The 71123-nt window shown below is 51.8% G+C and overlaps 1 pseudogene; it reads left to right on the top strand.

Moving 5' to 3' along the window:
• Positions 1–17731: 17731 nt before the first annotated feature.
• LOC148218062 (uncharacterized) lies at positions 17732–45340 on the top strand (annotated as a pseudogene).
• Positions 45341–71123: the final 25783 nt, after the last annotated feature.

Genomic DNA, 71123 nt, shown 5'->3' with positions numbered 1-71123 from the left:
GCCAGGGCTGGGCTTGTGGCCAGGGCTGGGGGCTGTGCCAAGCCGGGCTTTGGCCTGGGGGCTGTCAGGGAGGGCGCAGGGAGGAGTCCCGGCAGGGATAAAGGTGCTCCTGCCCTGCTGCAGCCTCAGCCAGCGCTGCCCAGGGCGAGAGGAAGATGAAGGTGGCTGTGCTCAGCGTGGCCCTGCTCTTCTCCATCCTGCTCTGCCCCCCGGCACAGGCCAAGGTGAGGCACCAGCCAAACGCTGTCCCCACACCCTGCCCTTTGTCCCCTCCCATCCCACCCTTTCGGTTTCTTCAGGAATTCCGTCCCTGCTTCCTCCTCTGTGTCCTCTCCAGGGTCCCCAAACGCCTCCCACTGACCATTCCCGAGGCCTTTCCTTCCATGTCTCCTCCCGTGAATCCTTTGCCTTTCTTCCTGGTCACTGCAGCGGGGTCCCCTTCAACAGTTCCCCGAGTCACCCCCACTTCCCAAATCCTCTCTCGGTCCTGTCGCTTTTGTCCTGACCCATCCTCGTTCTTCTGTCCCCACCCAGCCCCTCCCTTGCATTCCCATGTCCCTACCCTGCAATTCCTTTCTCCTCCCTTGTACCTCACACCGAGCCCCTTCCCCAGACCCAGCCCAGTCCCTTGGGCCCTCCATTGACCCCAGTTCAGTGTCTTTGGCTCTCCCCCCACCTCAAACAGATCTCCTTGGAGGCCCTGAATTCCCACCCTATCACCTCCATCCTGCTCCCTGTCCCCCCACAGCCCCCCCCCCACTGGATCTAATCCAGGTTAAAGTTTTGTTCTTGTTTCCCAGGCGCTCCTGGAAGGAACCCAAGATGATCTGCCGGAGGTGAGTGGGGTGCTGGGATTGGAGGGCATTCCCTCTGGGAATTTGGGGGCAGTTATGTCCTCCCATCCTTTGCTGGCACCGGGGCCATCCCAGTTCCCAGCGAGGTCTCCTGGTCTCTCTGCAGATTGATGTAGACGATGTCGTGATCCTGGAGACGCCTCTGGTGGGTACCACGAGTTCTGGCAGTGTCAGACCCTCCCCTTGCATGGCCACCACACCCCAGACCATCCCAGTTTGTCCCAGCACAGCCCAGTGCACCCCTACTGACACCCCAGACAACTCCCCTACCCCACAGATCCTCCCCAGAGCACCCCTTTCCCAGGCCCCCATTGCATTCCCATCCCTGTTCCCCCAGCACCCCCCTGGGTGACCCAGGACGCAGCCCCTTCCCCAGCTGTGCCTCTTGGCAGGACCCCAGGGCTTCTGGGCAGGAGCACAGCAACTCCTGCCCCCCATTTCCCCCCACAGGCCCCTTCCCCAATGACCCCTGTGCTTTTCCCCACCTCCCAGTGCAGCCCAGTGTCCCCAGTGTGTCTCTAATGCTGTGTTTGTCCCCAGCCCCCTCTTGTTGAGAAGCTGGAGGCTGTTCTGCGGCAGAAGCGCCTGGCTGCCTCTCTGGGTGTCTAGGTGAGCCGTGCCTGCAGGGAGAGGGGTGGGGACAGGGCCCCTCTCATTTCCCAGTGTGCACCAGAGGTCACCTTCTGGGTTTTGATTTTTAGGATTGCAAGCTGTGGGGACACCGGTGTCCTGATCCCCTCTGGTGGCATGAGGAGATGATCATCCCTGGAGGAACCCCCTGAACCCTTTGAGCCCAGGGCCATTCCCCCTGAATAATCAATAAACCCTTTGAGCAAAGCTTTGCTCTGTGTCCGTGTGTATTTTACAAACAAAAACCGCCCAAATCTCCAAGAGTTTTCCCCCAGAGGTGTTGTCTTGTCCCTGTGTCCATCTGCACATCCTGTCACTCTGTCACTGTCACCTCCCCACATCTCTGACCCTGCTGGCACCTCCCAGATTGGCACTGAACTCCTTCCTCCCACTCCCCACCATCAGGAATGACCATGGGAGGGAGCTCAGTCCAGGAGCACCCAGGCCAGGCATGGATAAGGAGCACCTGGCAGAGGCAGGGAGAATCCCCCATTCCAGGGGGTTGTGGGGTGCAAGGGGGGCACCTGTGTCCCCTCCCAGCCCCAGGGCTACAAACCAGGGAGGAGATGCCTCTGCTGCCTCAGCTCAATCCCTTCCCTCTGGCCAAGTCTCCAGCTGCAGCACAACCTCTAGAGGAGACTTTCCACAAGGAAGACAGAAGGAAGGAATTGTTTCTTCCCTCTCCCTCATCCCTCCCCCTCCTGCTGATTTTCTTGTCATCTCTTATCAAAACCAACAGAAAAGCGTCTGCAATGAGGTGTTTCTGAGGGTGAGTTCCTAAACAAGGCCAAAGGAAGGATTTCAGCCAGGGCAAAAACGAGAAATGTGGGATTTGGTCAGGTAGTTTAAAACATGACAATTTCTAAACACTGGAAATCCAGAGGCTACTAAAGCAGAGTTTGCAGTAGGAATGGTCCATTATCCATTATCCTCCCTCTTTCCATTGCTCATTTGTCACATCCCAACTCCAGAGGAGCAGATTATGGAAAGCAGACCTGCAGGGAGTGGTGGAGGCTTAAACCCAGAGAGAGAGTAAAACCAGGAAAGAAAATAATTCCTGTTGTTTCCTTGATCATAATGTTGGAACCCTGGACACTGAGAGTTTTAGACTTTCTGTGCTGACAGATACTGACCCACAAGAAAATACAGTTTTGACCTGAGGCTGTGGAGAAGGCTTCCAAAATTGAATGATAGAACTGGGATCACTGGTGTGAAGTTTGAATAGAAGTGTGTAATATCACATGGTGGAAATTTTGGAATTTTGGGTTTTGGAATATAGTAATATGTAGAAGGCAAGATGGAGGTTTTAGGGAGGAGGTTTCTTTCTTCTTCACCTTCTTTTTCATGGGTCTAGGTGGGATCTTGTTTAATTGGATAGGAAATTCCGCATTGCAGGTCACAGGTGATTGGTTATTGGGTTAAAAGTAAAAATAATTTAGATGTTTGTTCTAATTGGACAGTTAGGCCTTAAAAGGCCTTGTAAAGACAGAGATACATCACCATTTTTAGCTTGTTAGCTAGACGTGCTGTAGAACTCACTGTAATATACCTAAGAATAAACATCTGAGTCAAAACACGAAATACTGTCTCTCAAGCTTTTAATCCTGACTCTGGCAGAGGAGAAAAAAGAAGAGAAAACACGATAATAACAAGCAGAAATAGCTCTGTACTCCATGTGCAATATCCAGATGATGAGGCATGTTGCTCATTTTTAATGCCAAATGCCAGTTCTTTGCAAATTGTTCCTGGATTAGAACAAACCACAGACCAATAACTGACCCAGTTTGGCTCCTATATCAGAAATTATTAAACCAAGATGTGTTTCCCTGCAGTAGAGAAGGCAGTTTGATGCCTTTTGTTCTCTGTTTGTCCTGAGTTCATGACTTCAGATGGACTGGAAGGGTCCTGGCACCACAAAATGTGGCTGCAGTGACAAGACTCAAAGCCCCAAGTCACCATTAAATGCACTCGATCCGCACCTCCCATGGCCCAGCAGCAATTCCTGCCTCTGCCCCCTGCTCTGGGTCAGCCTGACGGGCTCGGCTCTGGTGTGCAGGGCTGGCTCCTGCAGGACACAGCGCTCGGAGCCGCTCTGTGTCCCGCAGCTTCGGCATCTCCGGCGCCGCTCCATTCCCGCTCCGCCGCCGTTCCCTTCGGCATCTCCAGCACTGCTCCCAGAACAGCTGCCAGGCCTGTTCCACTCTTTATCCACCCATTTTCCATTGATGCTCCACTGAATCACGGAATCACAGAATTGAGGTTGGAAAAGACCTTTGAGATCATCCAGTCCAACCAATGACCCAACACCACCTTGTCACCAGCCCATGGCACTGAGTGCCACATCCAGTCTTTCCTTAGACACTTCCAGGGATGGTGACTGTTGGATCCCAGAAACCTGGGAGTTTTGAACTTTTTGTACTTTCTGATACTGACCCTCAGGAAAACACTGCTTTTGACTTGAGGCCTTGGAGAAGGCTTCCAAATTTGAATAATAGAGTTGGAGTCACGGGTTTCTTATTGGAATTAAAGTGTGTGATTTCACTTGGTGAAGGGTTTGGAATTTGGGATTTTTAGAATATAGTAAAAAGTATGGAACAAGATCGAAGTTTTTAAGTGTTGTCTCTTTCTGTCTTCTGCTTCCTTCTTCTTCATGGTTTCAGGTAGTAGTTTCTGGTTTGACAGTTAATGCTGCACAGTGGGTCACAGGAGTTTGGTTATTGAGTGAAAACCCATAAATAATATAGGTGTTAGTTCTTTATTGAACTTTTTAACTTAAAAAAACCTTGTAACTAGCTCGATATGCCTCCATTTCGCTGGCTTTTAGCTGGTGGCTAGACTTGTTGCAGAACTCTCTGTACTTTAAATAAATTTATTAAACAACCAAGCCCAAACTCGAGAAAATTCACCTCCTTTGTGTTTTTAATCCTGACTCTGAGTAAAAACAAAAGAAAATGAAGACAAGGCACTAATTAGGTGGTGCAGTTACCCCATTTACAAGTGACTCCATCACTTCCCTGGGCAGCCCATTCCAATGCCCAATCTACCTTTTCTGTGAATAAATTCTTTCTAATGTTCAGGATAAACCTTCCTTTGGTGCAGTTAAGGCTGTGTCCTCTTCTCCTGTCCCTGTTCCCTAAGAGAAGAGCTCGACCCCCACCAGGCTGCACCCTCCTGTCAGGGAGTTGTAGAGAGTGATGAGGTCTCCCCTGAGCCTCCTCTTCCCCAGGATAAACATTCCCAGCTCCCTCAGCTGCTCCTCACAGGACTTGTGTTCCACAGCTTCTCCCCTGTTGTTCCACAGCCACTGCTCCTGTTCCAGTGCAGCTGCAACCCCTCCAGTGGTGCTGCTCCCATTCCAGTGCTGCTCGTCTGTGACAATGAGGGGACACATGGAACTCTGGGTCCCTTGTGACACTGAGGGCACACATGACACTTTGGGGCCATTGTGACATTGAGGGGACATGGAACACTGGGGCGACTGTGTCACTGCAGAGCCTCCTGGAAGCATGGGGCATTGTGTCACTGAGGGGAAACATGGAACCGTTGGGCCATTGTGACATGCCAGGGTGTCTTGGAGCTATGGGACCATGGTGACACTGAGGGGACACATGGAACTGTGGGGTCATTGTGACACTGAGGGGACACATGAAACAATGGGCCATTCTGACACTGAGAGGATACATGGAACCGTGGGGCCATTGTGACACTCAGGAGACACATGGAACTGTGGGGCTATTGTGACATTGAGGGCACACATGGAACCCTGGGCCCAAAGCGACACTCAGGGGACACACGAAACTGTGCGGATATTGTGACAATGAGGGGACACATGAAAGCCTGGGGACATTGTGTCACTGAGGGGAAACGTGGAACCTTGAGGCCATTGTGACATGAGGGGATGCCCGGAACTGTCGGGCAATTGTGATACAGCAGGAGCTCGTGGAACCATGGGTCCATGGTGACACTGAGGGGACACATGGAACCATTGGGCCATTGTGACATGGCAGGGTCTCTTGGAACCGTGGGACCATGGAGATAGTGAAGGGACACATGGGACCCTGGGCCATTGTGACACTAATGGGACACGTGGAACTTTGGGGATATTGTAACTTTGAGGGGACACATGGAACCATGGGGCCATTGTGACATTCAGGGTACACATGGAAGGGTGAGACATTGTGACACTTCAGGGCCTCTTGAAACTGTGGGACCATTGTGACACTGAGAGGTCACATGGCACGCTGGCACTATTGTGCCACTGAGGGGACACATGGAACTGTGGTGCCATTGTGACACTGCAGGGCCTCCTGGAACAGAATGGACATTGTGACATTGAGGGGACATGTGGGACTGTGGGGCCATTGTGACACTCAGGGGTCACATGGAACCGTGGGGCCATGGGGTCACTCCAGCGTCTTGTGGAATCCAGAGGCCCCTGTGATTCTGCAGGGCCTCATGGAACCAAGGATCCATTGTGATCCCACAAGGCCTTGTCATTCTCCACGACTTCATGGAACTGAGGGGACACTGTGACACTGTGGGGTCTCTTGAATCCAAGAATCCATTGTGACACATTCAGGATTTGAGGAAAGAAAGTGACTCTGTGACACTTTGGGGTCTTGTAGAATCCAGAGGCCCTTATAGTTCTGTGGGGCCTCATGGGACCAAGAATCCTTTGGGATATTTTGGGGCTTCAGGGAATGAAAGGGATTCTGTGACACTGTGGGGTCTGATGGAATCCAGAGGCCCCTATGATTCTGTGGGGATTTTTGGAACCAAGGGGCCATTGTGATGCCTCAGGGCCTTATGGTGTCCAGACATCATTATGAGACTGTGGAGTCTCCTGGAGCAAAGGATCTATTTTGACTTTACAGGGCCTCATGGAGCCAAGAGTGACAACACGAGACCTCACAACAGAATGGGGGGACCCTCTGTGCTGGTTTTGCACATTTGACATTTTGTGAGGAGGGAAGAAGCCACCCCTGTAAATTACTTTTTTTGACAAGAGCTGCTGAGAGCTTCCTCTATGTCTGACAAAATCTAATCAGTGATTGGTTTTGAGAACTGACAACCTGTTAAACCACTGAAAAAGCTGTGCAGCCAGAGCAGCCACACTGTTCTGGCTGGGGCCCTTGAAAATCCTGGCACAGCCCCCCAGAATTCTCCACTGTAAACAGCTCTGTCCACCACCCAGCAGGGATCATATGATTATCTGCAGGCCTTGGAACAAGATATTATCTCTTTCACTGTACAGATGAGACTTGCAGACCTTCAATTCTCTCTCGAGTGAGACAACAGGACAGAGTGAAGACATGTAGAGGAACAACATGTGGACCCCAAGGTTAGAGAAGTAGAATTCAGGTCCCAGATGGGAGGGATTGAGGAGATGCCTCACTCTTGGGCTGAAATCCTCTTGTAAGTCTATGGGAAAGATAAAGTTGATATGTCAGACTCTATTTCCCTGTAACTTGTACAAAAGCACGTGGAGGATGAAGTGTTCAAATTGTAGACATGAGCAAAAGCATCCATGCTGAACAAGCAGATATTGAAGTAGCTTGAACAGAGAGAGATGAGAGTGATAAAGACCCTTTACCCCAGGGAAGAAGAAGAGAACCTCTGTTCCCAGAGATGAAGATGATCTCAGAGACAGATGAAGAGAACCTTTGCTTCTGAACAGCTCATCCTTAAAAGTGTACCCCATTAGCCAAAGACTGAGCTCTCAAAAACAGTTGTGGGGAAAGCTGTAGGTCGAGGGGAGGGACTTTTACAAAGTGATGAGATTTCCATTCTCCTGGGCAGCTGATGCACTGTGACTTTGAAGCCACGAGAGAATTGTCTCTTGTGGAGAAGTCTCCATGGCACGACAAAAGAGACTCCTCTCCCTAAGTGAACTGGAAAAAGAGTATTTTAGAGATGGTAAACTGGCTGAATTGTTCCTGCATGTTGTCAGTGTAAAGAAAAGTGTGTGGAGGGAGGAGAAGTGTTCTGAAGGTTTTATTCTGATTCTTATAATTATTTTAGTTCTGTTAATAAAGTTATTTCTTTATAGCCTTTAAGGTTTGAGCCGGCTTTGCCTTCATCCTAATCCTATCTCACAGCAGGAAATGAGTAAATAATTCTAGTGGAAGATTTGGCCAGCACTAAACCTGTAGTAGCTAACAGCTGGCCTGGAGGCCTTACAGTTATAACTAATCCCGACTGTAATTTTATAATGTAAATAATTCTATAACTACTGTAATGATATAACTTGAGCAGTCTGGGCTGTTGGGGAGCAGGTCTAGGCCATCTGGGACATGGGCAGCCATTGGCCAGTTAGCCAGGTGGCAACTAATTTAGCCAAACAGAGCTAACCATGCAGACTTCAAAGGCTGCATAGGGAGAACAGCCCTCAATAAAAGTTGGTTTTTGTTGCACGAACATGGAGTTTTTTGTCATTGCTTCTGTCTCAACTGCAATGAGTGGTGACCCCGATGTGATAGGCAATAGCCTGGCTGTGGGGATAGTGGTGGAGATGGAACCCCAGTGGGGGAAGGTGACTGGGAAGAGCTGCCAGCAGTCGAGAGCTGTGGAGGTCCAGACCTTGTAAATAGAAGAACCTGCTGGGGACCCTTGTAAATAGAAGATTCTTACAAAAAGAAGAAGCAGATGGAGATACAGGAATGTGATTTTCCAGAGAAGAAATAGAAGGGGATCAGAGCCATGGACTGGACACAGCTGCCAGAGCTGCAGCAGAGACACCATGGGCAATGCCCACCAGGGAAGTGGCTGGTCAAAATTGGATGTTTCTGCCACTCCTTCCCAGTCAGGCTCACCTCAGCCTCCAGCAGAGTCAATTCCTGCAATTCTCCTGTCACCCCAGCAATGGACACAGGATCTGTCCCCACATGTCCCAATGGCATTAGGGTACATTGCAAACCAAGATCAACTAACACTCTATATTTCTGTGGCTCTGGTATTCCAGTTTATCGGATCCCCACCATCCAAAAGATCTGGCTTTCCTGTACCTCTCTCTGGCTAGAGGCAGGGCCCCTCTAGCCCTGGTTATTATTTCTTTCCTGGGCATACATGCTGGAGGTTCCTTCAAGGGGATCTGACAGATCATCCTCCCTTCTGTAATACCCAACACCTCAGTCATGGGAGGCTGAGGCTACCTTCACTTTATCAGAGCTCCCTCGGTTTGTGTTTCCCCCCCTGAGCTGACGCACCTGTGCTGCCAGGACAGAAGTGGGTTTCCCATCCCACCTTCTCATGTCTTCCCCATGGCCACCCAGAAAGAACCACAGGTCAGCTCATGGGCTGTACCCTCTGTCTCTAGCTGGGGGATACTGGGCTCTGACTTTGGGGCCTCTGACTCGCACTGGTGCTGCACTGATCTTCCTCATCTCCTCCCTCATCTCCCTCATCTGCACTTGGAGGCCCTTGACCATGGCAGAGACAGGAGCCTGCATTGGGTCATTGATCATACTCTCAAAATTTCTAAATTTGCTGGTGACAGAACCCAGTGTCTCTCAGTTGTTATCAGCATTAATTGTTGCAATAAAGGTGGTGTATTGAGATGGCCCCATGTCTGCCAGATTCCACAACATCTGCCCTGTGCACCTGACCTTGTCAGGGTCATTGTCATGCTGTCCATCCCTCCCAAAGAGCACCTCCAGCACTGCCACTTCTCTCAGCTCTTGGATCCCTTCCTCAAGGGTTTTCCAAGGCATTCTATGGTGGTGCTCCTCCATTATCTCTCTGGACAAACCTCTCTCTTACACTCATTAAACGTCGCTCCCAGAGGGAAAGGAGGCCTGGCTCCCTTACAAATACCTGGTCCACACCTGAGTCCTGGGTCAAAGGTCCCAAATTCCTTGCCTCAGTACCATCCAGTTGCACACCTGTACCCATAAGGTCCCAGACCCAAAGTAACCAAGTTTTAGAAGCCTCACGGCCCCATCATACAATGTCTTTTCACTGATTACAGAGACTTTCATATGACAGGGACTCGGTGATGATCTCAACCTCTGGCTCCCCTGCTGGTTGTGAGGGCCCTCCTTTCTTATCCTTATTAACTAGGTGCCTTGTTTTCATCTTAGACTTCTTTGTTTCCACAGGGGCGACTATTGCTGGCTCAAGTGCCCTTGCAGTTCAGCCGGAACCTGGACACAGTCTGTGGGTCCCACTGCTGCACCATCAGACTCTCCCTCTTTAAGGCAGGGGGAGGGTTTCTCACCAGTTGGGGAAAGGTACTCCTTCAGCATCTGGCTCATCTCACACATCTCATTCACTGTAACCCCTACCCACTCTGGGTGGTTCCTTTTGGAAATGGGCTGTGGGGCAGGATCAAGCTCTGGGGCAGCAGCTCGATTTCCTGGGGTAGGTATCAGGGTTGTTATCCAAGTCAATCTCCCCTCTCTCTGACTGCTAAATAGAACAGGCATATCAGCAACACCAAACACTGTATGATATCATTAGCATTTAGAGTGGATCTGAACTCCTTCAAATCTGGTGGAGTGGACTTAAAAAACTGGGTGATAGGTTGGGAGGAAATTTCCCCTGCTATCACTTCCTCACAGTAAGTACCATTATTGAAGTAAACCCCAAAACTACACACTCAAAGTGCAAAAGCTCTGAATCCATGTGGCTGTCTTCCAGAGAAAGTTAAAAATCCATGAATTCCTCAACTGATCAACCCACAGAATGAACTGGATAATAGCCACAATAACCTCAGTGATGAGAGCCATTTTCAAAAAAGGGCTTGCAAATGGGAGAGATATAGCAGTGACCACATGGAGCCCAAACCAGGGTAAGCTGGACAGCATGGTGTCACCTAACACAAAACTTAGTATCTCAAGAGAACTGTTAATCCTTTTTCACCCTCCTCTCAATGCTCTCAGGCCCAAATCTGTCTTGGTTTGGAAGACAGGTATTTGCCAAAAGAGACAGCAGCCTCTCTTTGAAATGGAGAGCATAAACCCCCCTCCCTTCACTTTACTATAATTTTGAAATCAAGGGGCTCTCAGGTATGGGGGGTAGGAATAGCAGTTCTTTACTAATATATCTAACAAGACAAACAAAAACAACAGCTATGAAATTAACAGCCAACAGAACAATAACTCAGTTCTAGTCCTTTTTTGGCCGCAGACACCCTCTCCTTGCCCTGCAGTTACCGGGGCTGTGGGCAGGTCCCGTCCCCGCAGCTGCGGGAGGACCGGGGCAATGGCTGCGGCCTCGTCCCGGGTGGGAGAGGGATGGGCAGAGACTTCTCTGCTCACGGTGTCGGTCACGGTGCCCAGCAGGGTGTCCGGAGCTGGGAGACCGAAAGCGGGAAAGGGAGCAGTGCGGTGTCCCACAGCAGAGAACGCGGCTCCCGGCGCTGGGATGGCGAGGGGGTGGCGGCAGCAGCACCGGCGTCTTTCCTCCGACTCCACGAGCGAGAGACTCCCAAACCTCTCCTTTACCTGCTGCCTGCACATCGCGGTGTTTCCCCCTCTTCCCTCCCCCTCCCCTCGAGGGAAAACCAGCCGTCTGAGCCAGGGGGGAGCCACAGCTTCTTAGCATAACAATGGGGAAAATTCCACAGAGAGAAAAAGGGGAACACCCAACCTCCAACAAACAGTCATATTCACTTCATAATATTTGTATGTGTTATAGGGAAACAAAAGTATTTTGTCCATAGTTTAAAAAACGAGAAATTTTCGTTCATGACTTTTCTCCTTTATTTAGGATTTGACTTTTCTTTTTGTTTGATTTTGGTGTTTTTATATTGTTTCTGTGTGTATTACTGTTTTGTCTTTTTTGTTGTTGTTGATTTCTTCAATTTAGGAGCGAGAATAAAGTATCTGTAAAGTTTTATTCTGGGCATTGAAAGAGTTAATACCTTGCCCAGAGGGCAGCAGAGGGATTTGTGATTCTTTCCAGGTGGGGCAGTCAGAGTTATTTACAATAAAGAGTCTTTCAAGGCCACGCTGGGGGCTGGGTGAGGACTGTAGGGTTTAGTCAGAGGAGCCGTGATGAGTTTCTGGTTTCATGGCTGTTCTCCGGCGCCCGCTGCACTCAATTCCAGCCACAGGCCGGGGGTTCTTCCTCCACCCTGCCCAGCAGGGCACCACCAGAAGATAGGATTGAACACAGAAGATTTTCTGGGGTTGAAAGTGAACAATTTCACTCTCCCCAAGGAATTCTCAATGTCGGTTTGCATCCCAATGGTTGTACCCGCCCCTGCGTTCATCCAGGAGCACACAGGGAGACAGGATGGTGCAGAGCCCCCCCCCCCCGTCACAACACGGATCACCAGGGCTATGCCCAAAGGGCGTGCAAAGGGCGTCATTGGGGATCATCCAACACCGATCCTCCCATGGGGGATGGAGCTGGAGCAGAGCACGAAGCTCTTCCCGAAATTGGGGCATGCACAGGGCTTCCCTTAGTGGAGCCTCCGTTGGTGTTGAGTCAAGTTAAAGCTCTTTGAGAAGCTCTTCCCACACTCAGGACACTCGTAGGGCCTCTCCCCATTGTGGATGCGCCGGTGGACAGTGAGGGTGGAGTTTTGTTTGAATCCCTTCCCGCAGTCGGGGCAGCGGAAGGGCCTCTCCTCTGTGTGAATCCGCTCATGTCGGAGGAGATTGGACCTGGTCTGAAACCTCTTCCCACACTTGGGACACTCGTAGGGCCTCTCCCCAGCGTGGATGCGTCGGTGTTCCTTCAGGTAGGACATCCACCCAAAGCTCTTCCCACATTCCAAGCAGGTGTAGGGCCGTTCCCCTGTGTGGATCACCTGGTGCTGCAACAGTTTGGAGCTGTCTCTGAATCCCTTCCCACATTCCCCACACTCGTATGGCCATTCCCCAGTGTGGATCCTCTGGTGCCGGATCAGCTGGGAGCTCCACCTGAAACCCTTCCCACATTCCAAGCATTTGTGGGTCTTCTCCCCTCCAGGAGGCTTCTCCACCAGCTCTGAGCTCTGCCTGCATCTCCGGCCGCCTTCCCGGCTCAGGGAGGGTCTTTCCTCCTCGCAGCTCCCTGGGCTGGGTTTGCAGCCACTCCTAGTGAGGGATCTCCCAGGCTTTTCCTCCTTCTCCATCTGCCCACACATGGGGAATGAAAAATCCTGTTATTGGGAAAAAACAAGAAGAGAGAGCTTTGGGATGGGGGGTTCTTCCTTGCCAAAGTGCAACTCAGGAAGTCATTGGGCATCTTGTGTCTGTAAGAACCTCCAAGCACCAAGTTTCAGCCCAAAGATCCTCCAAATATCATGACGCAGATCAAAAACCCCCCAAATATCAAGCTTCAGCCAAAAGCCCCTCCAAAATATAAAGATTCAGGCCCCTCAAAGAAACCAAAGCACCAATATTTAACCCAATAAAGCTCAGAAACACCAAGACTCAACGCTGTGAAAATCATGGATCCCCTCCCCGGTCGCCTGCTGCATGTGGAGAGGGCAAGGCTCCTGGAGCTGGGGGAGAGGCGGCAGATACAGGGAGGGGTGGAACCTTGTGCTCCTTCCCGTTTCTGCTCCTCCTCCTCCTCCTATGTCTCTACTCTTGCTCACACTCCTCTTGCTCCTACTAACCCTCGTTCCTATGCACTATCCCAGCTGTTCCTCTCACGTGCATCCTTTGACCATTTTGTTCTTCAACCCTGCTTCTCCTTCCCTTCTCCTCCGGCCCCCAGGCTCAGCACCCACTGCCGGCTCCCTCTTCCCCCCAAACCCACAGCATCCCAGCGCAGGGGCAGCGATGGAGCTGGGGCAGCTCGGGCTGGGGCAGCGCTGGGCTCTCGGCCGCTCCCGCCCGCACTCGCTCCCCACTGCAGCCGCTGCCGCCACCACAGCGCGGGGGGGCCCGGCCTTGGCGCTCCCCCCCTCCCACCTCCCCAAATTCCCCTGCCGGGGGGCGCTGGGGCCAGGAGACAGACGAGTGACAGATCAGGGGGGCTGGGAAGAGTCGGCAGCCAGAGAGCACCGAAAATCTCAGCAGTGACTACAGTGGGATCTTCGGGGACTAAACATGGCAGGGCACCCATGGAAGATAGGAAGGGAAAGCCAGGAAGGGCTCCTGGCAAAAGGGATGATGATCCCAAAATATCTCTGAAGGGTCCCTTGGGAGCATGTTGAGGAAGTCTGCACATTCTCCCAGAGGTAATCAAGGACATGGACACCCACAGGGGCATTAAGGGAAGTCCAGAAGAGATTTAGACAACAGGGGATGGATGCTGTTGGTGTGCTGGGAAGGGATTGGGTGAAGGGGAGTGTGCAGGAATATGGTTCAGTCAAGATGCAGCAGGAGCAATCTATGTGGGAAAAAAATGAAGGATGGAAAAGAGGAGGAAGAGAAAAATACTGAGAATGGGGATGTTTTTCAGCAGGCTCTTATCCTCAGAAGTTGCCAGCTGCTGCAGATCCTTTGTATCCCCGGTTGCCAGGACAGGCACACAAGGAGGTCAGGATTGCAGGGGGTTTCTCTGTGCTGGGCAGCGGCAGGAGCGGGCGCAGAGGGGCGGCACCGGGAGCACGGGCTGGGGGCCTGTGGGGAGCTGCGGGGCCGGGCCGGGGCTGTGGGGCAGCCGGGGCTCAGCGCCGGGCGCTGCCTGAGCCCAGCACCCCCCGGCAATTGCAGGCCCGGCAGTGGCCCCCGGCCCCCAGGAGGCTGCGGGACGCCCCGGCCGCTGCCCGGCCCCGTGGAGCTGCCGGCCCTGCCCGCCGGGGGGGCCGCGTTTGGACACTGCGGCAGGACAGGCACCGGCTCTGGGATACGGGCTGGCCACGGCAGCCACAGCACAAGGAGCAGCAGGAAGGAACAGCTGGGAAATGGGGATTGGACGTGCAAGCATCCAGATTAGCTTTTAAGCATTTTCCTTGGGTCAGTGCAGAAAGGAATGATTTAGCAGAAAGCTCAGCAGCTGTCAGAGGATGAGCACCCCCAGGCACTGAGGGGGCTGCAGGAGGGGCAGAAGAAGCCCCTGGAGCACTTGGTCACAAAGGCACAGCAGGGGAATGCAAGAAGGGATGAGGAAAAGGCCAAGGGGAAGGCAAAGGCCATGGCAGAGTTTCTACAGCCCCTGAGGGATGAACCCCAGGGCCCAAGGGGGCCCCAGCACCCAGGGGACGGGGTCGGCCACAAGGACCTGGCAGAGGCATTGCCCTCCTCGGCAGGGGCGAGCCAACCCAAACAGTCCCTGGGAAGGAATCAGGGTTCCATGTGCAGGGCAGAAGGACACTGGAAGCAGATACAGGAGCACCCTCAGGAGGAGCAAGTCCAGCCCTTGATGGACATACATTGTCAGGGGTGTCACAGCTCCCATTACACCAGGGACACAGAGCACTGGGGCCCTTGAGAACATTCAGGGTGGATCTGGATCGAGAGGAGGCCTTTCCTGATGGACACAGAGACCTCTCCATCCACTCCCAATCTTAGATTTAAGGCGACAAATCGCCAAAAATTATTCAGGGGAGAAAGGGGAAAGGTGAGCTGGTGTGTTTTATTCAACCGCTGTTAGCAGCTGTGGGGGATGGGTTTGTAATTTAGGAATTTTTATTTCCTCCTAATTGTGATTGTAATTTACTGGGAAGGGATTGATGGCTAAATTGGGAATGCAAATTGATATTGGAAAAGGTGATACAGAGTCAAGTTCTGTTGTGCCTTTGTGTCAAATGTCTGGCAAGGCCTATGCTGAAGTGAAACCAGAAGTGTGGGCAGCTCCAGGAAAATAGGGAAATTAGATATGGAGCCTCTCCAAAGCTCTTTGAAGTAACCAGGACAAGTGGAGTCTGAAAGCAATACCCTATTCCAAGGGAGGGAAGGAAGGGCTTACAGCCTCTTATTGAGTCCCTGCTAAAGGCAGGGCTTTTGGAGCCAGGGATTTCTTCCTAAGACATTCCTATCTTGCCAGTCAAGAAACTTGAGGGATGGACACCAGGAGGAAAGCAGAATTTTCAAGTGTTAAAAAGCAGATTAACTGAGCCTCCTGCCCTGGCCCTACCACAAAGGGAAAAAGAATTTGAATTGTATGAGAATGCTAAACAGGGCCATGCCAAAGGAATTCTCATGCTAAAATGTTTAACCCAGTGGCCAGAGTGGCCTCATTGTCTGCAGAATTGTGCAGCCACAGCTTTAATGGGACCTGAGGCCCAAAAACTGCTGGAAGGAGGATCTCCTGTTGGTCAAGTCTTGCATCAAATTAAAGCTTTGATAACCAAAAGAGTGCCTGCACTCCCACAGCTGCTGGGGAAGACAATGGCAGAATTCCACTCTGCCTCTCAGTTACACTCACACACTGGCCTGCCCGGGATTCCACTGTTGGAAAATATACCTTGTTTAAATTTTTAAAAGTTATTTCTCAACTCAGGCTTGTTTTGTCTTTGCACTGGGGAAAGAAATTTTAAAGATCTTTTTAAGGGGTGTTACACCAGTCAATAGGGATGAGTTTAACATGTCAACAGACTGGGAAGAGCCCAAAAGACACCCACAAAGAGAATGCCCATCAACAAAACCTCAACGAAACATCAGCAAATATCAAAGAACACCCACCCCAGACACTGCCCCCGGCATAGAGCACAGATGGAGACACCTGGTCTGGAAAAGGCTGAGAAGGAAATCCAGGAGTTCGGACCTAATTAACATCACAAGAGGAGAAATCCGAGTCTGCTAAGAAACAGAATACTAAGAACCACACAACTTTGAAGCAATGAGGAATAGACGAGTGGATATCTATGGGTTCAGGCTGTAAAAACTTTATGAAAATCTAGTAAAACTCACGTGTCATGGAATGATTTTCTTTGCACATCCGGGCTATGTGTGGATGAAATGATTTCTGTTGCACACCCCGACCAGAATCAAGTAAAACCTTGACTCTCTAACACTAAAGATATTATTGGAGAGTTTTGTTTTTCCTGCAGTTTAAGTGACAAGATTACACCCTTAGAAAAAATTTTCATATTAATCCTACATTTATATTATCAGTTAGGATTGGGCCAGGATTGTGATAATTTTTACTCCTAAGAAAAGCAGAAAAAACTTGATTGCACTGGAATATTTTTGTACATATTTGCAGGAGGCTCTTAATGATGGCAGAATATCAGAATGGATTTTTGGATGCGCATCTTTAGGTTGCATTTGGCAAAACTAGAAGAGTATTAATGGTGAGACTTTAATGCATAACCAGTTAATACAAAATCGTTAAAAAAAAAAAAGCAAAACAAGCAGGTTGTGGGGGTGCACATGTGAATCACCTAATGGCAGCTCTGGAGGGGAGCTTTAGAAATGCAAATTACCTGAAGCAAAGTGTGGACAATGCCCCAGGATCTTCTTACCTGGGGGAGGAATTTGGCTGATTCTCTCTGTCCCTCACCCCAAGCTCTGCCTGCTTGCACAGATGGAATTTGCACAACTAAAGGCAGAGCCCATAGTGAGGATATCTGACTGCAACAGAAATTGGTTAAACTGCAAAGGGAAACAGCAAACGCAGAATGTTGTGGAAGGTTAATGAAAAACAGTGTAGGGGGGGGAATCATCCCTCTCCCCAGAGCAATGAGGTGTTTTTGCTAGTCCAGAGAAATGAGTTGGGAATCATTTTATCATTTCATAAGATAAAAGTGGTCAATTGATGCAGCCGTGGCAGGAGGGAGCACCCAAAAAAGGGAAAATGATGAACGGCCACCAGAACAAATGCTACAACACCATGGACCAGCCCCTGGGATCCCTAACGAATTCATATCAGGACACAGAAAATCCATCCATAATTTCAGTGTCATTATTACGTTAAAAAGTGTCCTTGAAATAATAACCAAGCAGACATCTCCAGCTCCTGACCTTCCTGCCAAACAATCCACTGAAATGAGGAAGAGACATTTCACCATGGGATGGGATCAGATTATCTATTCACAGAAAGAGGCGGAATTTCTGGAAAATTAAATAATTCAAATTGCTGTTTGCAAACAGATGATAACCGAAAAGTGGTGAAACAGATAACAAAGGAAATAAGAAAGTAGCTCATGTACCAGTCCAAACAGGGAAAGGATGGGAATGGGACACGTTTCCGTGGTTCCCTGGCAGACCATGGCTTAAACGAATGCTGCTCTTCCTCTGACGTGCTGCAGCAACTCTCAGCTTTTTACCACGCAAGACATCTTGCGCCAAAGAGGATGCAGGAAAAGAGATTGAGTCAATAGAAATTAAAAGTTCGTAAAGGCAATTCTTGAGAAAATAAGAAAATGAGGAATTGAAAGCAGTAAGATTAATATCGTAGTAGGGGTGCATATTAACGAGGACATGCAGTAGGTGGATCACGAAGTCTGAACCTGCCAAGTTCTTCAGCCAGTGGGGAATGGGAGAGGGAGATGCAGACGGGAAAACGAGGATAAAAAGGAGGCGGCGTTTTAGAGACCGCATGGCAAATGCCGCATGGCCTCTCTCTTTGTTCATCAATAAAGTCACTTTTACAGGACTCCTCTGTCTCCTTTGGGCACACAAACCTCTGGCCACGGGAATTTTCCCGCACAGCCCCGGGCACAGGGCAGACACCTCTGTGCCACCCACAGCAACCGGGACGAGCCAGCGCTGCTCCGGCACCGGCTCCTGCCGAGGCCCCAGCGGGAAGGAGACCGCGGGCAGCCGCTCCCGCAGCGCCCTCAGCCCAGCGCCAACACGGGCCGGCACCGGCACAACCAACCCGCCAGAGCCCCCTGCCGCCCCCTCGGCCCGCAGCGAGCCCCGAGCCCCCGCACAACCGAGCGCGGCTCCCACCTGCGCTGGGGCCGCCTCCGAGCTCCGCCGCCGCCTCCCCGGGCTCCGGCCGCTGCCGCCGCTGCCGGGCCCGCACAGACGCTGCCACAATGGCGCCTTTGCTGCTCTGCCCAATCAGCGCGCGACAACCAGGAGTGACATTGGCACAATCAGCCAATGGCAGCGAGGGCCGGGCTCTGCACACGGCCCAGCCTCGGCCCGCGCTCTCAGGGCCCCCCGGGCTGTGGGAGGGCAAAGGCGGAGATGAGGAGCAGCCCTGGAACGGGCCCGGGCCCGAGCCGCCATTGGCCTGGAAACACAAACAAAGTTCTCCGCAGCTCCCGGCACGCCTTTCCCAGCCCTGCGTGTTCGCTGGCTCCGGCTCAGCGGGAAGCCCTGGAGCCTCACTGCCGATACCTCCTAATTGGGAGTGTCTATGCATGGATTTGATTTCCCCCAAAACGGGAAAACTGCCCCAAACGCCAGGGGATAAGTGTGGGAGGAGTGGAGAGGTTTCTGGCAGAAAACTCTAAAAACTCAGAGCAAGGTAATGAGAAGTAAATGAAGACCCTTCAAACCAGCTTTCGCCCAAGCCTCCCTCCTTCCATCTGCACCTCTTACCCTGGCAGTGCAGGGTGTGAGAAACAACGCTCATATTTTAAAATTTTAATGGTTTATGAAACCTTAACAAAATATAATAAAGGGCTTGTGACAAAGGTCGCTCTTGTTTTTTTCTTTTTTTAACTCTCAAAGTTTTATTTAACTTTAGCACAAAAATACACCAAAAGACTGAATTAGGAGAAAAATCACCGTTGGGAGCACAGGACTAAACCCCCACGTGCTCCCCTACAGAATGGATGTTCTGCCTTTTATGCCCCTGGGCCCTCCCAAAGTCTTGTCGCTGAACTCCTTCCCTGCCGTCCATTGCTGGAGACTCCTTTCTTACATCTGCACTGCTTACCTTATCAAGTGTAACAGTTGTTCTCCACCCAAATTTAACACGAGCAGGTGCTACTTCCCTTTCAGGTTATGATCAGAGCTTGAATGCAGTGATTTCAAGTGAATAAATTACCTTTCCCTCTTTCAGTCGGAAATGAGCTACTGCCACCTGCACTTGCCCTTCCCTTCCTCTCCTGAACCACCGAACAGCCCCACTGGGATGGCAGGAGCTGGGCCTGGGAACTGCTGCCTTTGGAGTTGCATCTCCTCCTCCCGTGGCCGCTGCTCAGAGCCCAGAAGTGCTCTGAGAACTTGAAGTTCTGGCAGCTGGGTTAGAGCCTACATGGGAGGAGGAGAAGGTTCACCAGAGCCCTTCTCCTGCCGTGCCAGCTCCAGGGCAAGGAGTGCAATGGAAGCCAGCCAATGTCCAAAGCCCATCTGCTCTGCCAGTTCCTGTGGGAATGAGCTGCTGCAGAGGGGAAGATTTGGGTGGGAATGTGGTTCTCTAAGAAGGCCATAACTAAATGCTTGCATGGGGGTTTTGGCTTCTGGAGCAGTGGGGTAGGGCTGTTGTTGGTTCCTACCCCTCCATGCCATGATGATGTAAGGGGTGAGGGATGCCATGTGTGCTGTGCACTGGCAGTGATCCTCAAGATATCCTTCGAATCCTCTCCTTCAAACTAGTCAAGCTCCTGGGAAAGACAGGACCGAAAGGAAAAAAAGCATTCTCAGTTTTGTGCCCTCCTGCCCTTGTGGGGTGAGGGGCAGGAGGCAGAGGTCCAGCTTGGTCTCTCTCTGACCTTTCCTTTGAGACAACACTGTCTGCTCCCACCACAAAGGCACAGAGGGTGCTCTTTGCCCCCACCAGTGGGAAGTGGCTCTGCTGACCCCACTAAGAGTGCTGGAAGATGAGTCTGTGAACTAAACAGTTGAATATTGCCTAGAGGGGGTAGCAGGCAGTAGATGTGCCACCATTCTCTTTCCAGGACCCCACTGGGAGTACTTGAACTATTGACGATGAGAGAGAGACGGGAACACTGAATGGTGATCAAAATCCAATTTTTACTGAGCACTACATGTGCTTATATACCATTTACAGGAAGGCTGGCAATATTTTCCTGCAATCACATAGACAAACCTTATATAGACAAACTCTCACATAGACAAACTTTACATTTGGACTTAGTAAAATCTTATTTCCCATAACCCAGACTTGATCCAGTCCTCTTGCAGTCAGGTCTCTGTTTGCTCTTGCCAGGCATCCTCGTTGTCAGGCTGCATTTGCTGATTAAATCTGCAGTACTATCAGTCTCATTTGCATTAACCATATCCACACCTCCCCCGTTTCTTTTAACTAAAAATACACTCTTCAGCGATTTGTCTATTAAATTCTTAACACCCTGTAAAATACAAGGAATAACTACTACAATGCATAATATGATGCCTAATACATACAAACCTATTTGAACTAAATTCCTAACCCAGCCAGTGAGTCCCCAGTGCCCTAAGAGCCAGTTCAGCCAGTCGTACCCATGATCTACCCGAAGTTTATTCACACCTTCTTTCAGGGCTTGAATGCTGGCATAGATGGGCTGGGAGTGGTCAGAAAGGTTAAGGCAACACATCCCATCGAATTCCTCAGCCACAGGCGGCGGCGGAGCTCGGAGGCGGCCCCAGCGCAGGTGGGAGCCGCGCTCGGTTGTGCGGGGGCTCGGGGCTCGCTGCGGGCCGAGGGGGCGGCAGGGGGCTCTGGCGGGTTGGTTGTGCCGGTGCCGGCCCGTGTTGGCGCTGGGCTGAGGGCGCTGCGGGAGCGGCTGCCCGCGGTCTCCTTCCCGCTGGGGCCTCGGCAGGAGCCGGTGCCGGAGCAGCGCTGGCTCGTCCCGGTTGCTGTGGGTGGCACAGAGGTGTCTGCCCTGTGCCCGGGGCTGTGCGGGAAAATTCCCGTGGCCAGAGGTTTGTGTGCCCAAAGGAGACAGAGGAGTCCTGTAAAAGTGACTTTATTGATGAACAAAGAGAGAGGCCATGCGGCATTTGCCATGCGGTCTCTAAAACGCAGCCTCCTTTTTTATCCTCATTTTCCCGGCTGCATCTCCCTCTCCCTTTCCCCACTGGCTGAGATACTTGGAAGGTTCAGACTTCCCGATCCGCCTACTGCATGTCCCTCTTAATATTCACCCCTACTACGATATTAATCTTACTGCTTTCAATCCTTCCTTTTCTCATATTCTCAAGAATTGCCTTTACTAACTTTTAATTTCCATTGACTCAATTTCTTTTCCTGCATCCTCTTTGGTGCAAGGTGTCGTGCATGGTAAAAAGCTGAGAGTTGCTGCAGCACGTCAGAGGAGCAGCAGCATTCATTTATGCCACGGTCTGCCAGGGAACCACGGAAACGTGTCCCATTCCCATTATTTCTCCGGAATACGAGATATTTTCATATTTCCTTTGCTATCTGTTGAACCGCTTTTCGGTTATCATTTGTTTGCAAACAGCCGTTTGTATCATTTAATTTTCCACAAACTCCTCCTTCATCTGTAAGTAGATAATCTGATCCCATCCCATGGTGAAATGTCTCGTTCCTCATTTCAGTGGCTTGGTCAGCAGGAAGGTCAGGAGCTGGAGCTGTCTGCTTGGTTATTATTTCAACGATACTTTTTAACCTAATTATGCCACTCAAATTATGAATGGATTTTCTGTGTCCTGATATGAATTCGTTAGGGATCCCAGGGGCTGGTCCATGGTGTTGTAGCATTTGTTCTGGTGTCTGTTCATCTTTTTCCCTTTTTTGGGTGCTCCCTCCTGCCACGGCTGCATCAATTGACCACTTTTATCTTATGAAATGATAAAATGTTTGGATTCCCAACTCATTTCTCTGGACTAGCAAAAACACCTCAGTGCTTTGGGGAGAGGCATGATCCCCCCACACACACTTTTTTTCATGAAATTTGCTCAATATTCTCCGTTTGCTGTTTCCCTTTGCAGCTTAACCAATTTCTGTTTTAGTCAGATATCCTCACTATGGGCTCTGCCTTTAGTTGTGCAAATTCCATCTGTGCAAGCAGGCAGAGCTGGGAGTGAGGGGCAGATGGACTCAGAGAAATTCCTCCCCCTGGCAAGAAGGCCCTTGGGCATTGTCCACACTTTTCCAGAGCAATGTTAATTTGCATTTCTAAAACTCCTCTCCTGGCTGCCTGGAACTAGGATTTTCTTCCAGAGCAGCCTTTAGGTGATTCACACGTCCACCCTCATAATCTGCTTTATTTTTCTTTTTTTATTTTTTTTAGCCATTTTTTATTAACAGTTTATGCGTTAAAGCCTCACCATTAATACTCTTCTAGGTTTGCAAAATGCAACTTAAAGGTGAGCTTCTAAAGATCCATTCTGAAATTCTGCCGTCATTAAGAGCCACCACAAATATATAGAAAAATATTCCAATGCAATCAAGTCTTTTCTGCCTCTTCGCCTAAGAGTAAAAATTGCTTGTCACACCCCTGGCCCAAACCTAACTGACAATCTAAAAGTAGGATTAATGTGAAAAATTTTTCTCATGGTGTAATCTTGTCACTGAAACTGCAGGGACAATAAAAAACTCTCCAGCAATATCTTTAGTGTTAGAGAGTCAAGGCATTACTTGATTCTGGTCAGGATGTGCAACAGAAACAATTTCTTCCACACATAGCCCGGATGTGCAGAGAAAATCATTCCATGTGGTGTGAATTTTACTAGATTTTTCCTGAAATTTTACAGTCTGAACCCATTGAAATCCATTGGTTTAGTGTACATTGCTTCAAAGTTGTGTAGTTTTTAGTGTTTGGTTTCCTATTGCACTCAGATTTCTCCTCTTCTGATGTTAATTAGATCCACATTCCTGGATTTCCTTCTCAGTCTTTTCCAGACCAGGTGTCTCCATCTGGGCCTGGGGCAGTGTCTGGGGTGGGTGTTCCTTGATGTTTGCTGATGTTTCCTTGATGTTTTGTTGAATGTCGTTCTCTTTGTGGGAATATTTTGGGCTATTCCCAGATGTTAAACTCATCTCTGTTGAGTGATGCAACATCCCTTAAAAAAAACCTTTTAAAATTTCTTTCCTGAGAGAAAGGCAAACCGAGCCTGACTAGTAAAATGAAAGGTAAAAAAAATTTAAAGTTGGTATACTTTCCAACAGTGGAATCGCAGGCAGCCCAGTGTGTGAGTGTAATTGAGAGGCAGAGTCCTGGGTGGATGCTGTGAACAGCAAAGTGCCAAGGCAGGCTCTGTGCCAGCCCAGCTTCCTGTGGCAGAGATTTCACAAGAGACAGGATTCTGGCCACAGACTGCTTGAAATATCCATCCCTTATCTCCAGCCCGCACTAGGTGGAGAATTCCCAGGGTAAGGAATTGCAAACATCAATTCCAAGGGAGATAATTGAATATCTGCCCTGGCTCTGGCCCAAGGTTATAATGGCCGGATGCTTGGCCTTCAGCCAAGGGCACACACTGACTCAGAAAACACTTCCTAAATGCAGCAACATGTTGCATATTCATAGACCTTCATGCATTATTCAGAATCACTCTCCTCTGACCTGTAAATAATTTTTTCCTTCCCTGGGGTTTTGGTGTCCTATAATCCAGGAATGTGAAGAATTTCCTGATTATCTTTTTTACCATTCTCCAAGTTTGTTACATGAACAAAAGATTTTTACATTATACTCCAAGAAAAATATATTTATCACACAGCTATTTATAAGTTTTGTTAATTGCAGAACTAAAAGAAACTATATTCACACGGCAATGTTTTCCAGCATATAGCATTCATTTTAATATTTGCAAAAACTCAATAATATAATGTACACTTATAACACACTTAGAATTCAAATTTCTTTTTCTCAGTGTGGAGGAGACATAGCTGGTGGTCCAATCATTTTGTTATTTTTCATTTTCTCAGGTTTTTTTCCTTTTCTCCTGTCCATACATCCCTTATCTCCACCCTCCACTAGGTGGAGAATTACGAGGGTAAGGAATTCCAAAGATCAATTCCAAGGGATATAATTCAATATCTGCCCTGGGTCTGGCTTTTATTCTTGCCAAAGTCAATGGCAAAAGCCGCTACCATGGCATCTTGGTTTCTATCACCAGCTTCCAAAGGAGTTTCTTTATTTCCCCATTCATTCTTTCTACCTGACCTGAGCTCTGGGGGTTCCAGGGCTTGTGGAGGTCCCATTGTATTCCTAAAGCAGCCATAACCCCCTGAAGGGTCTTTGCTGTAAAATGAGTTCCCCATCTGAGAGTCTGTTGTTTCCACAATCCCTTATCTTGGAGTTATTTGTTTTAGAAATACCTTAATAAGCGATCCGGTTATTGCTGAAGAAGTCAGAACTGCTTTTTTCACCCTGTTAGCTGCCATGCTGTCACCAGCAGATATTTGAGCCTTCCTGCTCAGGGCATTTCAGTGCCAGGCTCTTCCAAGCACACCCAGCTCTGCCGGTTGAGCTGACCATGCAGGGGTAACCTGAGCTTGGTCTAATTCCCTTTCCTTCATCAGAGCGTGTCTTGGAGCTCTTTTCCCTTCTCCTGCCCTTGCAGACCCATCCATAAACACATTTTGTCCCTCAGGCCAGGGAATGTCTCCTAAATCTCTCCCAGCCTGGCTCTGGAGCTCTGTCACTTGAATGCAGTCATGGGTTTGTTCCCAGCCCCCTGTGCCGGCTGTTCAAACAGGAGCCTGGGTTAAACCCTTCCCCTGTCCTCAATTCTAAATCCTCCTGTGCCACTGAACAAGTTTCATTCTGTAATCACCGAGCACTGCTCATCCATGTAGAGGCTCCTTTGGTTATCAAAGCTTTGACTTGGTGCCAGACTTGAACAACAGGAGATCCTCCTACCATCAGTTTTTGGGTCTCAGGTCCCATTAAAGCTGTGGCTGCACAATTCTGCAGACAATGAGGCCACTCTGGCCACTGGGCTAAACATTTTAGCACAAGAATTCCTTTGGAATGGCCCTGTTTAACACCCACATCCAATTCAAATTTCTTTTCTAATTCTAAAGGAGCCGTGTCTGGGGCAACAATCATTTTGGTTTTATTTAATTTTTTGAAGTTTTGCAGTTTCTCATGTCCATACCACAACATTGAGGCTATCTAGGCCTAAAAAGTCAGACAATCTTCAATCCAGGATTGAGGATCCAATTGCAGGTCCTGCAATTATCTATTCAGTCTCAAAATTCTCCCAGCCCCATTTTAGTGCTGGGTAATGTTACTTCTGAGATTCCCTAGTCTTTCTCTGGGTCAATACACCACAAACCTTCAGTCAAAATATTTAACCTTTTTCTCCACCATTTGTGTTTTTTTTTTCAAATACTCAAAGATGCATTTTAGCCTGAACATTCAGCCATTTCAGTGGCTTCTTCTGCCACTTCTTGTCCTCCTGATTGCAGCAAGTCATCCACATCCTGCATTAACCCAATCCCTGGGGATGGGGTAAATTCCTGTGATATTTTCTGCAAAGCTTGCCCCAATAAGGCTGGTGCTTCCGTGCATCCCTGCAGAAGGACCGTCCATGTCTTTCTCATTTTCCCTTCTACCTCTTGTTCCCACTCAAAGGCAAAATCCAGTTTACCATCCTGTGTAAGTGGGCATCCCCAGAAAGCATCTTTGCCATCAAGGACTGAATGGTGTCAGTGTGAGGAGGGCACCTGGTTGAAGATGGTGTAAGGATGTGAGAGCCCCTGGGTGCTGGGGCCCCCTTGGGCCCTGGGGTTCATCCCTGAGGGGCTGTAGAAACTCTGCCATGGCCTTTGCCTTCCCCTTGGCCTTTTCCTCCTCCCTTCTTGCATTCCCCTGCTGTGCCTTTGTGACCAAGTGCTCCAGGGGCTTCTTCTGCCCCTCCTGCAGCCCCCTCAGTGCCTGGGGGTGCTCATCCTCTGACAGCTGCTGAGCTTTCTGCTAAATCATTCCTTTCTGCGGTGACCCAAGGAAAATGCTTAAAAGCTAATCTGGATGCTTGCACGTCCAATGCCCATTTCCCAGCTGTTCCTTCGTGCTGCTCCTTGTGCTGTGGCTGCCGTGGCCAGCCCGTATCCCAGAGCCGGTGCCTGTCCTGCCGCAGTGTCCAAACGCGGCCCCCCCGGCGGGCAGGGCCGGCAGCTCCACGGGGCCGGGCAGCGGCCGGGGCGTCCCGCAGCCTCCTGGGGGCCGGGGGCCACTGCCGGGCCTGCAATTGCCGGGGGGTGCTGGGCTCAGGCAGCGCCCGGCGCTGAGCCCCGGCTGCCCCACAGCCCCGGCCCGGCCCCGCAGCTCCCCACAGGCCCCCAGCCCGTGCTCCCGGTGCCGCCCCTCTGCGCCCGCTCCTGCCGCTGCCCAGCACAGAGAAACCCCCTGCAATCCTGACCTCCTTGTGTGCCTGTCCTGGCAACCGGGGATACAAAGGATCTGCAGCAGCTGGCAACTTCTGAGGATAAGAGCCTGCTGAAAAACATCCCCATCCTCAGTATTTTTCTCTTCGTCGTCTTTGTCATCATCCATTTTCTTCCCACATAGACTCCTGCTGCTTCTTCTTTCCTGAACCATATTCCTGCCCACTGCCCTTCACCCAATCTCTTCCCAGCACACCAACACCATCCATCCCCTGTTGTCTAAATCCCTTCTGGACTTCCCTTATTGCCCCCCTGGGTGTCCATGTCCTTGATTACCTCTGGGGGAATGTGCAAACTCCCTCAACATGCTCCCAAGGGCCCCTTCAGAGATATTGTGGGATCGTCATGTCTTTTGCCAGGATCCCTTCCTGGCTTTCCATTTGTCCCCGAAGATCTCACTGTAGTCCCTGCTGAGATTTTCAGTGCTCTCTGGCTGCCGACTCTTCCCAGCCCCCCTGATCTGTCACTCGTCTGTCTCCTGGTCACTCTCGGGTACCCAATCCATGCCCTGTGCTGCTGCCACCCAAGGGAGCCGATCACCCAAACTGGGTGAGGCACCTTCAGCTCCACTCACTGTCCCCGCCCTGGATGGGGGAAGGAATTCGGACCGAGCCCCAAGGTGTGTGGGAAAATTCACATCACCAGAGGATTCTGTGCACAAAGAAGACAGAGGACTCCTGTAAAAGTAATTTCATTCACAAATAAAGGAAGAGGCCGTGGGCCATTTCCCATGGGGTCTCTGCAATTGTTAGTAGACACAGCATCCTTTTCATCCTAATTTTCCCAGCTGCATCTCCCTCTCCCTTTTCCCATTGGCTGAAGTACTTGAGAGGTACCGACATGCCAATGCACCTGCTGAATTTCCCCCCCCCCCCGTTAATATTCATCCACTTTTGTATAGCTAACGATATTCATTGCTCTGTTAAGTCCTTCTTCTTTTTCTGGGAGTTCATGAATTGAGCAGGACCTTGGCTGAGCAGCAGTCTGTGTGATCAATTAATAACATTTTCTGACCCTGATGGCTTCTGCTGTCACTTCCTTATGTCCACGTCCCCGGCCCTGTGTCCAAGCGGATTCGCAGCCTGTGTTTGTAGAGACCCTTTGCTGTTGTTCCTTGCATGGGGGTCCCCCGTTTTGGGGCCATCCCCCCTGGAGCAGGGTGTCCCGGCTTGGTGCAGCCCCGCCCCTCGGGCAGCGCTGAGCCAATGAGAGCGCGCGGCGGTGATGACGCAGCAGTGTCCAGGCAGAGCCGCAGCTCCCAGCGTTGCCCACCTGGAGCCACCTGCGCCCGGCCCGGGCCCCAGCGCCCCCCTGGATGGGAATTTGGGGAGGTGGGAGGGGGGGAGCGCCAAGGCCGGGCCCCCCCGCGCTGTGGTGGCGTTTTGGAGGTTTTTCCAGGCACGAGATGCCCAGTGACTTCCTGAGATGAACCTGGGCAAGGAGAAACCCCCAGCCTAAGGCCCTCTTCTCTTTTGTTTTCCTCCAAACTAGGATTTTTCATTCCAAAGACCTGGGCAGATGGAGCAGGAGGAAAAACCCCAGAGATCCCTCTCGAGGAGCGGCTGCAAACCCAGCCCAGGGAGCTGCGAGGAGGAAAGACCCTCCCTGAGCCGGGAAGGCGGCCGGAGATCCAGGCAGAGCTCAGAGCTGGTGGAGAAGCCTCCTGGAGGGGAGAAGCCCCACAAGTGCTTGGAATGTGGGAAGGGTTTCAGGTGGAGCTCCAGGCTGATTCGGCATCAGGTGATTCACACTGGGGAGAAGCTCTAGGAGTGTGAGGAATGTGGCAAGGGATTCAGAGACAGGTCAGGCCTGATGCATCACCAGGTGATCCACACAGGGGAAAGGCCCTACACCTGCTTGGAATGTGGGAAGAGCTTTGGATGGAGCTCTGCCCTGAGAGACCACCAGCGAATCCACACCGGGGAGAGGCCTTACAAGTGTCCTGAGTGTGGGAAGCGGTTTCAGAGAAGCTCCACTCTCCTCAGACATGAGCGGATTCACACAGAGGAGAGGCCCTTCCGCTGCCCCGACTGCGGGAAGGGATTCAACCGCAACTCCCATCTCATCAGGCACCGGCGCATCCACACTGGGGAGAGGCCCTACGAGTGTCCTGAGTGTGGGAAGAGCTTCTCACAGAGCTTTCACTTGACCCAACACCAACGGAAGCACCACTAAGGGAAGCCCTGTGAGTGCCCCGAGTGTGGGAAGAGCTTCGTGCTCTGCTCCAGCTCCATCCCCCATGGGAGGATCGGTGTTGGATGATCCCCAGTGACCCCCATTGGGCAGAGCCCTGGTGATCCGTGGTCCCGGTGATCCCTGTTGGGTGGAGGGAAGGGGTTGGAGAGATTTCTTTCCCTTCTCCTCGTGTTGCTGTGATTTGGTTGGTAATAAATTCCCTCGCTGTGCCCAGGCTGGCTCTGTTGTTCCCGTGCCGGTGCTCGGGCCGGGATCTCTCCTGTTCCTTCTCTCAACTCCCGGGCCTCTCCTCAGCCAATCAGAGAATGCGATGAAGAAGATTCAGCCAATGAGAGAGAGCAGCTGTGATGACTCACCGGTTGCCGGGCAGACCCGCAGCACCCAGTGTTCCCCACCTGGACCCCACCCTCCCCCCCAGCCACGATCCCCCCGCGGGGTTCCCCCAAGTCCTTTCCCAGTCCCTCCCCCCAGTAAACGGAACTGGGTCTAATTGGGAAGCTTTATTGGGCAGGGGGGACATGACCCCCGGGACCCCCCCACCCCACCTTCTTGTACAGGTAGAAGCCGAGCACCAGGAAGACGAAGCCCAACACGGAGCCTCCGATCCCCATCAGCACCTTGCTGCGGGCGGCGTCTGGCAGCATCTCTGGGGATCCACAGGGGTCAGGACCCTCCAGACCTTCCGCAGCCCCTCTAAGCACCTTCCTAGTCAACTCCTGCCCACCCAGGACACCCTGTAACCTCTTCCCAATCTCTTCCCAGCCTCCCCAGGACCCACCAAAGCCCCTCTATTTCCGCTCAGGATCCCATAACTCCCTCCTAGTTAACCTCCCCACTGCTCCAGGATCCCCAAACCCTCTCCCATTCCTTTCCAGGACCTGTCAGAACTCACCAAGGCCTTCCCAGTCTCTTCCCATCACAACCAACCTCATTCCAACCCTTGCTTTCCAATCCCTGATCTTGTTCCAGCCCCTCCAGGCTCACTCAGATCCCTCCCCGTTCCCTCCAGCTGATCCCAGTGTGTCCCCACTGTCTCCTAATGTCTCCTAGTTTGTCCATCTCACTGTGGCCTTCGAGCTCCCAGCCAGCCCCAGCTGCCTGCTCTGCTCCGTGATGGATTTCTACGCTGCAAAGATCCAGGTGAGTTTTTTTCCAGGGCCAGCAGGAGCTCTCGGGCCACGTGGTGGCCACCGACCTCAGATGGCCTAGACCTGCTCCCCAACAGCCCAGACTGCTCAAGTTATATCATGACAATAGTTATAGAATGATTTACATTATAAAATTACAGTTGGGATTAGTTATAACTGGAAGGCCTCCAGGCCAGCTGTTAGCTACTACAGGTTTAGTGCTGGCCAAATCTTCCTCTAGAATTATTTACTCATTTCCTGCTGTGAGATAGGATTAGGAGGAAGGCAAAGCAGGCTCAAACCTTAAAGGGTATAAAGAAAGAACTTTATTAACAGAACTAAAAGAATTATAAGAATCAGAATAAAACCTTCAGAACACTTCTCCTCCCTCCACATCCTCTTTTCTTTACACTGACAACGTGCAGGAACAATTCAGCCAGTTTACCATCTCTAAAATAGTCTTTTTCCAGTTCACTTAGGGAGAGGAGTCTCTCTTGTCATGCTATGGAGACTTCTCCACAAGAGACAATTCTCTCGTGGCTTCAAAGTCACAGTGAATCAGCTGCCCAGGAGAATGGAAATCTCATGACGGTGTAAAAGTCCCTCCCCTCGACCTACAGCTTTCCCCACAGTTGTTTTTGAGGGCTCAATCTTTGGCTAATGGGACACACTTTTAAGGATGAGCTGTTCAGAAGCAAAGGTTCTCTTCATCTGTCTCTGAGATCATCTTCATCCCTGGGAACAGAGGTTCTCTTCTTCTTCCCTGGGGTAAAGGGTCTTCATCACTCTCATCTCTCTCTGTTCAAGCTACTTCAATATCTGCTGGTTCAGCATGGATGCTTTTGCTCACGTCTACAATTTGAACACTTCATCCTCCACGTGCTTTTCAGCAGGTTACAGGGAAATAGAGTCTGACATACCAACTTTATCTTTCCCATAGACTTACAAGAGGATTTCAGCCCAACACTCATGCATCTCCTCAATCCCTCCCATCTGGGACCTGAATTCTACTTCTCTAACCTTGGGGTCCAAGTGTTGTTCCTCGACGTGTCTTCACTCTGTCCTGTTCTCTCATGCAAGAGAGAATTGAAGGTCTGCAAGTCTCATCTGTACAGTGAAAGAGATAATATCTTGTTCCAAGGCCTGCAGATAATCATATGATCCCTGCTGGGTGGTGGCCAGAGCTGTTTACAGTGGAGAATTCTGGGGGGCTGTGCCAGGATTTTCAAGGGCCCCAGCCAGAACAGTGGGGCCACTCTGGCTGCACAGCTTTTTCAGTGGTTTAACAGGTTGTCAGTTCTCAACACTAATCACTGATTAGATTTTATCAGACATGGAGGAAGCTCTTAGCAGCTCCTGTCAAAAAAAATCATTTCCGGGGGTGGCTTCTTCACTCCTCACAAAATGTCAAATGTGCAAAACCAGCACAGAGGGTCCCCCCTTTCTGTTGTGAGGTCTCATGTTGTCACCCTTGGCTCCATGAGGCCCTGTAAAGTCAAAATGGATCCTTCATTCCAGGAGACCCCAAAATGTCACGATGATCTGCGGACACCATAAGGCCCTGAGGCATCACAATGGCCCCTTGGTTCCAAAAATCCCCACAGAACCATAGGGGCCTCTGGATTCCATCAGACCCCACAGTGTCACAGAATCCCTTTCTTTCCCTGAAGCCCCAAAATATCACAAAGGATTCTTGGTCCCATGAGGCCCCACAGAATTAGAAGGGCCTCTGGATTCCACAAGACACTGGAGTGTCACAGTGTCCACACAGTTCCATGTGTCTCCTGAGTGTCACAATGGCCCCACAGTTCCATGTGTCTCCTGAGTGTCACAATGGCCCCACAGTTCCATGTGTCCCCTCAGTGTCACCATGGTCCCATGGCTCCAAGAGACCCTGCCATTTCACAATGGCCCAACAGTTCCATGTTTCCCCTCACGTCACAATGGCCTCAGGTTTCGATGTGTCACAATGGCATCATGGTTCCATGTTTTCCCTTCAGTGTCACAATGGCCCCACGCTTCCAGGAGGCTCTGCTGTGGCATAGTGGCCCCAGTGTTCCATGTCCCCTCATGTCACAATGGCATCAGGGTTCCATATGTCCCCTCAATGTCACAATGGCCCCAAAGTGTAATTTATGCCCTCATTGTGACAAGGGACCCATGGTTCCATATGTCCCCATAGTGTAACAACGGCCCCACAATTCCAGGAGGCCCTGCAGTGTCACAATGTCCTCACAGTCCCACCTGTCCCCTCAGTGTCACAGACGAGCAGCACTGGAGTGGGAGCAGCACCACTGGAGGGGTTGCAGCTGCACTGGAACAGGAGCAGTGGCTGTGGAAAAACAGGGGAGAAGCTGTGGAACACAAGTCCTGTGAGGAGCAGCTGAGGGAGCTGGGAATGTTTATCCTGGGGAAGAGGAGGCTCAGGGGAGACCTCATCACTCTCTACAACTCCCTGACAGGAGGGTGCAGCCTGGTGGGGGTCGGGCTCTTCTCTTAGGGAACAGGGACAGGACAAGAGGACACAGCCTTAACTGCACCAAAGGAAGGTCCTCCCGTGTCTCCACCCATGTCTCAGTTCAGTGAATTTATTTTTACCCCAGTGTTGGATGTTTTAAAGGGATGAAGAGAAATTAAAAGCAAATCAAGGCCAAAAGAAAACGATTTCTGTGTCTGTGTGAGCTGAGGATCCACGTGCTTGGGTGGAAGAACCTTTTTTGGAGGGGTTTCCACCCCACTGTCTCCAAAATCTTGGTCTTTACCTGAGTTCATCACCCTTTGGCTGGAGAAGACACCCTTGGGCAATAGGAAATCAAAATCCTGGAATCACTGAGGTTAGATGCAGTGGTTTTGGTTTATTAATTTGAAAATGTTTTTGTTTTGAAATAGGATTAGGACAAAGGTAAAAAACAGGTTTAACTTTAAACGGTAGAAATTGAAATTTTATTAAGGGGAGCTATAAGAAAAAAACTTAGAATAACGAACAGTTTTCTTGTGGTTTTGATGTTAGTGATTAGCTGCCCAGGAGAATGGAAATCTGATTACTATCTAAAAACCCTTTTTTCAGATTAACAGTTTTTCTCATAACTTTTTTTAAGTACTGTGTTAATTTACAAGGCACAGTTTAAGGATTATAACAGGTTAAAGAAAAAACAGTTTATTTTTGAGTACAGAGATTTTTTTTCTTTTTCTTGGGGGAACAGTAGGGTTTTTTTATTATTTAAACAGGAGATTACAGCAATCTTAACATTTGTTTACTTTAATATCAATGCTCTTGTTTATATGTACAGTTAGAACAGTCATATTCACCTCAAAATAGTTTTATGTGTTGTAGATGAAACAAGAGGCTTTTCTCCGTAGTTTAAAAAAATAAATTTTAGCTCACTACTTTTCTCCTTTCTTTATTTCATATTTGACTTTTCTTTTTAATTGATTTCGGTGATTTTATAATGTTTCTGTATGTATGACTATTTTGGTGGGTTTTTTTGGCTTTGTTTGTGTTTTGGTTGTTTTTGGTTTTTTTGGTTTTTTTTTAGGAGAGAGAATAAAGTATCTGTAAAGTTTTATTCTGGGCATTCCAAGAGTTAATACCTTGCCCGGGCAGCAGAGGGTTTTGTGATTTTTCCCAGGTGGGGCAGTCAGAGTTATTTAGGATAAAGAGTCTTTCAAGGCCACGCTGGGGGCTGGGTGAGGACTGTAGGGTTTAGTCAGAGGAGTCGTGATGAGTTTCTGGTTTCATGGCTGTTCTCCAGCGCCCGCTGCACTCAATTCCAGCCACGGGCCGGGGGTTCTTCCTCCACCCTGCCCAGCAGGGCACCACCAGAAGAAAGGATTGAACACAGAAGATTTGCTAGAGTTGGATATCAACAAATTCATTCTCCCCAAGGAATTCCCAAAGTTGGTTTGCATCCTGATGGACTTTGCTGCCCCTGAATTCATCCAGGTGCCCACAGGGAGACAGGATGATGCACAGTCCCCCAGCCAGGTGTCTTCCCAACACGGATCACCAGGACCACGGATCACCAGGGCTCTGCCCAACAGGGGTCACTGGGGATTATCCAACACAAATCCTCCCATTGGGGATGGAGCTGGAGCAGAGCACGAAGCTCTTCCCACACTCAGAGCACTCACAGGGATTCCCTTAGTGGTGACTCCGTTGGTGTCGGGTCAAGTGAAAGCTCTGTGAGAAGCTCTTCCCACACTCAGGACACTCGTAGGGCCTCTCCCCAGTGTGGATGCGCCGGTGGACAGTGAGGGTGGAGTTGTGCTTGAATCCCTTCCCGCAGTCGTGGCAGCGGAAGGGCCTCTCCTCTGTGTGAATCCGCTCATGTAGGAGGAGATTGGAGCTGGTCTGAAACCTCTTCCCACACTTGGGACACTCGTAGGGCCTCTCCCCAGTGTGGATGCGCTGGTGTTTTCTCAGGTTGCAGCTCCACCCAAAGCTCTTCCCACATTCCGAGCAGGTGTAGGGCCGTTCCCCTGTGTGGATCACCTGGTGCTTCATCAGATCAGAAATAGTGCTGAAATTTTTCCTGCATTTTCCACACTCATAGGGCTTTTCCCCAGTGTGGATCCTCTGGTGCCGGATCAGGTTGGAGCTCCAGCTGAAACCCTTCCCACATTCCAAGCACTTGTGGGGCTTCTCCCCTCCAGGAGGCTTCTCCACCAGCTCTGAGCTCTGCCTGGATCTCCGGCCGCCTTCCCGGCTCAGGGAGGGTCTTTCCTCCTCGCAGCTCCCTGGGCTGGGTTTGCAGCCCCTCCTCGTGAGAGATCTCCGGGGCTTTTCTGCCTCCTCCATCCCTGCACACCTGAGGAATGAAAATTCCTGGTTTAGGGGGAAATAACAAGAAGAGAGCTCCATAAACTGGGTGTTCCTCCTTGCCCAAGTTCATCTCTGGAAGTCATTGAGCATCTTGTGTCTGTAATAACCTCCCAAACACCAAGATTCCTGCCCAAAATCCTCCAAACTTTAACACAAGGATCAAAAACACCCCAAATATATAGATTCAGCCAAAATCCCCTCCAGACATGTGCTGGTTTGAAAGCAAAACCAGTGAGAGTCTCCAAGTCATAAATACAATTTGATAGGAAAAAAGATAAGAGAAAAAAAATACATGCAATAGTACAAAAGAAAACAACTGACAGAATCAGAATACAACCTGACTCCCCGCTAGTTAGGGTGGTGGTAGCAGTCCAGATGAAGTGGTCTTGTTGTAGTAGTGATGCTGTAGAAAGGTCTGGTAGCTCTTGTCCTCTGGAAACCAGTGGGTAAGGGCTGCCTTGGTGTTCCAAAGCTCAGATTTTATCTAGGTAGGAAAGGCTTGGCTCCTCCCCCTGGCTGGAGCATCTCCCAATGGGATGTTGGAATTTTATCAGTCATGCAGTGGCACTCAATGGCCCATTAACAGAAGATATCTTCCTGGAAGAAGGATGGGTTGTGGAAAAGATAAAGAACACTGCCCTACCTGGTTTTAACAGATGGCCCATTAGCAGAGGATATCTCCCACACAGATAAGGATCACTGCTCCACCTGTTTTTTTCCACCACTCTTTGTTCTTTTGTTTCTTCCTGGGACCTCTGACTGGTTACTTCATGTTTGCTGCTGATTTCTTCTTCCTTTTGAAGATGAAAATGGTAAAAGTGTCTTTGACCTGCCTTGCTGGATATTGTGAAGAGGAACAGTCATCTACTGCAAGTGGAAGTGTCACAGGTGGAGCAGAGTTCTGTGAGTGCTGTATCAAACCAGACCTCGTCAGACCTGCCAGAACAACTGGTCCATGCTGCCCTTCACTGCTCTGCCTGTTCCCCACTGTTTCATGCCCGAGTAATTTAACTGCTGTTAATTGGGTGTGTGTTTCACTCGAGCCAGTCCAGCAGAACCAGCAGAAAGCAGCCCCAGAATGAATGGGGCTCTGCAGAGGAGCCCCAGACTATTCATCAGCCTGCCCGCAGAACTGCCTCCAACTCTGAACCCTTGTGACCACACTCTGAAGAAGACACACTTCTGATATTTCTGAGGCACTTATGACTGAGGCACTGCACGTGCTTGTGCAGGGAAGAATCCCCAAGTTCTTTCTGTCAGGAAAATTAATCCACAAACACCAGGGGTTTATGTCCAAAAAGGAGACAGAGGAGTCCTTTTTGCTTTATTCAAATAAAGGGAGAGGCCATGGGACTCCCTTGGGATCGCTCAAATTTTTGGAGGACGCAGCCTCCTTTTTATCCTGTTTTCCCGGCCGCATTTCCCTCTCTCTTTCCCCTTTGGCTGAGGTACTTGAGAGGCACAGACTTCCCGGAACGCCTGATACCTGAAATTCCCCTCTAATGTAGAACCCTCCCTTTTAATTTTTAATTCTTATAGAATTCATAGTTTTCTCCCCCGTTGCTTCTTTCATCTTTCGATATCCAATTTCATTTATCAGCAGCCCTACAGTTTGTTTGTAAAGGCAAATATCTCTTTCCATTCATCAATCAGTGGAATCCATCCCATTGTTTCTTTTATCTCTCAGTGCTAGCCTTATCTACAGGCTGATCCACAGCTCATTTGTAAAGGACAAATTCAACATTCCTCTCAACCCCTGCTCTTTTATTTTTTAATAATTGTCTTTACACACTTTAGCTCTCATTGACTTAATTTCTTGTTCCTGAGTCTTTTTTGGTTTTGTAATTATTTGGAGTGACATCAATTTCTGTCCTTTTGTAACCATCTCTGGATCAGTAGGCGTGGCTCTTACCTGCATCCTTTTGATCACATGTTGAATAAGTTGTACTAAGCAAGGGATCATGCCTGGCAAAAAGATTAGAGTTGCTACAGCACGTAAGAGGAAAAAAAGCAGTTGTTTAACTTATAGTCCACCAGGTAGCCAAGAAATCATGTCCCATTCCCATCCTTTTCATCTTTCGACTGGCACATGAGCTAATTTTTTTAATTCATTTTGCAATTTGTTTCACCACTTTTCCATTGTCCTCTACTTGCCTATTTAGGCAATAAGTGTCTTTTTCAGAAGAATGAAGCCGCCATGGACTTCCTTCTTCATCCCAAAATCCTGTTCCATTACGGACCTTACCCAGGGTGCTAATCTACTGTTGATGTTCAACTGGGCTGGCCACCCATGGCCAGTTTTCAGATTGTCCTGGCCCTCCACAGACCCAACAATTGCTAAGGTTAAAGGTTTTTGCTACTTCTTCTCCTAAGGTCAAAAAATTATTTTCCCATTCTTGGCCCCAACCTAACTGATAATATAAAGGGAACATTATGAAGAGAAACATTCTGGTTGTGTAATCTAATCTCCTAACTTCATTTTTACTTTCACGTTGTCTTTCACACCGCTTGTGGCGAGTGAAGGCACAGAAACAGCTCAACATAAAGAAAACAATGACAGCAAGGGTTGGCCCCCAGTGCCTGGAGATCTGAGAGGAGGGATGCCCACACAGACTATTTCAGCAGGCACTCTGTGGGTGGGCACACGAGGCTTCCCCCGATGTCGACGCCCTGGCTGCTGCTCCAGTCCCCTCCTGCCGAGTGTCAGTCGCGGCTTCCCGTCCTTCTCCTCCAGCTGAGATGTCCAAATCTCTGGGGCTGCAGAGACCTTGGCCCGAGTGTGATGGGTCCAGCCGTGTTCAGCTGTCTTGACGGCTGTGTCTGTGCTCAGCAACACCTGGAAAGGTCCACGCCACTTGGCCACCAGTGGTGCTTCTTCCCACTCCTTAACCAGGACCCAGTGTCCCGGTTGGATGTTGTGAACAGCAAAGTCCAAAGGCAGGGTCTGTGCCAGCTGAGCTTCCTGTCGAAGAGATTTCACAAGAGACAGTTGTTTTAACAATTGTAAGGCTAGAGCTCTTGGTATCCACTGCTTACCATTCCTTGTAAACCAATTATTTTCTCTTTCCTCTGCCCCACTCTTTTTAATTATCTCAAGTTCCTCTGGTGGAAAAGAGAGTTTCTCTGGCAGCGGTGCAGTTACTGGGAGCAAAGGCAGGATCTTAGAGACTTCTGGCAACAGTGCAGCTTTTCGAGTTTCTTCATCAGCCAGTCGGTTTCCTATTGCCTCCTCCGACCATCCTGCCTGATGCCCCTTAATGTGGATTATTGCCACCATTTTTTGGTAAATTCATTGCCTCCAATAGGCGAGAGATTAGCTAATGTCTTTCCTTTGCAGCTGAATAAACCTCTTTTTTTTTTTTTTCCATCGTTTTCCAAATGCATGTATCACCCCATATGCATATTTAGAATCAGTAAATATATTTACTGTCTTGTCCTGGTATAATTCACAGGCTCTTACAAGCCCGTACAGCTCTGCTGTCTGAGCTGACCAGGTGTGTGGTAACCTCCCCCCTTCCCTTAATTCCTTTCCATTCACAATAGAGTATCCTGTAAATCGTTTCCCTTCTACCACCTTGGAGGACCCATCAATGAACACATTCTCTCCCTCAGGCCAGGGAATATCTCGTAAATCTTCCCTAGCCCTTGTCTGGAGGTCTATAACTGGATATAATCATGGATTTCTTCCTGGCCCCCCTTTTCTCCAGGGCCATTTAAATAAGAGGCTGGATTAAAATCTTCTCCACTTTTAAATTCTAAATCCTCCTGTTCCATTAAACAAGATTCATACTGTAATAATCGTAATGTAATGAGCACTCGTCATCCACTTAGAGGCTCTCTCAGTTAACAAAGCTTTAATCTGATGTGGGACTTTAACAATGAGATCCCCTCCCCTTGTCAGCTTTCGGGCCTCAGCCACCATCAGAGCTGTGGCTGCACAGTTCTGCAGACAATGGGGCCAGCCTCTGGCCACCGGGTCTAACAACTTAGAAAAACAGGCAACAGGCCTCCGTGTTCCCCCATGCTCTTGCACCAAAATTCCTTTAGCATGACCCTGTTTGACATCCACATATAGTTGAATTTTTTTTTTCTGCATCTGGAAGAGCTAAGTCTGGGGCATTAACCAATTTGTCCCTGGGGCTGCCCATACTTCCTAATTTATTTCAGCATAAGCCTTCTCAGACATTTTACACAAAGATATCACAGTTTCGGACTCCGTGTCACTTTTTTACAATGCTAATTTGCATTCCCATTCTAGCCATCAAATCTCTTCCCAGTAAATTACAATCACAATTAGGAACAAACAAGAATTCATGCACTTCAAATCTGTCCCCCACATCTATTAACAGAGGTTGAATAAAATGCACTCGCTCATCCTTCCCACTTACTCCTTGAATAACCAAGGATCTTTTTGACAATTTCCCCCCCTTAGGTATAAAATTTAAGGTGGATGGAGAGGCCCCCGTGTCTACCAGAAAACACACCTCCTCTCGATCCGGACCCTCCTTAAAAGTTATCAAGGGCTCCTGAGTGGTGGGTCTTTGGTATAACAGGAGCCCCTGACACCCCTAACAATCCATTTCCATTATCCTCTGGACTTCCTCCTCCTGAGGGTCCAGTTGTTTCTGCGGACACTCGTTTTTCCAATGCCCTTCTGCCCTGCAGACAGCACACTGGTTCTTCCCCAGCCGCTGTTTGGGTCGGCTGTCCCCTGCCGAGGAGGGAATCCCTCTGCCCCTTCCTTGTGGCCGACCCCGTCCCCTCTGTCCCTGGGGACCCCTTGGACCCTGTGGTTTATTCCTCCGGGGCTGCACAAACTCTGCCATCATCCTTGCTTTAGCTTCTGCCTTTTCCTCATCCCTTCTTACATATATCTGCTGTGTTTTTCTAACCAATTCCTCTAGAGGCTTATTTTGCCACTTTTCTTCTTTTTGTACTCCTTTCCTTATATCAGGCCAGGCTTTAGTAACAAATTGCACCTTAAGCAATGTGTTGAAGGCTGGCCCTTCAGTATCCATTCCCCCGTGCTTCCTCAAGGCATCCCTAATCCTCTCCAACCAATGAGGGCTTTCCTGTTTCTCCTGTTCTAACGACAGAGCCTTAGCTATGTTGTTAGTTCTGGGAGCCGCTGACTTGATTGCCCTGATCAAATAAGCACGGCAATCACGGTGAGCCAGACTGGCCTGGTTATTTGGGTCCCACTGGGGGTCTGCCTGGGGGATGGCATCACCCACCGTAGGTGCATTGGGTCCAGCTGCTTGTGGATGTTCATTCTCCCACAGCTGCCGAGCTTTCTGCAAAATCATTCGTTTCTCTGATGACCCAAACAAAATTCCCAAAAGAAAATCCCAATCCTTCCATGTATAATCCGCATTTCCCAAATATTCCTCTATCTTTTCCCCCACCCCTATGGGATCATCCAAATATGGGGGTAATTCTTTTTTCAACCCTCTTATATCCTGGGTATTGAGTGGTACAATTACAAACCCAAATCCTCCCCCTTGACCCCCAAAGGAACTTGACAGAGTGGCATCTGGTGTACCCCTGTCTCTTGGGGGGCTTCTGATGCCCTAAACTGAGTTCCTCTTCTAGTTCTGGGGGGTGATACAACATGCTGCTCCCCTCCCCCTACACCGTCATCCTTCTCAGGTGGGGCTGTAGGAATAACATTTTCCTGATCCCCTTGCTCTGAAAGTTCAGGATACAGATGACCTGGGTCAGCTGGCAACACTGGAGGACAAGAAGGGGGAAGGTGCTGAAAAACATCCCATTCCTCACCACTTTCCTCTAAATACCTCCACAAAATTCGACACAAATGAATTTTATCTGTTCCATAAGGTGGCCATATAAGTCCCCTTGCCAACTTATACTCTGGCCACACAAAATAACAATATTTTACCATCATTTCCATAGTTACTTCTGGGTGAATATACAATCTTTCCCAAGACCTCAGTATTCACCCCAAGGGACTCTCCGGGGGTATTATGGGATCGTCATCCCTTTTTCCGGGGCCCCTTTGCGGCTTCACCTTTCCAACCCTCTCTGGGTGCCCCGTTTTACCTGTGCTACCCTCCATGGGTGCCCTCTCAGGTTTACCTGTGCTACCCTCCATGGGTGCCCTCCCAGGTTTGCTCCCCGAAGATCCCATTTTACTCACCGGTGAGATTTTCAGTGGTCCTTCCCTGCGGACTCTTCACGGACCCCCCTGGTCCGCCACTCGTCTGTCTCCTGGACAGTCTCGGGAACCCAATGGATCGCCCGGTACCGGCCGGCACCAAGGGGAGCTGATCACCCAAACTGGGTGAGGTGCCTTCAGCTCCACTCGCTGCCCCGGACGGTGGAAAGATCCCGGACGAGCCCCCAAATTGTCAGGAAAATTAATCCACAAACACCAGAGGTTTATGTCCAAAAAGGAGACAGAGGAGTCCTTTTTGCTTTATTCGAATAAAGGGAGAGGCCATGGGACATTCCCCTGGGATCTCTCCAATTTTTGGAGGACGCAGCCTCCTTTTTATCCTATTTTCCCGGCTGCATTTCCCTCTCTCTTTCCCCTTTGGCTGAGGTACTTGAGAGGCACAGACTTCCCGGAATGCCTGATATCTGAAATTCCCCTCTAATGTATAACCCTCCCTTTTCATTTGTATTTTTTATATAATTCATAGTTCCCCCCTCCCCTTGCTTCTTTCATCTTTTGATATCCAACTTGATTTATCAGCAGCCCTACAGTTTGTTTGTAAAGGCAAACATCTTTTTCCATTCATCAATCAGTGGAATCCATCCCATTGTTTCTTTTATCTCTCAGTGCTAGCCTTATCTACAGGCAGATCCAGAGCTCATTTGTAAAGACAAATTCAACATTCCTCTCAGCCCAGAGGAGAATCTAGCACAAAATATTCTCCCTGTGTACTGCACGACAAAAAATATTCAGGGGAAAATACAGTGGCATCTGAGGCTTGTGGAATTCCCAGAATACTGAGCCTGCAGAGGAGGCAAACAGCCCTGGCAGTGCCTGAGGGGACTTCTCCTCACAGACTCCTCTCAAAGTGTGTCACTTCAGCAGGGGAAGGCTTTCAAACCTTTGCCTGTCCTTCCTCCTGTGATAAAATTTAAGGCTCCTCCTGAGAAAATACTGAGCTACAAAGAGTTCTCCATTCCTCAACAAAGCTACTCAGGTGCTCAACCGAAGAAAGAGCAAAACTGAAGGTGGTCAGAAATTTCCCATCAAGGCCTATTTGCAGAGAAACCTCACCATATGGGAGCAAATATTTATTATCATCAGTTCACCCAAAAGAAACCCAACCCTGTATTAAGCAGCGTTTTAAACGAACTTGAATTCTTTTTCCTCACATATCTGCTGGACTGGTTTGCTCCTTTTTTGTCCTAGAGAGAATATTAGAACGATTTGCTCTTGACAGGACTCCTTGGGTGGCCCCCAGCCCTGGCTCCTCACCACGCCTTGCCTGGGCTGTTAACGCAGCCTGTCAGCACCACCTGACTTTGGCAGCCTGTTCAGGCCTCGGGCACGGCTGGTGCCACGGTCCCCTCTGGTGCCACGGTCCCCTCTGGCTCCTGGCGTGTCCCTGCTGCTGGAGGAGCCCTGCTCGTGCTGCTGCCTGCGTTCAACAATGCCGGTCCTGCTCCCCAGGCAAAGAGAGACCAAAATCACTGCTTTGGGCAGCTCGTTTGAACGAGTTGAACACTTACTCATCTCTAACACAGACCTCTTAACACCCACACACCAACACCTGGAAGTCACCTCATCTACAGAGGTGAGGAAGCCTGAGAGAACAGAAGGTCGACGTTCAAGCACATTTGTGGGACACATATTGAGAAAGTAAGAAAATTACAGCCTGAATAATATTCCAGGCTGGAGCTTTTCAGCTCTGTTCCCAGCCGATAAGCTGGTCCAGCTCAAGGCTAGGGAGAATTTCTCCCAGGCTGATAATTTGGTCAAAATAAAAAGGAATTAGTAACAAAGATAGAACAGCTGTTGTGATGTGTGACCAGGCCCTGGGAATGGGGTGTCTTCTGTCTGAACCAATCACCTTTTCTCTACTCTGGGAATTACGAGTCATGCTATAAACCGAGTGTATTTCTGAATAAACTTGTCTCTTTTTTCCTGTCATGAAAGATGACCATGTAGCTCCCGAGAGCGCTGCGAGGAGATGGTGGCGCTGGAGCGGGCCGAGGAGCGCATGGCCGAGCTGCAGCAGGAGAAGGGCAGCCTGCGGCAGCTGCTGGAGGACGTGCGGGCCGCCCTGCAGAGCAGCGATGCGCGGTGCCCGGCGCTGCGGCTGAGTCCGGGCCGGCTTCTGCACCGCGCTCCCGGCGGCGCCTCGGGTGGCCCCGAGCGCTTCAGGAGAGATGCTGCTCTCGGAAAGTCAGTGTTTAGAACCCCTCCACCTCCGGACTGAGACCGAAGTTGCTCCTTCATCCTCGGCATTAACTTTCCAGCAAAGTTTAGTTACAAGGGAGGCTTTTAGGAGAAATGTATGGCATCGGTGTGCCATTAAATATGTTTGTGATGAGCACTGTTCAAAGTGTAGGGGAATTGAGCTTAACAAACCCACGTGTACAATGCTGCTGCTGCTTCTCCTGCACGTGCAGCCAGGATGTGCTGATAGCAGATGCTGGGTATGCACTCCTGCAGGGTTTTTCCTGAAGTAAGAAAGAACTTTGGGATTCTTCCCTGCACAAGCACGTGCAGTGCCTCAGTCATAAGTGCCTCAGAAATATCAGAAGTGTGTCTTCTTCAGAGTGTAGTCACAAGGGTTCAGAGTTGGAGCCAGTTCTGCGGGCAGGCTGATGAATAGTCTGGGGCTCCTCTGCAGAGCCCCATTCATTCTGGGGCTGCTTTCTGCTGGTTCTGCTGGACTGGCTCGAGTGAAACACACACCCAATTAACAGCAGTTAAATTACTCTGGCATGAAACAGTGAGGAACAGGCAGAGCAGTGCAGGGCAGCATGGACCAGTTGTTCTGGCAGGTCTGACGAGGTCTGGTTTGATACAGCACTCACAGAACTCTGCTCCACCTGTGACACTTCCACTTGCAGTAGATGACTCTTCCTCTTCACAATATCCAGCAAGGCAGGTCAAAGACACTTTTACCATTTTCATCTTCAAAAGGAAGAAGAAATCAGCAGCAAACATGAAGTAACTAGTCGGAGGTCCCAAGAAGAAACAAAAGAACAAAGAGTGGTGGAAAAAAACAGGTGGAGCAGTGATCCTTATCTGTGTGGGAGATATCCTCTGCTAATGGGCCATCTGTTAAAACCAGGTGGGGCAGTGTTCTTTATCTTTTCCACAACCCATCCTTCCTCCAGGAAGATATCTTCTGTTAATGGGCCATTGAGTGCCACTGCATGACTGATAAAATTCCAACATCCCATTGGGAGATGTTCCAGCCAGGGGGAGGAGCCAAGCCTTTCCTACCTAGAGAAAATCTGAGATTTGGAACACCAAGGCAGCCCTCACCCACTGGTTTCCAGAGGACAAGAGCTACCAGACCTTTCTACAGCATCACTACTACAACAAGACCACTTCATCGGGACTGCCACCACCACCCTAACTAGCGGGGTGTCAGGTTGTATTCTGATTCTGTCAGTTGTTTTCTTCTGTACTATTGCATGGATTTTATTTCTCCTCTTTTTTCCTATCAAATTGTATTTCTGACTTGTAGTGTCTCACTGGTTTTGCTTTCAATCCAGCGCAATTTTGGAGGGGATTTTGGCTGAATCTTGATATTTGGGGTTGTTTTTGATCCCTGTCTTAAAGTTTGGGGGATTTTGGTTGGGAATCTTGTTGTTTGGGAGGTTATTACAGACACAAGATGCTCAATGACTTCCAGAGATGGACTTGGGCAAGGAGGAACACCCAATTTATGGAGCTGTCTTCTTGTTATTTCCCCCTAATCCAGGAATTTTCATTCCTCAGGTGTGCAGGGATGGAGGAGGCAGAAAAGCCCCGGAGATCCCTCTCGAGGAGGGGCTGCAAACCCAGCCCAGGGAGCTGCGAGGAGGAAAGACCCTCCCTGAGCCGGGAAGGTGGCCGGAGATCCAGGTGGAGCTCAGAGCTGGTGGAGAAGCCTCCTGGAGGGGAGAAGCCCCACAAGTGCTCGGAATGTGGGATGGGTTTCAGCTACAAGTGCAGGCTGATCCAGCGTCAGATGATCCACACTGGGGAAAAGCCCTACGAGTGTGGGGAATGTGGGAAGGGCTTCAGCAACAGCTCCACCCTGATCCAGCACCAGGTGATCCACACGGGGGAACGGCCCTACACCTGCTTGGAATGTGGGAAGAGCTTTGGGTGGATGTCCTCCCTGAGAAAACACCAGCGCATCCACAGTGGGGAGAGGCCCTACGAGTGTCCCAAGTGTGGGAAGAGGTTTCAGAGAAGCTCCAATCTCCTCCTACACGAGCGGATTCACACAGAGGAGAGGCCCTTCCGCTGCCCCGACTGCGGGAAGGGCTTCAAGCAACATGGCAACCTCACTGTCCACCGGCGCATCCACACTGGGGAGAGGCCCTACGAGTGTCCTGAGTGTGGGAAGAGCTTCTCACAGCGCTCTAACTTGACCCGACACCAACGGAGTCACCACTAAGGGAAGCCCTGTGAGTGTCCCGAGTGTGGGAAGAGCTTCGTGCTCTGCTCCAGCTCCATCCCCCGTTGGGCAGAGCCCTGGTGATCCGTGGTCCTGGTGAACCCCATTGGGTGGGGGGAAATTGTTGGAGAGATTTCTCTCTCTTTTCCTTCTGTTACTATGATTTGATTGGGAATAAATTCCCTCGCTGTGCCCAGGCTGGGTCTGTTACACCCGTTTTGCTGTTTTGTGTGTTTGCTCTCCTTGTCTTAATCTGATCCTGGAGTTCCTGGTTAAACTTTCTCTTGCCTTGCAGCTGGAGGAGCAGGATCAGAGTGGCTTTGGTGGGTGCCTGGCATCGGGCCAGCGTCACCCAGGCCATGGGCACCCCTGAGATTCCAGTGTGGGGATGCATTCCCCCACTTCTAGATAAAGTCCCACCCAAACTGCGGCCAGGATGAAACATGGTTATGACTGGAGCCCACTCTCTATCAACAGAAATCCAAAAGGAGACCTTTGAGCTCTCCTGGGCCACCGTGGGCTGTGACCAGCAGTCTCCCTCTGAGTGGCCTCAGAGCCAGCAAACCCTCGGCTTTGCTGTGCCTGGAGGATCACTGAAACACGACGTGTCCTGGGCCCATACCCTCACTGCTCAAGGCCCCATCCTTCGGCCAGTGGGAGATGCAAAAACATCTGAAGGGAGGATTTCACTGAGCTCTGGGGGGAATTGCTTGCACTGACTGTTCCTGTCTGTGTGTGTGCCCCTGCACATATGCTATAGCAAATCTGGGAGAAATACAGATTTCCTAGATGTGGAAGTACCTTGGATATCTAAGTTATGCCTGGAAGCAAGGTTCAGTTATAGTTATGAACATACTTAAATGCTGTTAAATGCTAAGTGTTTTGCTAAGTTCTTAAATGTAAGTAATCAGGGTTGTTTTTGTATTAAGTTGCTAAGTACAACTTGGAAGTTATAGCTGTAAGTTAGCTTAAAGGCTGTTAAGTATTATTGCTCTGTGGAATTGTTCATGTTATCAGTTAAGTTAGGTATAAGTTCGGTGTTGTTTGTCTGTTGAATTGCTAGGCCTAAGGTATAAGTTAAGTTACAAATTAAGGTAGAAGTTAAAGAGTTGTTTAAGTTCTTTTTTAAGTTTTTTTTTAAGTTGTTAAGTTTTTAGGCCGTGTTCCTTTTAATCCCTGCATGCACCTAAACACAGCACACACCCACCCACACTCCCCTAGGGAGTTCCCCGTTAATTTCTGTTCTGATTGCATGGATTTTATTTGGTGTTGTTCTTGTCTTGTTGTGCCTCACCTGTCCTGTAGGCAGTAGAGTGAGTCTTGCCAACAAACTTATTGTACTTTGTTGCTTAATATTAAATCTGACTTTTGCTCATGCCCTTGTCACCGATTTTTAAGCGATCTCAAACGCTCTCATTCATGACAGCACCACAATGTCCCGCATCACCGAGGGCCCTGACACACGCCCGTGTCACAAAGGGCCACCCCCGGCACCCAAGAGCAGAGGGACAGCCTGGAAGCGGCCCGGAGCAGCCCCGGCCTCGTGTCCCTGTAGCCCCTGGCGTGGCCAGAGCCCTGGGAGGCTTTGGGGTCCCCACGTTGGTGTCCCAGGGGTTCCCCGTCTCCAGGCTCATCTCTTCTCCGGGCTCCCCTCACTCCCGGCTCTCGGGGTCCCCCCTCTCCAGGCCCCCATTTCAGGCTCCGGCACTCCCGGGGCTCTCCCCTTTTCGCTTTCCCCCCCTCAAGGCTGCTCCCCTCGCCCTGCCAGTCCCGGGCGATCGCCACGGGGTTCCGGGGACCTCCATCCCCCACCCACCGCCGGGGCTCTGTCTGCAGCCACCACCCAGACATCCCCAAAAAACCACCCGGGGACCCCGCAGGATCCCCCAAAAGGGGATTTCGGGACAGCTTTGGAGCCCTGCAAGATGCAAACACCGCTCTGCCCGCCGCGTCCCGAAAAGAAGAAACAGGGAGAACTAAAGATACTTCGGGTGAGCTCCAAATATCCCTCACCCTTTCAAAAAAACCCTGCCAGGACAGCCCAAGATATTGGGGGCGAGGTCCCCCTCCCGGGTCACCTATGTCAGGAAAATTAATCCACAAACACCAGAGGTTTATGTCCAAAAAGGAGACAGAGGAGTCCTTTTTGCTTTATTCGAATAAAGAGAGAGGCCATGGGACATTCCCCTGCGATCTCTCAAATTTTTGGAGGACGCAGCCTCCTTTTTATCCTATTTTCCCGGCCGCATTTCCCTCTCTCTTTCCCCATTGGCTGAGGTACTTGAGAGGCACAGACTTCCCGGAACGCCTGATACCTGAAATTCCCCTCTAATGTATAACCCACCCTTTTCATTTTTAATTCTTATAGAATTCATAGTTTTCCCCCCGTTGCTTCTTTCATCTTTCGATATCCAATTTCATTTATCAGCAGCCCTACAGTTTATTTGTAAAGGCAAATATCTCTTTCCATTCATCAATCAGTGGAATCCATCCCATTGTTTCTTTTATCTCTCAGTGCTAGCCTTATCTACAGGCTGATCCACAGCTCATTTGGAAAGACAAATTCAACATTCCTCTCAATCCCTCCTCTTTTATTGTTTAATAATTGTCTTTACAAACTTTAGCTATCATTGACTTAATTTCTTGTTCCTGAGTTGTTTTTGGTTTTGTAATTATTTGGAGTGACATCAATTTCTGTCCTTTTGGAACCATGTCTGAATTAGTGGGCGTGGCTCTTACCTGCATCCCTTTGATCACATGTTGAATAAGTTGTACTAAGCAAGGGAACATGCCTGGCAAAAAGATTAGAGTTGCTACAGCACATAAGAAGAAAAAAAGCAGTTGTTTAACTTATAGTCCACCAGGTAGCCAAGAAAACATGTCCTATTCCCATCTTTTTCATCTTTGGACTGGTACATGAGCTAATTTTTAAAATTCATTTTGCAATTTGTTTCACCACTTTTCCATTGTCATCTACTTGTCTATTTAGGCAATAAGTGTCTTTTTCAGAAGAATGAAGCTGCCATGGACTTCCTACTTCATCCCAAAATCCTGTTCCATTACAGACTTTACTCAGGGTGTTAATCTACTGTTGATGTTCAACTGGGCTGGCCACCCATGGCCCGTTTTCAGATTCTCCTGGCCCTCCACAGACCCAACAATTGCTAAGGTTAAAGGTTTTTGCTACTTTTTCTCCTAAGGTCAAAAATTATTTTCCCATTCTTGGCCCTAACCTAACTGATAATATAAAGGGAACATTATTAAGAGAAACATTCTGATTGTGTAATCTAATTTCCTAACTTAATTTTTACTTTCACGTTGTCTTCCACACCACCTGTGGCGAGTGAAGGCACAGAAACAGCTTAACATAAAGAAAACAATGGCAGCAAGGGTTGGCCCCCAGTGCCTGGAGATCTGAGAGGAGGGATGCCCACACAGACTATTTCAGCAGGCACTCTGTGGGTGGGCACACGAGGCTTCCCCCGATGTCGACGCCCTGGCTGCTGCTCCAGTCCCCTCCTGCCGAGTGTCAGTCGCGGCTTCCCGTCCTTCTCCTCCAGCTGAGATGTCCAAATCTCTGGGGCTGCAGAGACCTTGGCCCGAGTGTGATGGGTCCAGCCGTGTTCAGCTGTCTTGACGGCTGTGTCTGTGCTCAGCAACACCTGGAAAGGTCCACGCCACTTGGCCACCAGTGGTGCTTCTTCCCACTCCTTAACCAGGACCCAGTGTCCCGGTTGGATGTTGTGAACAGCAAAGTCCAAAGGCAGGGTCTGTGCCAGCTGAGCTTCCTGTCGAAGAGATTTCACAAGAGACAGTTGTTTTAACAATTGTAAGGCTCGAGCTCTTGGTATCCACTGCTTACCATTCCTTGTAAACCAATTATTTTCTTCTTTCCTCTGCCTCACTCTTTTTAATTATCTCAAGTTTCTCTGGTGGAAAAGAGAGTTTCTCTGGCAGCGGTGCAGTTACTGGGAGCAAAGGCAGGGTCTTAGAGACTTCTGGCAACAATGCAACTTTGCGAGCTTCTTCATCAGCCAGTCGGTTTCCTATTGCCTCCTCCGACCATCCTGCCTGATGCCCCTTAATGTGGATTATCGCCACCTTTTTTAGTAAATTCACTGCCTCCAGTAGGCGAGAGATTAAGTTCTCGTGAGCTAACGTCTTTCCTTTGCACCTGAATAAACCTCTTTTTTTTTTTTTCCATCGTTTTCCAAAGGCTTGTATCACCCCATATGCATATTTAGAATCAGTAAATATATTTACTGTCTTGTCCTGGTATAATTCACAGGCTCTCACAAGCCCGTACAGCTCTGCTGTCTGAGCTGACCAGGTGTGTGGTAACCTCCCCCCTTCCTTTAATTCCTTCCCATTCACGATAGAGTATCCTGTAAATCGTTTCCCTTCTACCACCTTGGAGGACCCATCAATGAACACGTTCTCTCCCTCAGGCCAGGGAATATCTCGTAAATCTTCCCTAGCCCTTGTCTGGAGGTCTATAACCTGGATACAATCATGGATTTCTTCCTGGCCCCCCTTTTCTCTAGGGCCATGTAAATAAGAGGCTGGATTAAAATCTTCTCCACTTTTAAATTCTAAATCCTCCTGTTCCATTAAACAAGATTCATACTGTAATAATCGAGCACTCGTCATCCACTTAGAGGCTCTCTCAGTTAACAAAGCTTTAATCTGATGTGGGACTTTAACAATGAGATGCCCTCCCCTTGTCAGCTTTCAGGCCTCAGCCACCATCAGAGCTGTGGCTGCACAGTTCTGCAGACAATGGGGCCGCCTCTGGCCACCGGGTCTAACAACTTAGAAAAACAGGCAACAGGCCTCCGTGTTCCCCCATGCTCTTGCACCAAAATTCCTTTAGCATGACCCTGTTTGACATCCACATATAGTTGAATTTTTTTTTTTCTGCATCTGGAAGAGCTAAGACTGGGGCCTTAACCAATTTGTCCCTGGGGCTGCCCATACTTCCTAATTTATTTCAGCATGAGCCTTCTCAGACATTTTACACAAAGATATCACAGTTTTGGACTCCGTGTCACTTTTTTACAATGCTAATTTGCATTCCCATTCTAGCCATCAAATCTCTTCCCAGTAAATTACAATCACAATTAGGAACAAACAAGAATTCATGCAGTTCAAATCTGTCCCCCACATCTATTAACAGCGGTTGAATAAAATGCACTCGCTCATCCTTCCCGCTTACTCCTTGAATAACCAAGGATCTTTTTGACTATTTCCCCCTCTTAGGTATAAAATTTAAGGTGGACCGAGAGGCCCCCCGTGTCTACCAAAAAACACACCTCCTCTCGATCCAGACCCACCTTAAAAGTTATCAAGGGCTCCTGAGTGGTGGGTCCTTGGTATAATAGGAGCCCCTGACACCCCTAACAATCCATTTCTATTATTCTCTGGACTTCCTCCTCCTGAGGGTCCAGTTGTTTCTGCAGACACTCGTTTTTCCAATGCCCTTCTGCCCTGCAGACAGCACACTGGTTCTTCCCCAGCCGCTGTTTGGGTCGGCTGTCCCCTGCCGAGGAGGGAATCCCTCTGCCCCTTCCTTGTGGCCGACCCCGTCCCCTCTGTCCCTGGGGACCCCTTGGACCCTGTGGTTTATTCCTCCGGGGCTGCACAAACTCTGCCATCATCCTTGCTTTAGCTTCTGCCTTTTCTTCATCCCTTCTTACATATATCTGCTGTGGTTTTCTAACCAATTCCTCTAGAGGCTTATTCTGCCACTCTTCATCTTTCTGTACTCCTTTCCTTATATCAGGCCAGGCCTTAGTAACAAATTGCACCTTAAGCAATGTGTTGAAGGCTGGCCCTTCAGGATCCATCCCCCCGTGCTTCCTCAAGGCATCCCTAATCCTCTCCAACCAATGAGGGCTTTCCTGTTTCTCCTGTTCTAACGACAGAGCCTTAGCTATGTTGTTAGTTCTGGGAGCCGCTGACTTGATTGCCCTGATCAAATAAGCACGGCAATCACGGTGAGCCAGACTGGCCTGGTTATTTGGGTCCCACTGGGGGTCTGCCTGGGGGATGGCATCACCCACCGTAGGTGCATTGGGTCCAGCCCCCACAGCTGCCGAGCTTTCTGCAAAATCATTCGTTTCTCTGATTACCCAAACAAAATTCCCAAAAGAAAATCACAATCCTTCCATGTATAATCCGCATTTCCCAAATATTCCTCTATCTTTTCCCCCACCCCTATGGGATCATCCAAATATGGGGGTAATTCTTTTTCCAACCCTCTTATATTCTGGGTAGTAAGTGGTACAATTACAAACCCAAATCCTCCCCCTTGACCCCCCAAAGGAACTTGACAGAGTGGCATCTGGTGTACCCCTGTCTCTTGGGGGGCTTCTGATGCCCTAAACTGCGTTCCTCTTCTAGTTCTGGGGGGTGATACAACATGCTGCTCCCCTCCCCCTACACCATTATCCTTCTCAGGTGGGGCTGCAGGAATAACATTTTCCTGATCCCCTTGCTCTGAAAGTTGAGGATACAGACGACCTGCAGCTGGCCCTGGGTCAGCCAGCAACACTGGAGGACAAGACAGGGGAAGGTGCTGAAAAACATCCCAATCCTCACCACTCTCCTCTTCCTCCTCTTTTTCCTCTTCTCCTTTTTTTCTTAACATACACATTTCTCTTGTTTCTTGTCTGACCCATATTAATCCACATTCCCTTTCAATCCATCCTTTCCAATTCTCCTCTAAATACCTCCACAAAATTCGACACAAATGAATTTTATCTGTTCCATAGGGTGGCCATATAAGTCCCCTTGCCAACTTATACTCTGGCCACACAAAATAACAATATTTTACCATCATTTCCATAGTTACTTCTGGGTAAATGTACAATCTCTCCCAAGACCTCAGCATTCACCCCAAGGGACTCTCCAGGGGTATTATGGGATCGTCATCCCTTTTGCCAGGGCCCCTTCGCGGCTTCACCTTTCCAACCCTCTCTGGGTGCCCCGTTTTACCTGTGCTACCCTCCATGGGTGCCCTCCCAGGTTTGCTCCCCGAAGATCCCATTTTACTCACCGGTGAGATTTTCAGTGGTCCTTCCCTGCGGACTCTTCACGGACCCCCCTGGTCCGCCACTCGTCTGTCTCCTGGACAGTCTCGGGAACCCAATGGATCCCCCGGTACCGGCCGGCACCAAGGGGAGCTGATCACCCAAACTGGGTGAGGCGCCTTCAGCTCCACTCGCTGCCCCGGACGGTGGAAAGATGCCAGACGAGCCCCCAAAATTGTCAGGAAAATTAATCCACAAACACCAGAGGTTTATGTCCAAAAAGGAGACAGAGGAGTCCTTTTTGCTTTATTCGAATAAAGGGAGAGGCCATGGGACATTCCCCTGGCATCTCTCAAATTTTTGGAGGACGCAGCCTCCTTTTTATCCTATTTTCCCGGCCGCATTTCCCTCTCTCTTTCCCCATTGGCTGAGGTACTTGAGAGGCACAGACTTCCCGGAATGCCTGATAGATGAAATTCCCCTCTAATGTACAACCTACCCTTTTCATTTTCAATTTTTATAGAATTCATAGTTTTCCCCCCCGTTGCTTCTTTCATCTTTCGATATCCAATTTCATTTATCAGCAGCCTTACAGTTTGTTTGTAAAGGCAAGTATCTCTTTCCATTCATCAATCAGTGGAATCCATCCCATTGTTTCTTTTATATCTCAGTGCTTAACCTTATCTACAGGCAGATCCAGAGCTCATTTGTAAAGACAAATTCAACATTCCTCTCAGCCCAGAGGAGAATCTAGCACAAAATATTCTCCCTGTGTACTGCACGACAAGAAATATTCAGGGGAAAATACAGTGGCAGCTGAGACTTGTGGAACTCCCAGAATACTCAGCCTGCAGAGGAGGCAAACAGCCCTGGATGTGCCTGAGGGGACTTCTCCTCACAGACTCCTCTCAAAGTGTGTCACTTCAGCAGAGGAAGGCTTTCAAACCTTTTCTTTTCCTTCCTCCTGTGCTGAAATTTAAGGCTCCTCCTGAGAAAATAATGAGCTACAAACAATTCTCCATTCCTCAACAAAGCTACTCAGGTGCTCAACCGAAGAAAGAGCAAAACTAAAGGTGGTCAGAAATTTCCCATCAAGGCCTATTTGCAGAGAAACCCCATCATATGGAAGCAAATATTTATTAGCATCAGTTCACCCAAAAGAAACCCAACCCTGTATTAAGCAGCGTTTTAAACGAACTTGAATTCGTTTTCCTCACATATCTGCTGGACTGGTTTGCTCCTTTTTTATCCTTGAGAGAATATTAGAACGATTTGCTCTTGACAGGACTCCTTGGGTGGTCCCCAGGCCTGGCTCCTCACCACGCCTTGCCTGGGCTGTTAACGCAGCCTGTCAGCACCACCTGACTTTGGCAGCCTGTTCAGGCCTCGGGCACGGCTGGTGCCACGGTCCCCTCTGGTGCCACGGTCCCCTCTGGCTCCTGGCGTCTCCCTGCTGCTGGAGGAGCCCTGCTCGTGCTGCTGCCTGCGTTCAACAACCCCGGTCCTGCTCCCCAGGCAAAGAGAGACCAAAATCACTGCTTTGGGCAGCTCGTTTGAACGAGTTGAACACTTACTCATCTCGAACACAGACATCTTAACATCCACGCACCAACACCAGGAAGTCACCTCATCTACAGAGGTGAGATAGCCTGAGCGAACAGAAGGTCAGCATTCAAGCACATTGAGTTTTTAATTTAGTGGAAGCACTCACACGTTCACTAGCCTTACTTGTCAAACTGAATTGGGCAATGCAATTGTCTTGCTTGTGTTAGAGAGAAACCAGGGAGAAATTAGCTAAGAAATGAGAACCACATTTGGGGCTCGGGCTTGGCAGACAAAGGGAGCACGGCGGCACCTGCCCGCTTTGCCCGAGTCCCTGCTCCTGCCGGACAAAGGCGGACGCGGCTCCGTGCGGGGCGAGTCGGGCGCTCCGTGCCGGGGCCGGGGCCGAGCGCTCGGGCGGGCGGCGCTCAGGATGCTCGGGCAGCGCCGCGGGCCGGGCGGGCGCGATGGAGCCGCCTGAGGGCTGGGACCCCTCCGGGCGGCCGGCCCGGCGCACGCAGTGGCTGCTCAGCGCCCTCGCCCACCGCTACGGGCTGGAGCGCGGCGTGGAGATCGAGATGGTCGTGCTGGCCAGCGGCCCGGAGCAGTCCCTGCAGGAGATCTTCCAGCAGCGGGACTGCGCCGGGCCGGGCCGCATCCCCGGCGAGGAGTCCCGCACGCTGTGCCGGGCGCTGGCGCCGGAGGAGGCGGCGGAGCCCGGGGAGTGCGCGGGGCTGTGGGACGGGCTCTGGGCCGAGCTCACCTTCCGCCAGCTCCACGCGCGGCTCTGCGGCCACTTCAGCACCCGCGCGGGGCCGCGGCTGCCGCTGGGCCGGGAGGGCGAGCACATCGAGAGCCACATCCGCCCGCGCAGCCCCCGCCGAGCCCGAGCGGCGGCCGCCGGGGCCCTGCTCCCGAGAGCGCTGCGAGGAGATGGTGGCGCCGGAGCGGGCCGAGGAGCGCATGGCCAAGCTGCAGCAGGAGAAGGGCAGCCTGCGGCAGCTGCTGGAGGACGTGCGGGCCGCCCTGCAGAGCAGCGATGCGCGGTGCCCGGCGCTGCGGCTGAGTCCGGGCCGGCTTCTGCACCGCGCTCCCGGCGGCGGCTCTGGGGCCCTGAGCGCTTCAGGAGAGATGCTGCTCTCGGAAAGTCAGTGTTTAGAACACCTCCACCTCCGCACTGAGACCGAAGTTGCTCCTTCATTCTCGGCGTTAACTTTCTAGCAAAGTTTAGTTACAAGGGAGGCTTTTAGGAGAAATGTATGGCATCGGTGTGCCATTAAATATGTTTGTGATGAGCACTGTTCAAAGTGTAGGGGAATTGAGCTTAACAAACCCACGTGTACAATGCTGCTGCTGCTTCTCCTGCACGTGCAGCCAGGATGTGCTGACAGCAGATGCTGGGTATGCACTGCTGCAGGATTTTTCCTGAAGTAAGAAAGAACTTTGGGATTCTTACCTGCACAAGCACATGCAGTGCCACAGTCATAAGTGCCTCAGAAATATCAGAAGTCTGTCTTCTTCAGAGTTGGAGCCAGTTCTGCGGGCAGGCTGATGAATAGTCTGGGGCTCCTCTGCAGAGCCCCATTCATTCTGGGGCTGCTTTCTGCTGGTTCTGCTGGACTGGCTCGAGTGAAACACACACCCAATTAACAGCAGTTAAATTACTCTGGCATGAAACAGTGGGGAACAGGGAGAGCAGTGAAGGGCAGCATGGACCAGTTGTTCTGGCAGGTCTGACGAGGTCTGGTTTGATACAGCACTCACAGAACTCTGCTCCACCTGTGACACTTCCACTTGCAGTAGATGACTCTTCCTCTTCACAATATCCAGCAAGGCAGGTCAAAGACACTTTTACCATTTTCATCTTCAAAAGGAAGAAGAAATCAGCAGCAAACATGAAGTAACCAGTCAGAGGTCCCAGGAAGAAACAAAAGAACAAAGAGTGGTGGAAAAAACCAGGTGGAGCAGTGATCCTTATCTCTGTGGGAGATATCCTCTGCTAATGGGCCATCTGTTAAAACCAGGTGGGGCAGTGTTCTTTATCTTTTCCACAACCCATCCTTCCTCCAGGAAGATATCTTCTGTTAATGGGCCATTGAGTGCCACTGCATGACTGATAAAATTCCAACATCCCATTGGGAGATGCTCCAGCCAGGGGGAGGAGCCAAGCCTTTCCTACCTAGAGAAAATCTGAGATTTGGAACACCAAGGCAGCCCTCACCCACTGGTTTCCAGAGGACAAGAGCTACCAGACCTTTCTACAGCATCACTACTACAACAAGACCACTTCATCGGGACTGCTACCACCACCCTAACTAGTGGAGTGTCAGGTTGTATTCTTATTCTGTCAGTTGTTTTCTTTTGTACTATTGCATGGATTTTTTTTCTCTTATATTTTTCTTATGAAATTCTATTTCTGACTTGGAATCTTTCACTGGTTTTGCTTTCAAACCAGCATAATTTTGGAGGGGATTATGGCTGAAGCTTGATATTTGGGGTTGTTTTTGATCCCTGTCTTAAAGTTTGGGGGATTTTGGTTGGGAATCTTGTTGTTTGGGAGGTTATTAGAGACACAAGATGCTCAATGACTTCCAGAGATGGACTTGGGCAAGGAGGAACACCCAGTTTAGGGAGTTGTCTTCTTCTTATTTCCCCCTAAACCAGGAATTTTCATTCCCCAGGTGTGCAGGGATGGAGGAGGCAGAAAAGCCCCGGAGATCTCTCACGAGGAGGGGCTGCAAACCCAGCCCAGGGAGCTGTGAGGAGGAAAGACCCTCCCTGAGCCGGGAAGGCGGCCGGAGATCCAGGCAGAGCTCAGAGCTGGTGGAGAAGCCTCCTGGAGGGGAGAAGCCCCACAGGTGCTTGGAATGTGGGAAGGGTTTCAACTACAGGACCCAGCTGATCCTACACCAGAGGATCCACACTGGGGAAAAGCCCTACGAGTGTGGGGAATGTGGGAAGGGCTTCAGCAACAGCTCCAGCCTGATCCGGCACCAGGTGATCCACACTGGGGAACGGCCCTACAGCTGCTTGGAATGTGGGAAGAGCTTCGCATGGAGCTCTGACCTGAGAAAACACCAGCGCATCCACACAGGGGAGAGGCCCTACCAATGTCCCAAGTGTGGGAAGAGGTTTCAGACCAGCTCCAATCTCCTCCTACACGAGCGGATTCACACAGAGGAGAGGCCCTTCCGCTGCCCCGACTGCCGGAAGAGATTCAACCGCAACGACAACCTCATCAGGCACCGGCGCATCCACACTGGGGAGAGGCCCTACGAGTGTCCTGAGTGTGGGAAGAGCTTCTCCAGGATCTCTCACTTGACCCAGCACCAACGGAGTCACCACTAAGGGAAGCCCTGTGAATGCCCCAAGTGTGGGAAGAGCTTCGTGCTCTGCTCCAGCTCCATCCTCCATGGGAGGATCGGTGTTGGATGATCCCCAGTGACCCCCATTGGGCAGAGCCCTGGTGATCCGTGATCCTGGTTATCCCCGTTGCGTGGGGGGAATTGGTTGGAGAGATTTCTCTCCCTTGTCCTTGTCCCTCTGTGATTTGGTTATAATAAATTCCCTCGCTGCGCCCAGGCTGGCTCTGTTGTTCCCGTGCCAGTGCTCGGGGCGGGATCTCTCCTGTTCCTTCTCTCACTCCCGGGCCTCTCCTCAGCCAATCAGAGAATGCGATGAAGAAGATTCAGCCAATCAGGGAGAGCAGCTGTGATGACTCACCGCTTGCCGGGAGATTCGCAGCACCCAGTGTTCCCCACCTGAACCCGCCCTCCCCGCCCAGTCACGATCCCGATCCCCCCGCGGGGTCCCCCCAAGTCCTTTCCCAGTCCCGCCCCACAATAAACGGGACTGGGTCTAACTGAGAAGCTTTACTGGGAGCAGCCAGGCGGGGTCAGAGTGACAGCGGGGCTGGGGAGGACACACGACCCTCCCCCAATATCAGTGTGGGGACAAAGCAGGGTGTCCTGGCTGGGCTCGAGGCAATGGGCAGGGTCTGCCGCCACTGCTGGGTCAGGAGTTCTGTGGGTGGAGAAAAGGGGGATGTCACCGGACTGGGAGCCTCAGGGGGAGCACATGCGCGCTGGTGGAGGGAGCACACGACTCCCTAGGACCCCTCCCTCTTGCACAAGTAGAAACCGAGCCCCAGTGCTAGGAAGATTGAAGCCCAGCTCGAAGCCCCCAATTCCCATCAGCACCTTGCTCTGGACGGTGTCTGGCAACATCTCTGGGGGATCACAAGGGTCAGGACCCTCCCAAAACCTGTCACAGATACTCCAAATCCCTCTAAGTACCCTCCCAATTTCCTCCAGCCTACCCAGGACCCCTTAAAATCTCCTCCCAGTCTCTTCCCAGCCTCCCCAGCTCCCACCAAAGCCCCTCTTGTCCCTCTCCGGATCCCGTAACTCCCCTCTCAGTTTCCCCCCACTAGCACAGGACTCCCAACCCTCTCACAGTCACTTCCAAGCCCCACCAGGACACACCAAGACGCGTCTCAGTTTCTCTCCAGCACAACCAACCTCATTCCAACCCCTGCTTTTCCCTCCCTGATCTTCTTCCATCCCCTCCAGGCTCACTCAAATCCCTCCCAGTTACACCCAGTACCCCCAAACTCCCTCCCAGTGCCCAGAAGGACACCCGGAACCCCATCCCACCCTCCCCAACATCCTTCAGACTCCTTCTTAGCCATTCTAGACCCCGGAGCCTTACTCCCAGTTTAAGCCAGACTATCTCAAACTCCCTCACAGTTACTCCCAGCACACCTCAATTCACCCACCAGCCCCCCAGTACTTCCCCCACTACCCCCTGCTGTGGGGTCCGGGCCGTGCCCCAGTGCCGGCTCAGGGGGTGCTCCAGGCTGACGTGCTCCACCTGGAGCTGGAGCTGACCCCGTGCCGGGGGGGGTTTCCAGCAGCACCAGGAGCTGGTAGAAATCCAGTCCCCGTTGAGGAACAGGTCGGTGGCCACCACGTGTCCCGAGGGCTCCTGCTGGCCCTGGAACCAGCTCAGCTGGATGTTGGCAGGGTAGAAATCCATCACGGAGCAGAGCAGGCAGCCGGGGCCGGGCTGGGAGCTCGAGGGCCACAGTGAGATGGATACACTGGGGGTCACTGGGAGAGAGTGAGGACACTTTGGGATCAGCGGGGGGGAGATGGGAGAGGACTGGTGTGGCACTGAGAGGGACTGGGAGTGAAGCTGGAGAGAATGGGGAAACATCGAGAGAGAGTGGAACGGATTGGGGCAATGGGTGATTGGGTGGTGGTCTGGAATTGGACTGAAAAAGGACTTGGAAAGGACAGGGAATGGACTTGGAATGGAATGGCTGTGGACTGAGAGGAATTTGGAGGGACTCTGTGACACTGGGAGGGACTATGAGGATATTGGCAGGGCCTGGGAAGGCATTAGGAGAGACTGGGATGGACTGGAAGAGACTGGGACGGACTGGAAGAGCCACCATCTCACCATTTCCCGCCCCTCCCGCTCACCCGAGAGCTCCCCGCCCCCAGCCCGGGGGGCTCCCAGTGGCACCAGTAGGGCCCCAGCTGCCCCACACGCCCCATGGCCAGCGCCGGGCAGGGTCTGACACCTCCCCCGTGTTGGAACCCTGGAAACTGAGGGGTTTGGGCTTTCTCTGCTGACAGGCATTGACCCCCAGGAAAACACTGCTTTTGACCTGAGGATGTGAAGAAGCTTTCCAGAATTGTGATAGAACTGGGATCACTGGTGTGTAGTTTGAATAGAAGTGTGTAATGACCCATGGTGGAAAATTTAGAATTTGTGGTTTTAAATTATATTAATACATATAAAACAAGATGGAGGTTTTAGGGTGGAGTTTTCTTTCTTTTTCACCTTCTTCACAGGTCTTGGTGGTACTTTTGTAATTGGATAGAAAATTCCACATTGCAGGTCACAGGTGATTGGTTGTTGGGTTAAAAGTAAAAAGAATTCAGCTGTCTGTTCTTAATTGGACAGATTGGCCCTTAAAAGGCCTTGTAGAGAGAGAGAGATACGTGTCCATTTTTGGCCTGTTAGCTAGAAGTGCTGTAGAACTCACTGTAATATAGATAAGAATTAATAAATATCTGAGTCCAAACACAAAATTCCGTCTCTCGAGCATTTAATTCTGACTCTGGAAGAACACAAAAGAAGATAAAACGCGATACCCCCCTCCCCAAATTCTCCTGGCGGGGGGCGCTGGGGGCGGGGCGCGGGTGGAGTCCAGGTGAGGAGCTCTGGGCGCTCTGGGACTGCCTGAGGAGTCATCAACGCCGCGCGCTCTGATTGGCTCAATTATTTTGGTGCCTTCTCTGATTGGCTGAGGAGAGGCCCGGGAGTTGAGAGGAGGAACGGGAGAGATCCTGCCCCAGGCTAGCGGTGGAAGAACATCCAATTAACAAGGCATGCAGATCATTTCCCAGCGGTGCCCACACTCCTGTAGGAACTAAATGCACCGAGGATCTCACGAGGGTCACCAACTCTCTGGCGGCCAAATCCAGCCCTGCGCTCCCTGCGGGTGCGGGCACTCTGGGAAGGGCTCAGCTGCGGGTCAGATGGCCGGAGAGTGGCTTGGTGGTCACCTCGTGTGTGAGGCAGTGATGGGTTGGGGAGATGCGTGGACACTGCACATAATCACTTCCAAGCAAAAATCATTCCAGGAAGGAGTAACAGCTTCTGACAGAGACCGAGTGTTGCCACCAGGTGCTCCTGCCAACAGCCGCCTGCAGAAAGGAGCACACACACCAATGCACGTGGGCTTTGGCTGTCCTCAGGCAGAGAAGTCCCCAGGGGACACAGGTCTCTGTGGCAGGAGCAGGCACCAGCATTGGCAGGCCTTGGGGGCGGCAGGTCTCCTTTGGCAGGGACTCTGCCACACCTGCTGATTTCACTGCTCCCAGGGCTCAGAGCAGCATTCGTGCCCTGGGCCATACGTCCCGTGTCTGTGTCACACTCCTGTGTGTGTGACGGCCACCCAGCACCGGGTCTTGTCCCAGAGAGGCCCTGGCAGCTGTTGTGGAAGGCCCCGATGCCCTTCCTGCTGCAGCTGCATCGGCAACCGTGGGGGCTCCTTCTGCTGCCCTGAGCAGGCAGAGCAGAGGAGCATCTGCTTGTTGTTTGAGCCATTCCTAAAATTCCTGTTGGGCTGTTCTCGAACCTTGGCGGAACGTCTTCCTTGCAAGCTGGGCCACTTTGGGGGGGGTGTGGGTGTCCCCAGGGCACGTGGAGGTGTGTCCTAGGGCTCTTTGTGACACAGTGCACCGTGGTCACCGTGCAATAGGAAAGGGACAGAGCGTACAAGGGTGACCCTTTGTGACACGTCGTGACATAGGTGCTGGCGGTGACACGGCCACACCACAGTTCTCGGTGCACTCGTCGGGACAGGACGGAGAGAGCGGTGCTGTGAGGAGCCCCCACACAGCCAGCTTGTTCCCTACTGACCCGGAGCTTTTCCAAAGCGTTTCCTCTGCAGGTGACCTCGAGGACAGACTGCAGGACACGGTGTCCTGTAGCCTTCCCAAGGCTTCTCTGTTGCAGGTGCCCACAAGGCACAACTGCAGCACTTGCCCATCTGGAGCTTTTCCGAGACATCTCTCCTGCAAGCAGTCCCAACTCCAAACAGTGACATGGAGCAGACACCACCCAGAGTGCCCAAGCTGGCCTGGGTGAAGGAGGAGGAGGAGGCTGCAGCTCCCTCAGCACAGCAGCCTGAAGAGCTGGAGCAGATCCAGCTGCTGCAGGAGGGTGAGTAGCAGAGCTGGGCCACAGGGCTGGTGCCTGCAGCCAGCTTAGCCCCATCCCATCCCATCCCATCCCATCCCATCCCATCCCATCCCATCCCATCCCATCCCATCCCATCCCATCCCATCCCATCAACATGCCCATGGATAGGACAGAAGAGGAGCTGGGGCTGAACCCCCTGGCAGCCACACCCCATCCCTGGAGCATCCCAGGGCTGTCCCTGCCTGGGAATGCAGGGCTGGCCTGTGTTCTCCGGCCTCTCCCACAGCCCCTCAGCCCTGGCTGCGCTCGCTCTTTGCCAGGTGCCGCCATGGACCCGACACAAGAGCAGGACCCTGCCCGTGGCCGCTTCCGCAGAACAGCGCAGGTACTGCAGCCATCCCCACCTGGGCTGGGCCTGCTGGCACTGCTCAGCCCAGCACCGTGCTTGGAGCACTCCATGGGTTCTCCCTCTCTTCCTGCCCTTCTCCTGCAGATGATCTATGAATTCATCATGTGCATTTGGCGGGAAGAGACCACTGGTGTGGGCACTGGGCTCTTGGCAAACTTTCCCCTCTTCAATGCTGAGACTGGTGCTGCCATGCTGGATTTGCTTGTGGAGAAGGGTGTCTCCAATCCAAAGCAAGTAAGCAGCCTGTGGCCAGGGCTTGATCACCCCAGGAATTGTGTGGCGCCTCAAGCCAGCTCTGCTGGGTTCCTTCAGTCTTTGAGGCCCAGCCCAAATAGGGTGGGAAGGGCAGCACTTCTCAGGGGAAGCTGGGGAACCTGCTGCTCGGGCAGGTGTCCAAGTCTCCCCGGGCCTTCTGCAGGTGCCAGCCATGGTGAGGTACATCCACAAGTGGCTCACGGCCAATGAGTCTGCTGGGCACAGGCTGGACAAGGCCCTTCTGGAGCTGACCAGGGAATACCCCTGCGATGTGCTGATGACTCTCTTGCGCTGGGCCCCATCGGGTGACAGGTACGGCAGCCCCACCTGCCTTAAGGATTTAGGGTTTCCCGGCCCATTACCCTGTAGAGCCTGTCCCTGGTGGCTGCCAGACAGGGGGACAGTTCCAGGAGCCTCTGGCTCCTCCGTTTGCCAGTGCTGCCATGTCAGCCCCTGAGCGTGCTGCCACGCTCCCTCCCTGCCCCTCAAGATGCCTGCACCCCCGTGGGCTGGCTGGGTGCTGCCAGCGAGGGCCGGTGGGCAGAGGCAGGGCTGACGGCCAGCGCGGGCCCCTGCAGCAGCCCAGGCCACAGTGCTGTGGCCCAGACCCCCCTGACACAGAGCTCTGACCCCACAGAGCTGCTACGGCCATGTGGGGAGTGATCATGTCCTCCACTGGGACTGCGGAGCCGGCGCTGCAGATACTCCTCAATGTGCTGAACGCCTGGCCAGTGGACAGTGTGTACACCTCCGATGGGGACAGCACAGGAGTCTTTGCCCTGGCTGTGAGTTCCTGCAACTCACCTTGGCTTGCCCCTAGGCCACCTCTCCAGCAGCTAGCTCTCTGTCCTCCCCCCAGCTGCATCTCTCTGCCTCAGGCACTGCGCTGAAACCTGCCTTAGGGGCAAGGTTCAGGGGCACCAGGCTGGGTGACCCCGAGGTGTCTCCCCCGGCCTCTCCCTGGCATGCTCGGGCCCTGCCACACGGATGTCTTGGCACTGAGTGTTGTCTCTGGGTGGTTCATTTTTTGCAGGCAACCGTGACACTGTGGAGGGTCTTCAACCTGACCTGGTGCCCACCTATAGTGTTGGAGTATTTTCCCCGTCTCTTTCTGTGTCTGCTCTTCCAAGTTTACATCAGCGCACTGGATACGCCAGAGGAGGTTGATACCTTCTGGAAGGGGTGCCAGGAGCAACTGGGCCTTGCCACCAACCCCCAAAGGTGCTCCATCCCAGTCCTCCCAGTCTCCCCATCCCTTTCAAGGCAGGAGCCAGGGCTGCCAGCATGACCTGGGCTTTGCTCTGCACACAGGTTTGCGGTGCAGACCCTGAAGGTCCTGCTCTGCCGAGTGCAGTGTGAGCGTGTTGTGGTAGCCATGGAAGGCAAGGCTGGCTGGGGCACGCTGCTCTGTACTGACACCCACCACTATGCAGTGGGACTCCTGGCCAGGTGAGACCCCCTTCTCCCTGCTGCCCCCGGCACTTGTGCCCAGGGTGCCCCACACAGTTCCCATGGGCATGGGTGAGAGGGCTTTGTCACAAAGAGACGGACGAGCAGACTGGAAAAGGCTGGCACAGGAGGGTGCCCGGGAACAGCCGCCTCCCAAAGCGCCCACGGGGGGCTTGGGAAAAGACCAGAGCTCCGTGGGTCACTCCTGGGAGAGCTTTGCCCTCTCGGCTCAGGGGCAATGATGCCTTTTCCCCCCCACCAGGGAGATGCGCTGTGTCTCCATGATCTGGTGTTGCAGCTTCATCTCCTGCCTCTTGGAGCTCCTCAGCCAAGACATTTCAGACTGGCAGCTGCCTGCCATGGCGTTCCTTGTGGAGGTGAGCCCCATGGGCAGCACAGCTGAGCTGCCTCCCACCTCTCTGCCCTCTCACAGCCGCAGCTGCCTGGGACGGTGCCCGTGCCCTGTGCTGCTGCCTTGGCTCAGGCCTGTGCAGTTCTGAGCTCCTGCCAGCTGGGCACCCCGGTCACTGCTTTGTGCCTTTCAGGTCCTGGACCTCCTGGACATCAAAGAATGGGGTGACAGCCTCCTGGAGATCATGGCAAGGCGCCTGCAGAGCACGTCCAGGGAGATGCGTCGCCTGGTGCTCAGAGGCCTCGTGCAGCTCAGCAAGGACCCCTCGATGGTGAGAAGACAGCAGCGGCTGAAGCTGTGCGGGCAGCGTGGGGCTGGGGAAAGCAGCCCCTTGGGCTTGGCTGGGCTTTGGGAGCTATGGCAGCTGCTCCCAGCTCTCCTGCGTTGCTGTTCAGCTGCCCGAGTGCTTCAGGACAGCCCTTCGGCCCCTGGGCTCCACGGCAGCAGCAGCAGCAGCGTGGGCTTGCCCTGCCTTGTCTTCCATGCAGAACATTAGAATGTACAGCCTGACAGAAAGCCTTGTGGACCTGTTGCGGGATGCAGATGAAGACATCGTTGAGATGACCGTCGCGGTGCTCAGCTTTCTGCTCTCGCACAGACACCTCGCAATACCCAGCCCCATCGCCCTGCGGCTGGCTGACGCGCTCTGGCCACTGCTGGACAACGTAAGGCTCTGTGCCCCCAGCCACGGCCACTGGGTGCTGCCCCCAAGTGTGGGGCCCCGTGGATTTTTGGGCCTGTGCACAGAGGGGTCTGGAGCAGCTGATGAGGAGGGCTTTTGCTTCCTTTCCAACAGGACAACCGCCATGTGCAGCTGCTCTCCATTCGCCTCTTCCAAGAGGTGATGAGGTTGGTAGCGGCCAAGGGTAAAAAGCCCCTCAAGATGCTTGTGAGCAAGAGCCTGCTGCCACTCTTCTTCAACTGCCACCATGAGAACATGCGTGTGGCAGAGGTGAGGACTCCTGGGCGCTGCTGTCCTCCTGGCAGGGGGCTCAGCTGTCTCCCTGCACCCGGGCACCTCATGGGCTCCAGCCTCCTCCTGGCCTTGGCACAGGGAGGCAGCTCCTGTGCCCTGGGCTGCGGTGCCATCTCTGGGTCTCTGCTGCTCTGCAGGCCTCTTGTGAAACGCTGCTTTCAGCACTAAGCTTCCTGAAGAGGAGAGATCTTGAGCACCTGCTGATGGCGGATCAGATGTGGAGGTTTGGCGAGTGCTTGGTAAGAACGCTGCTCCCTTCCCTGGGCTGCCCACGCGGGCTCTTCTCCAGGCTCCTCTGGCCCCAGGGCCGGAGCTGATGGAGCCCCGAGCTCCATCAAGCCCGCGCCTTGCCGGGCCCTCTGCCCCGCTCAGGGCTGTGCGGGCAGGGCAGGCCGGGGCCAAGGGACAGAGCCCGCGCCAACCCTTCCCTCCGTGCCCTGCCGCTCTCTCCAGCTGGCACAGGACAGGAGCCGAGCGGCCGAGCTGCTGCGCCAGGCGCTGCCGTACCTGCGGAGCCCACAGGAGCCCCTGCGAGAGGCGGCCGTCAGGTTTCTTGGTGAGCCACAAGCCCGGCTCCCTCCCCGCCCCGCCGCAGCTCGGCCCCAGCCCCGCCTGCTGCCCCGGCAGCGCCATCCGGGCCGGGGCTCTGGAGCCCCGCCTGCCCTCGGCGCCGCTGCCGCCCTCTCGCAGCCGTGTCCTTGGGCGTCAGGATGCGGCGAGGGCCGGGCCTGAGCCCTGCAGGGGAAGGCGCTGCTGTGGCCGCAGGGCTGGCAGCGCCGCTGCGGGGCAGCTGTGCGGCTGGGGCCGTGACAGGCTCTGTGTTGGCAGGGATGGCCGGGCGGTTCCTGAGAGAGCAGCAGCGAGAGTTGCAGCTCATGTGCAGGGGTGAGTGAGGCCAGCGGGCTGTCAGCGGGGGCTGGCGCTGGCAGCTGCGTTCCCTGCCCCGGCTGGGAGGGCTCTGCTCCCTGCGCGCACGAGGGGCGGCGTGGGCAGAGCACAGAGACCTTCCAGGGGCCTGCGGGAGGGACATTCGTGGCCAGCGCCTTCCAGCTGATCCTTGCTGTCTCCTACTTCCTTCAGGCCATGGCAAGAGCTGCCGTGTGGGAGGGATGGGGCAGGAGGGTCTCCCCAGGTCCCTGCAGATGCAGGCTCTGACTGTGGCTCTGTTCCTCTCTCTTCCAGCCCTTCAGGACATGACAGATGACACCAGCCCTGCCATCTCATGCCTGGCTCTTCAGACTCTGTACATCAACAGAGCTGTACAGAGCATTCCCTCCTCCCGACTCCAGCAGATGCGAGATGGATTCCGCCGGCTCTGGAAGTCCCGGCCTTCCCTGTGTCGCAGGGGCTGGTTGTCCTGTGTGAGCAGTGTGGAGAACTGATCTGGGAGGCTGCGTCTGCTGGGGCCACCTGAGCCTGCAGGGAACACCTCTGCACTTCAAGGACGTTCTTTCACCCCACTGTAGGATTAGTAAATTGCTGTTGTCATACACAGAGGTCCAGGAGCTTTCTTTTGGTGCCCAGAGTCTTCAGGCCAATGGGGAAGAGGGCAAAAAGGGTGCTTGTGCTCGGCAAGTTGGCCAAGCGTGCGGAGTGGAAGGGAAAGTGGCCAAAAGGCCCTTGGCCTTTGGTGGTTCTGTGGAAGCCTTAAGGCTTCTGACTGAGCGGGCAGGCAGAGGCCGGAGCTGCGGCGGGGATCCCTGAGAGACCGGTCCCTGGAGATGGCCAGCACCCCTCTGCCAGCCTGGAAGCGCCATCTGTGTCCTGCCCGTGTGTTGCTGGCTGGATTGCTGAGGGCTCTGAGGTGCCTCTTGATGCGGCTCCTCTGGAGCTCCTTCAGCAGCCAGGCAGGCCTGGGGGAGGCCTGGAGGGCACGGGACAGTGGGAGGCCATGAAGGGCTGCGGTGCTGCCAAGGCCTGCCCGGAGAAGGCAGACCCCACTAAACATTCTGTCCCATCTTTTTTACAAGCCCCCTTAAGGTACTAAAAGGCAGCAATCAGGTCTCCCTGGAGCCTTCTCTCTTCCAGCATGAACACCCCCAGCTTCCCAGCCTGTTTCCAAAGCAGAGAGGCTCCAGCCCTCAGATCATTTTGTGCCTCCTCTGGACTAGCTCCAACAGGACCATGTCCTTCCTGTGTTGGGACCCAGAGCTGGATGCAGTACTCCAGGTGGGGGCTCATCAGACCAGAGGGGTGCAATCACTTCCTTCAACATTCACTCCTTTGGATGTGTCATTGCTGGCTCATGTCCAGCCTCTCATCTAGAACCACCCACAAGCCCTTCCCGGCAGAGCTGCTCTGCATCCCTTCATCCCCCAGGCTGTGAGATCAGCTGGGCTGGGACTGTGTCACAGCCCTTGGACAGAGATGCTGGGCAGGATGAGCTCCCTCCCAAAGAACATATATCCCACTCCCCACAAAATTCCACCCTGGCCATGAGGTCACAGCAGGCTCTGGGGTCACAGCAGGCTGAGGTCACAGCAGGCTCTGAGGTCGCAGAGGTGCCAGAGCCCCGTGGTTGCACAGCACCACAGGCACCGAGCAGTCAGGCCTTGAGCACAACTGCTGCGGCAGCAGCGGCGGCGGCGGCAGTGGTGCTGACATTGGGACAGCGGTGTCAGGACAGCGGGGGCAGCAAGAGCTGCGGGACTGGCACAGGGCAAGGCACCATGGCCCTTGCTCTGCGCCTCTTCCTCCTGCTCCTCCTGGCACTGGCCCTGCCTGCCAGGGCTGCCCAGGCAGCTCCGTGGAGAGCACAGGGAGCAGGTGAGCTGGGGGCCTGGCTCCCCTTTCCTGGGAAAGTGCTCCCTTCTCCCCAGGGAGCGTTTGGGATGGTTTTCCATAGGGCTTTAGGGAGGATTTCCTCAGTGGGAGGCAGAGCCCACACGGGCCCTGGGCTGGCCTGGTTTCCCCTCCAGGGATGTTGAACAGGGCATGGAAAGAGGGTGCAGAGTGACCAGAGCCAGCCCAGAGCTCCCCAGGCCCCTCTGCAGCTTTGGCCATGTCCATTCACATCTGGTTCCCACAGCCTCACCCTATGCATACACATGAAGTGCAACTATTTTGCTCTAAGGTCTTCCAAAAGCCAAGAGCCAAGACACAGGAGACCAGAAATCTCTGGAGGCAGCCAAACATCTGGACCAGATGCTAAGTGATCTGGAGAGACACCGTGGTGGCTGCATTTCCCTTCCTTGCACTGCCCAGTTCCCTAAGGCAGAAGGGGATCCCAGCACACCATGGAAATGGTTCTCATCTGTGCTCCCTTCTAGGTGAGGTTCCTGGGAAGGCTTCTCAAGGAAGTTGGGTGGAAGATGATTTGGAACTCTTGGGAGCTTCTGCAGGTAAGTTCTTAACTTCCCCTCACAGCACAATCATTGACAACCTGGCAGGAACCAGGTGACAGAAGCTTGTGTGGCTGTTGAGTTACAGGTGTGTCTGCAGGGAGCACTTTGGCAGCTCCAGGGCTGGATGCTGTGTCCAAATCCAATTCCCATAGCAGGAGTGAGTAGTGTGTACCTGCTGACCCCACAAGCTGAGCACTGCTTTTGTGGAATCCATCCACATGAAGTTGAATTACTTGGCTCTAAGATCCACCAACAGGCAAGGCCCAAGAAACAGGAAACAAGAAATCCCTGGAGGCAGCCAAAATGCTGGACCAGATGCTGAGTGATCTGCAGAGACGCCGTGGTGGGTGCATTTCCCTCAGCCTTCTCCTGACACTCAGCAGCCGGGGGCTTTCTCTGCACATCTGGACACGCCGTGCCTGGCACAGAGGGAAGGGATCCATGGCAGCCTCGCTGTCCCACTGCTGCTGTCACAGCCTGCAGGGCTGTTTCCCAGCCTGGCCTGGCTGCAGCTTCTCCCCAGCCTCTGCAGGAAGGCTTTTGGCATCATCTGACAGGGAGCCCAAAGTGTCCCACAGGCCATGCACACCCTGAGATCCCTGAAATTTCCTGGTCTCAGGGTAGATCAGGAGGGGTGGCTGTTTGGAGGAGGGAGGGCCCCGTGGCAACCCCAAGAGCCTGGGCCTTTTCCTGATCCTTATCCATGTCTTTGACAAATATTACTTACTGAAGATGCCCCCTCCCCAATGGGGAATGGTTCCATCTGATCCAGCTGCGCCTCTTCCCTTCTCCAGAGGTGGACCAAAAGGCCTTGGTGAAGGCAGCGCTTCCTGGAGGAAGCAATGGCTCCGTGCCAGCCCCTGGTACACAAAGGGAGGAGATGCCAGGCAGAGCCACAGAAGGTGATTGCTGTGCCAGGCTCAGCCAGGCTGAGCAATCCTGCTGGGATCCCTCCGTGGGAGACACCGCCCAAAACCTGGGAGGGGCTGCAAGGGGTGACCATGGTGGGGAAAGGGCAGAGGGGGAGAGCAGGGCTCCAGTGTGTCCTGACAGGGCCTGGCTCTGTCCCCTTGGGCCGGGGAGCTGTCACGGGGCAGGGAGGGTCGGGGCTGGCAGTGGCTGCTCAGGGATGGGTTGGGCGCGGCTCCCTGGAAGCAGCGACTGCCCAAGCAGCTGCGCTGGCCCCGGGCTCTCCTCCCGGCCTCCTGGGCTTTGTTGGGTGGCACAGCCTGTGCCAAGGGGTGCCAAGGTGCCTGCAGGCCCCAGCTCTGGGGCAACCAGAGAACGTCCTGGCCGTATGCAGCGAGCTGCCAGCTCAGCAGTGGAGCCCAGCACGGGCTCACGCTCCCCATTGCTCCCACAGATGTTATCCCTGAAACAGGAATAGATGCTCAGGATCCAGAGCGCCTTCCAAGAATTGTCTGCCCCCAGGATGTGCGCTGGTCCTGCATGATCGGCACAGTAGTGACAATGTTCACTGTGCCACTTGTCCTGCTCTGCTGCTATTTTGGCATTCGGAAGCTCTATCAGATAGGACGGTAAGTTGCTGATTTTTCTCTGCAGTTTTATTAAAACTCTGCTCATTGCATTGGTAGCCTGGCTCATGGTCATGCTGCTGTGGAGCTGTGGCAAGTCCCTGTTGTCCAAATAACTCTGATAAGGGTTCTGCTGCTGCCCAGTGCTTTAATTGGCCTCTTAATTGCTGGGCCTTGTCCTGGGGAGCCCGCTGGGGCTGCAGCCAGTGCTGGCTCCCACTGAGGCTGCGTGGCCAAGAGCAGCCCCAGGAGCAGCGGCAGAGGCAGAGCAAGTTCACAACAATATTTGGGAATGCATTTCAGGATGGGAATGTGGTTATTTAGCAGCTCATGTAAAGTTTCATGGTAATAATGATGTTACAGGATGAGCAAACTTTCTACAATTCAGTGTTTAAACAAATCCAACCTGATGGAGGTTTGGCTTTGGCCTTGAGACTTTGCTCTGTGTGTGAGCCCTGTTCTCGACTGATTTTGGATTCACTTTTGGGTGAAGGCTCATCCCAGCCCTGACCCTTGGCAGCTCTGGGCTCAAAGGGACAGCTGAGGCTGCACTGCACATGACTGGGGTGCAGGGCTCCATTATCAAAGGGCTTTGAGAAGTTTAAATTACTGTATTTTTACTACATGGTTTTGTTGATGAAATTAATCCACTTTTTTTAAACCTAGCTTTAAAAAATTTCTTTTCTATTGCTTTTACCAGTTATTTGATCTAGTGAATTATGGCATAATTATCCCATGGCTGAATTAGAAGATTGAAAGTACTAGAAAATGAACTAATTTTTACACTCTTCTGTCTTTCACAGACTTATGTTGGTTTGATGTGACCAACAGAAGAGGTTTTTGCTTGCTTTGAATTCAAACAAGGAGCAAAGCTGGAACCTGTTGAAATGAGTCTCTTGACTTCACAGCTAAAGCAAACTGCCAGGGTTCTTTTTTTTCAGCTTTGGGTGGGGATTTAAAAATATACCAGCAGCATATACTATAAATAAATATATACTAAATACATAGCAACAAATAGTCCAGTAAAGGAACTGATCTAAATGAGGGATTTGGTGTGTTTGCTCACCAAGCCCTGAGTTCCTCAGAGCTGCAGCTCCCTGCTCTCTGTGCAGACAGAGGCTGGCTATGGGTGACAGTGCTGTGTCTGGCCTGGTGCACACCAGCTCCACACAGGAGCTAAGGGATTATCCTTGCA

Source organism: Sturnus vulgaris, unplaced genomic scaffold (genome assembly GCF_052056855.1).
Source record: "Sturnus vulgaris isolate bStuVul1 unplaced genomic scaffold, bStuVul1.hap1 Scaffold_195, whole genome shotgun sequence".
NCBI lineage: Eukaryota > Metazoa > Chordata > Aves > Passeriformes > Sturnidae > Sturnus > Sturnus vulgaris.
The sequence above is the reverse complement of the archived record's forward strand: the minus strand, read 5'-3'. Positions and strand labels throughout refer to the sequence as shown.